The following is a 51,345-nucleotide window of genomic DNA, read 5'->3' as shown; positions in this document are numbered from 1 at the left end:
TTAGATGATTTTTTGTGCACTCGAAACACAAAAATCAGTGAAAATGGCCTTGGGATTCCAGGCCTATTCTTTTGTATATGACCTTTGAGAAGCTTGACATTACAGCAAAGAGCAAAGAGGAGACTAGCTACTGATGTCCTAAAGGACTATGGGAAAGAACTTTCCATGGGAAACTTTGCTGTTTCTAGGCAGAAACATGGAAAAGTCACCTGCTCAACTTGATTTTGGTTTTTTGGGGGTCTTTTGTGAGGCAATTGGGGTTGTGACTTGCCCAGGGTCACACAGCTAGCAAGTGTCAAGTGTCTGAGGCTGGATTTGAACTCAGGTCCTCCTGAATCCAGGGCCAGTGCTCTATTCACTGCGCCACCTAGCTGCCCCTACCCACTCAACTTGAAATAATCAATTTAACCTATTAAGATGTCACCTGTTCCCAGACTCTTCCAATCATAGCTCCATCACTGTGCTGTGCTAATTCAGCCTTGTGGACCATCACTGACATACCAACTTTGGCTTCCTTTCTTTATCTCATCTGTTACCTTCATGTGGTTTTTTTTTGCTCTTCCAAAGAATATAAAAGGTTTAACCATGCACGATATGAACAGGAAACTTCTTGATGTCCCCAAGACACTCTGTGTGTGTGTTTAAATGCATCTGCACAGCTGAAGAAATAATGAATGCTTTGGGTCAAACAACAAAATGCAGAGTAATAAATAAATTCTTAATTCCACTTAATAGAGGGAAAATCGGCAAACTAGGAGCCTTCCTTAGCCAGGAGTGGTTTGGTGGCAACTAGACTCCTTTCTCCCCTCTCAGGATGGGGTGTGCCCAATAACTCTGGTGCTCTGCCACCCCCTCCCCTCACCAGGTTCCCATGACACATGCCTGGTTTATAGGAGATTGTCCTGGTTGGTGCGGCCCGCAGGTCTCTTGAAAGAATGCATTTGAAACAGTTGCCACAACAAAAGTAGCCCTTTATAACCAAACTTCTTTACCACCAAAGTCCAAGAGGCTTAAAGAATGGGGCCAAGGTTCAGGAGGGGGGAGGGGTCAGGGCTTCTGCAAGGGACTTGTAGTGACATAGCTGGATCTGAACGTCGACCGTCAGGGGATCTGGCTGGTAATCGGGTTCTTCAAACAACATACTCTCTTTCTTTTTATCTAAAAACAAAAAATAAGCACGTTAGCTGTAAATCAGGCGGTCATCCCCACTCAGTCTCCTGAACCGACCTTCCGAACACATCTAGGGAAATGGTCATCACATACTCTTGGTCCCAAAAGTCCACTTGGTCTTTACCCAGAGGGGAGTAAATTAGTGAAAACCGTTAACCCAAGAGGTTGTATAGCCTGAGGAAATAACCAAGTCAAGAGGAATTTAGAAAAATTCAAGGATAGTTGGTTGTTAATGCAAGGCAGATCAAGTGCAGGGTTCAACCCTACCTTTTCAGAGGTTTGCAATGGTCCTCCTCCAAATATCAGTCAGTCAGTCAACAAGCATTTATCAAGCATCTACCATGCATCGGGCACTGTGCTAAGTGCTGGGGATACAAAGAATGGTAAAAGACAGTACCTGGGGCAGCTAGGTGGCACAGGGGATAGAGTACTGACCGTGGAGTCAGGAGGACCTGAGTTCAAATCCGGCCTCAGACACTTAACACTTACTAGCTGTGTGACCCTGGGCAAGTCACTTAACCCCAATTGCCTCCCCCCCCAAAAAAAGGACAGCCCCTGCCCTGAAGGAGCTGACACTGTAACCAAGTAAATCAGGGATAACCTCAGAGGGAAAGCATTCAGGGGGGAATAGAAAAGGCTTCTTGCAGAAGGTGGCATTTTAACTGGGCCTTGGCCTTGAAGGAAACCAGGGAAGGCTGGATGCAGAGATGAGGAGGAAGAGCATTCCAGGTACGAGCAACAGCTGGTGAGAATTCAAGGCAGAGCTAGAGCATCATGTGGGAGAACAGCAAAGGGACCAGCATCCCTGGTCCCGTCCATGGTGGGGAGTGAGGTCTGAGCAGAACTAGAAAGGCAGGAAGGGCCTGGGTTATACTGGAGCTTACGGGGTAGGGAGAGGGGTAGACTTTATCAGAGCTGTACTTTAGGAAGATTAATTGAACAGTTGGGTGGAGCACGGACTGTAGTGGGGAGAGATGTGTGGCAGGGAGGCCGACCAGTGGGCTACTGCAGTAGTGCAGGTAGCAGGTCATGAGCACCTCTATCTGAGGAGGGAAGGGGCAGAGAGAGGGCTATTGTGAAGGTAGAATTGTCAGGAATGAGAAAGAGGGAGGAGTTGAAAATGACATCTATATTGTGTCTGGGTGACTGGGAAGATAATGATAGCCTCAACAAGAATAGGGAAGTTTGGAAGAGGGGAGAGTTTAGAGAGAACAAGAGTGAGTTCCATTGTGGGTACGTCTAGTTTAAGACATCGATAAGACCACCAGCTCAAGATATATATATATATATATATATATATATATATATATATATATATATATATATATATATATATTTAGTGAGACAATTGGGGTTAAGTGACTTGCCAGGATCACACAGTTAGTAAGTGTTAAGTGTCTGAAGCCGAATTTGAACTCAGGTACTCCTGACTCCAGGGCCGGTGCTCTATCCACTGTGCCACCTAGCTGCCCCACCAACTCAAGATCTTTAATTGGCAGTTGGAGATATAAGTCTGGAGATCAGGAGAGAGGTTTGGGCTGGATATGTAATCTGGAAATCATCTGCATAGAGAAATTAATTTAAACCATGGCAGCTGATAAGATCATCAAACAAAACCATTTTTATTTTTTTTGCTGGGCAATTGGGGTTAAGTGACTTGCCCAGGGTCACACAGCCAGTAAATGTTAAATGTCTGAGGTCGGATTTGAACTCAGGTACTCCTGAGTCCAGGGCCGGTGCTCTATCCACTGCGCCATCTAGCTGCCCCAAACAAAACCATTTTGAGGGAGAAGAGAGCCTGGGACAGGGTCCTGTGGGACTCCCAGTTAGCAGGCATGACTTGGCTGAAGATCCAGGTAAAGGAGAACCTGGAGAGAAATAATGTTCTGAAAACCTAGAGAGAAGAGTATCTGAGAACAAGAATGTTTTAAACAGGGGCAGCTAGGTGGTGCAGTGGATAAAGCACTGGCCTTGGATTCAGGAGTACCTGAGTTCAAATCCAGCCTCAGACCCTTGACACTTACTAGCTGCGTGACCCTGGGAAAGTCACTTAACCCCCATTGCCCCGTACCCCCCCAAAAAAAGAAGTGAAGAAGGCGCTAACAGATTGGATGGATGCTCCGTAGTGAACTTTGGGGATGATATGGGAATAAGTTGCACACAAATGGACAGGCATGAATGGGTTGCAGTCTTAATTTTGAGAGGGGATCTCCACTTGATGACTTCACAGCTCCAACAGAGGATTTGATAGCAACTGAGGAGCCTTTGATATTTCCTGTGGGTGTCTCTTTTGTTCTTAATCACGAGGTAAGCTTCTTGTGGGCATGGGCCATTTCTTGGATTTCTTTACCAGCAGCACCTGGCACAAAGCAAGTGCTCCACATATAACTGTTTATTTGCTCTTATCTTATTGGTAGTTAGTTACCTTTGTCCTTCACCTTTCGTTTTGCACCCTTCTTCTTGGTCTTTGCCTTTTGGTCCTGAAAAAGGGCAAAAGGGGATCTTTTTTTGTAATGGTTAGGGCAAAAACTCTAGGCTTAGCTCTCCCATTGGCTAGGTGTAGCATTCAACAATTCACTTCCCTCTCTGTGTCTCAGTAGAGACTATATTAACAAAGTATATAAATGTATATATTAACAAAGTATATAAATATATACATATACATATATATTTAGTTGAATGTCATCCTCCAAAAATGAGGAGCTGGATTAGATCTTTCAAGGTCTTTCTAAGGTCTGTTCCATCTCTAATAGTCTCTAAGGTCCCTTCCAACTCTGACATTCCATGGTTATGATTCTAGGGGAGCGGGGGCAGCTGGATGGCACAGTGGATAAAGCACCAGCCCTGGATGCAAGAGGACCTGAGTTCAAATCCGGCCTCAGACCCTTGACACTTTCTATCTATGTGACCCTGGGCAAGTCACTTAACCCTCATTGCCCAACCAAAAACCAAAAACAATGATTCTAGGGGAGCTCTGAATGGAGCCATTATGGTAAGTCTTAATTGTTCAGACCTTGGCTTCCTCCTAGTTCCCAATGCTAATCTTTCTTCCTCCTCTGCATCTCCTGGCTCAGACATTTGCTTAGAGACTTTGCATCTAAGATCAATAAAGAGCTTGGAATCATAGCAACAATTGATGTGTGTTGTGGGAACCTGGAGGGGGGAACATTCATTTTGCCTCTCCAATTCTCCCCCCACGGATTCTCCCCTCTATGTAAGTAGGCTTCTTTTAGCTAAAAAAAAAAAAAAAAAAGCCAAAATAGACCAGAGGAAGGAAAGGAAAAAGACCAGACTAGGGAAGTATACTGTCTTGTGTTTTCCCGGTGATGGGTAGAAGTCCAGTTTTTACTTCCTGCTGGGTTGGAACATGTGAGGGAAAGGGAGACAAATTGGCCACAGGCCAATGGGGAGAAAGCAGAGGATCTTGAAGGGTCAGTGGCCATACCCTTATATAGGTCAATTTGTCTGTTTCAGCTGTACGGACTGTCCCAAAATTGCACAGAGAGGCCACCAGGGTCTCCCCAGAGAGAAAGGGCTCCAGGCTGAGCAGTTGACTCCCCAAGACTCGAAGGATGGGAGGATCCTGACGAAACTCCTTAGGTGTGTCTCTCTTTCTTGGTTTCTCCTATGGAGAAAGAATAGGTTCTAGCAGAGTCAGGAAAGAATCTGGAGGAGAAGATTGTGTGGGGACACGTTAGGAAAATAATTCCTACAATTTCAATTTAAAATATTTTATATCATATGGTTTATGTGAAAATATTCCTAAAAGGCCTTTGATAAAAATAGATCTATTTGAGTTTAAAATACTTATAAGAGAATTCATTATTTAAAAAAAAAACATTTCTTGGAAATGAAGAGCTAACATTCATTGTATGGAAGAGAGGGACAGGAAGCCACACACTGACCTACCACATTATCAAATGTCAGGAACATGGGGCTCATTATCATTACCTACCTTCCCTTTTTCTTTTTCTTTTTCCTTTTTCTTGCCCTTGTCTTTGTCTTTTTCCTTCTTGTTTTTGTCTTTTTCCTTCTTGTCTTTGTCTTTTTCCTTCTTGTCTTTGTCTTTTTCCTTCTTGTCTTTGTCTTTTTCCTTCTTGTCTTTGTCTTTTCCCTTCTTGTTTTTGTCTTTTTCCTTCTTGTCTTTGTCTTTCTCACCTTTTCCTGTCTTGACAGGAGGGGGACTCTCCACTGGAGTAGGAAGAATTTGCCAAGAAACAATCTAGGGAAATCAGAGGTATCTCTAATGAATATTCCCTCCTCCATCATTCACTAGGATGAATGATGTGGGAAACATGGATATAAGGCTTGCAGGGGTTTCCTAGGGCACTTGGGGAGAGCAAAGGTTCAGCCAGTCAATAAGCATTTATTAAGTGCCTACTCTGTGCCAGGCACTGTGTTTAAAAGGCAAAAAGCTACTTTCAGGAAGCCCCTTAGTAGGTCTCTGTGCTGCAGTAAGCAGGAAGGAAACCTTTAACTGAGTCCCTTCCTGGTGAATAAGGAGTTTTCCAACATCTAGGAGCATCACCAAGGAAAACAGCTTTGTAAGAAGATGTGAGAACCTTCCAAGGTACCACTCACTCTGTCCCTGATCAAGCAACCCACAGGCACAGCTCAGGATGAGGGCCAGCAAAGTTGGGTGCCCAGCTGAACACTGTTCACTCCCTACAGAGTGATCGTTACCTTTTCCTCCACTATAGTCACGTAGGTCCCCAGCAGCAGGAAGGCCTTCAGCGGCACCAGGTCCTTCAGAGTATGCTTCATTTTATAATCATACTCGATAATATTGGTCCAAGGCTTTCGTATTGTGCTAAAGAGAACTGACCTTTGGAGAAGATATCAAAACATCATTACTACGTCTATCAAAGAGGGTGGCCAGGCCCATAAACTATGGATTAGTGGAAGAGGAGTGGGAGGAGATGACAAGTGTTGTCAAAAAAAAAGTGTAGTGACAACTTTTATTTTAATATCACCTTCTTTTTCAAACATTTTCTTCTTCTTTTCCTTCCCCATGAAGCTATCCCTTATGAAAATAAAATAAGAGAAGGGTAGAAAGTTCCACAAGACAGAACATCAGTTTAGTCCCCCCACCATACATCCCAGTTCTGTGTCATGGAAGGTGAGAGGTGCATTTTCTCATGTCATCTCTGGAACCAAGTTTGGCCATTACCATTTCACAGCATCATAAGAAGCTTCCTATAACATGTATATGGGGTTAGGGGCAGCTAGGTGGCACAGTGGATAGAGCACCAGCCCTGGAGTCAGGAGTACCTGAGTTCAGGTCCAGCCTCAGACACTTAACACTTACTAGGTGTGTGACCCTGGGCAAGTCACTTAACCCCAATTGCCTTACTAAAAAACAAAACAAAAAAAAAACATGTATATGGGGCATTGAAGAAAAATTCTGTTTTATATTTTTGGACAGAGACGATTTTGTTAATTAAATTATTCTCATTCCAAGAATCTCTGCTTAGAAAGAGAGAAAATCCAAAGGGACAGCAATCCGTCTAGCCTTTGAAAATCTCTCTGTGACACAAGCCATTCCTGTTTGAAGGATCAATTTTATTTTATTTTTGATCTTAATAGTATTTTATTTTTTTCCAGTTACATGTAAAAAAAGTTTTCAACATTTGTTTAGGATCAATACTATTAACCTCAACTTAAGTCACTTAAAATGGAAAAACCCTGGAAAAACATTTTTCTAAACCATTCGATCCATTCAAGGGTAGAGATAGTGAATAACCTTAATTAGATTAAGGTGTTCCTATTCTATATCTGATTAGCATCCGAATTTATGTTGCAGAAGTTTCTATTGTTTTTCTTCTTAAATTTTTACCCAATTTCCACACAGAAAGTATAGAAAGTATTTAAAAATGATGTAAGAAGATTTCAGGGCAGGGCATTCTTTCAGAATTGATAAAAAGAGAAGAGAAGAGGAAAAGAGAAGAGAAAAGGAAAAGGAAAGGAAAGAAAAGAAAAAAATACTAATGAAGTTTCTCTTTAAGGTGAAGCAGAGGCACCAGACTAAAGTTCGGTCATATGTACTTTAAAGAGAGAACAAAGTGGGATGGAAACATCTTATTATGCTCCAGACAAGTGGCTTTAAGTTCTTAACTGAAGGCACTTTTAAGTTTAAGAGAAGATAGTGTGTCACAAAAACAGGGACGGGAGCATATCCAGAAGGAGGAGGTGACCAATACTATCCAGGGCTGCAGAGAGGTCAAGAAGGATGAGAATTTATTTGGGGATGAAGAGACCACTGGTAATTTTGGGGAGAGCAGTTTTAGTTGAATGATGAGGTCAGAAATCAGACTGCAGAAAGTGAAGAAAAGAGTGATAGGAAATAATCTGAAGTTTGGGGGTTTTTTTGACTGTTTTCTCTCACAACTAGCTAATATGGGAATTTTTCCATGACTACTCATGTATAACTTATTTTGAATTGATTGAGTTCTTGTGGGTGGGGGATGGGAATGGAGGGGGGAAGAGAAGTTGGAACACAAAGTTTTTAAAAAATTGATGTTAAAATTTTGTTTTTACATATATTTTGGAAAATAAAATTCTATTCAGAAAAAAAAAAGAGTGATAGGAAAGGAAGAGGTGACACTGAATACAGATGACCTTCTCAAACAGTTTAGTCACAAAAAGGAAGTGAAATACGGGGGGATAGCTGGTGGGAATGGTCAGATCAAGTGGGGATGGGGGTTAAGCATGAGGAAGACAAGTTGTATTTGAAGGCAGTAGGGAAGCAGTCAGTAGTCAGGGACAGACAAATTGAGTACATAGAAAGAAAGGCTGAGGCAGCTAAGTGGTGCAGTGGTTAGAACATCAGCCCTGGAATCAGGAAGACCTGAGTTCAAATCCTGATTCAGACACTTACTAGCTGTGTGACCCTGGGCAAGTCGCTTAAACCTGATTGCCAGGGAAGGAAGGAAGGAAGGAAGGAAGGAAGGAAGGAAGGAAGGAAGGAAGGAAGGAAGGAAGGAAGGAAGGAAGGAAGGAAGGAAGGAAGGAAGGAAGGAAGGAAGGAAGGAAGGAAGGAAGATTCTTGATGAAGAGGATAGGGAGAAGGGGAGCAGTATGTTTGAGGAGGGATGAAAATGTGTGGAAAAGTGGCTCCAGTGAGTGGGCTGGTGAGTCAATTAGGAAACTGTAAAAGGAATAAAGCTGGGAGGTGTTCAACCCAGTTGAATTCAATTCAACTCAACCTAGCTGGAATTCTGTCACAAAAATTTGTAGAGGAGCCAGTCAACATGGTTTTGTGATTCTTCTCCAGCTTTGCTCAGCAGCACATGAATAGGAGTAAAGACAGCAGATGGTGGGAGTAATCCATGTCTGGAGCTTGGCAGGGCATGATCAAGTGATAGAGTGAGGGGCCTTGAGGGAAGAATGAAGGTCGAGATAGTGAAGGGTGGAGAGACTGGCTGGTGCCGAAAAAGAATCAAGGGGCAAAGGGATTGGAGGTCGAAGTGAGGTCAAAGAACAGGTTTTAAGATTTCAAGACAAGAGATTAGGAGCTGATAAAGCAAGTTCAGAGTTTAGGAATGGGGTTAGGTGGTGCAGTGGATAAAGCACTGGCCCTGGATTCAGGAGGACCTGAGTTCAAATCCGGCTTCAGACACTTAACACTTGCTAGCTGTGTGACCCTGGGCAAGTCACTTCACCCTCATTGCCCCCCTCCCCCAAAAAAGTTGAAATGACTTTACATGTAATTGGAAAAAATAAAATAATATTTTAAAAATTGGTATGGTACAAAATACAATTACTTCTTTGAACAGGGCAAAAATATAGCCTCCCCATAGCATCCTGAAAAACCCTTGGCTTGAAGGGAAGGGTATGTAGCATTTGGATATATGAAATAAAGCTTCCACAGGAATGAAGACACTCTGAGATACATTTTTGAGTCCAGCAAGTCAGGGTCTCCCAAATGAACCACGTGGGCCTCAGAAATCTGCAGAGAGGGGCAGCTGGGTGGCGCAGTGGGTGGAGCACCGGCCCTGGAGTCAGGAGTACCTGAGTTCGAATCTGACCTCAGACACATAACACTTGCTGGCTTTTGTGACCCTGGGAAAGTCACTTGACCCCAATTGCCTCACTAAAAAAAGAAAAAGAAAAAAAAAGAAATCTGCAGAGAAGCTGAATTACAAGAAGTAGGACTGAGGAGAACAAAGGTAGGTGCTAACAATGGAATCGCCAACATCAGGGAGCAGAAACCAGTCCCAGTAGGGACTGTCAAAAGCTACTGGAGAAAGAGCCATGTGGCCCAGGCAAAGGGGACCTGAAGGGAAAGAACTGATGGAGCAAAAATACCTTGGCCATCCATGCCCCTTGCTAAAGCCCAGGCTGTAAGTCTGGGTCCATAAGGGCTAGGTAGTCTTAATTCTCTCTCTTTTTTTTTTTCTTTTCTTTTTTTGTGGGGCAATGGGGGTTAAGTGACTTGCCCAGGGTCACACAGCTAGTAAGCGTCAAGTGTCTGAGGCCTGATTTGAACTCAGGTACTCCTGAATCCAGGGCCGGTGCTTTATCCACTGTGCCACCTAGCTGCCCCTAGTCTTGATTCTCTATGACTTCTTTTTGAGTTTATTATTATTTGGGGGGGGGGCAGAGCAATGACGGTTAAGTGACTTGTCCAGGGTCATACTGCTAGTAAGTGTCAAGTGTCCGAGGCCGGATTTGAACTCAAGTCCTCCTGAAACCAGGGCCGATGCTCTATCCATCACACCACCTAGCTGCCCCCTAGGGTTGGGTGGTCTTGATTCTCTGACTTCTTTTTGAGTTTGTTAATTTTTTCAAAGAAAATGTTTTACTGAGGTTTGTGAGCCTGGGTTCTTGTGAAGGGGAGCTTCCCTTGTTAAGAATTCCCTTTGAGGGAATGCCAGGTACTGAAGTTTCCCGGTACCATGTGGTGGAGCCAATGAGCCAGAAAAGGAATTAAGAGGGAACCTCTGACATAAAATATACATTAAACCCAGCCTATTCTTGAGTAACTGATGAGCGGCTAATGAAGGCAGGAGCAAGCCAGCAGGGACATCAACTGGGCACGATGTTGCTTTTTTGTGAATAACTTCAATGGAAAGGCAAGGGGGAGAGGTTTCCTAGTGTGTGGGGAAGTACCAAGAATCAAGAGTCTATAGGAGAAATCTACCTTTAAACTAAGGAGAAAAGCACTGTTTCCCACTGAAGAATGGGGACAGAGGTAGTCAGCTCTCTGAGGACCACAGAGAGTTTAGCATTACTCCTAGAGTGATCTCTGGTCTTGAATAGTTTGGTTGTTGTCTTTCATTCTCAAAGAGTACCAAGATGACATCACTATGTTAGGGGTCAAGTTGCAGTGTGTCCAACTGGCCAATCAGACCAATATGAGCTCAGAAGGCTCCACCACAGGTCAGGCACAAATAGTCCATAAGAATGTTGGGAGTGGATTCTCTAAATTTGTGCATCTCCTGTTTCCTTTGAGTTGCTTCAATTCTGCTTTGCTCACAGAGCACAGCACCGTCTCTGATGGGGGCACTCCATGCTGGGCGGTCCTGTGCTAGTGTCTCCCATGTCAAGCAATCAGTTCCAAAGTTCTTCAGAGACCTAGGGAGTGTCCTTGTATTGCTTCTTCTGATCTCCATGTGAGCACTTACCTTGTATGAGAGTTTTCAGTAAAATAGTCTTTTAGGCAACTATAAGTTTGGTATTTGAACAACATGGCCAGTCCATCAGAGTTGTGCTCTCTGCCATAGAGTTTGAATGCTTGGCAGTTCAGCTCAAGAAAGGACCTCAGTGTCTGGTATCTAATACTTCCAGATGATCTTCAGAATCTTCCTAAGACAATTCAAATGGAAGAGATTGAGTTTTCTGGCATAGCACTGGTAGACTGTCCCAAACTAGCACAAGCAGCAGAGAACTGATCCATATTTTATTGCATCTCAGCTTTGGAGGCTGCAATCGTCCACAAACAAAACATCGTGCACCAACGCTCCTAATACTTTAGTCTAGGTTCGCAGCCTTTTAAAGTTGAAGTGCATAGCTGTCCTTGATGCTGTGTTTGTCCTCACCGAAGGCGTTTGACAACATGGCTGAAAACATCATGCTAAAGAGCATGGGAGCGCGCACACAGCCTTGTTTAACTGCATTGGTGACTGGGAAAGTGTGAGAGCATCGTCCATCACCCAGAACCTGGGCGAGCACGCCGTCTTGAAAGTGATGTACAATACTGATGAGCTCCATTTTGCTATTGTTTGTCCTTCGTTCTCGAAGAGAACCATGACATCTGGGTGATGTCATGACTTGCAGTGAATTGGATTTAAGTAGGGAAGGGCTGTGCAAAGTTGCCAACCTCACTCTCTCCTCCAGAGCTATTTGGGTCCAATGGCAAGATGTAGATCAGGATGACTGGAGATGGCCCTGGATGTTTGAGGCAATTGGGGTTAAGTGACTTGCCCAAGGTCACACAGCCAGTAAGAGTCTGAAGTGAGATTTGAACTCAGGTCCTCCCAACTTCAGGGCCAGTGCTCTATCCACTATGCCATCTAGCCCCTTTATAACCACAGGGGATGATCAGTGGGTTGAGAGCAATTGGTCCTTGTTACTGAACAGCATCAGAGCCCCAGTGGTTAAACAGAACTAATGGAGTTTACAGTTTCACATATAACCATTTTTATTGTTTATGAATCTGAATTTTTTGGTGATGCCAGAAAAAAATGAAAAACAACAGACTCAGTTTATACTACTTATAATTAGACTCATATATTTGATTTTTAAAAATGTTCCACGACAAAAGGACTTGCTGTTTGAAGACCCTCAGCAAACTAGAAATTAATTAGCCTATAAAATTAGCTAATTAGCCTAAAAGCACCCACTGGTCTCTCCTCTGATTACTCTGGTTAACAGAGGTGTGACCATACTGGGAAGAGGGGGCTGAATAGTCTGGGTAAAAAGGAATCAGGAACAGAATCCTGCTCTAGAATATGGAGGCAAACACACAGCCTTAGGGCAGAGGTGCTTAACCTTTTGGGAGAAGGTTAAGATTATGGTGGGTTTTTTTGTTTTGGTTTATTTTGGTTTTTTGGGCAGGGCAATGAGGGTTAAGTGACTTGCCCAGGGTCACACAGCTAGTAAGTGTCAAGTGTCTGAGGTCAGATTTGAACTCAAAAAAAAAAAAAAAGGGGGGCAGCTAGGTGGCACAGTGGATAGAGCACCGGCCCTGGAGTCAGGAGTACCTGAGTTCAAATCCAGCCTCAGACACTTAACACTTACTAGCTGTGTGACCTTGGGCAAGTCACTTAACCCCAATTGCCTCACTAAAAAAAAAAAAAAAAAGATTTGAACTCAAGTCTTCCTGAATCCAGGGCCGGTGCTCTATCCACTGTGCCACCTAGCTGCCCCCAAGATTATGGTTTTTAAGATTGCTTTGGGAGTCTAGTGAAGCCTACAGACACTTTCTCAGAATAATGCTTTACTGGTGATAATCATAATGGAAGGAAATGCTAATTATAGTAAGAGATTAGTGGAAAAAAAGATGTAATTTTTTTCTATCATCCTGGGCTTATTCAGATCCCAGTGATCCCAATAGTTTCCATCCTTACCCTGGGGCTGGCATGAGCCGGGGATCTGTTTCTGTCTCATTATTGCTCTCCCTGGAAAGCATGGTTGATAGTAATGGGCTTTTGGTGGGCTCCATAACCTGCCAGGGAGACACAAAGATGACCAAGGTGACTTGCTGAAGAGAGGTTTCACCCAATGCAATCGAAATGAGGCATCCACGATAGGGACCTTGAAAACTCATCTCCCTGAGTTCAAATCTGGCCTCAGGCTCTTATTAACTGTGTGACCCTGGGCAAGTCACCTCACCCTCTTTGCCTCAGTTTCCTCCTCTGTGAAATGAGCTGGAGAAGAAAATGGCAAACTACTCGAGTATCTCTGCCAAGAAAATCCCCAACATGGTCATCAAGAATCTGACACAACTGAAATGACTAAACAACAAAAATCCTGGACCAAATAAGAAATTGGGGGCGGCTAGGTGGCGCAGTGGATAAGCACTGGCTCTGGATTTAGGAGGACCTGAGTTCAAATCCGGCCTCAGACACTTGACACTTACTAGCTGTGTGACCCTGGGCAAGTCACTTAACCCCCATTGCCCCACCAAAAAGAAAAAAAAAAGCAATTGAACCATTCAATGATGAATCAATGACCTAAAGGTATCCAAGGTCCTTGCACTCTTACATCAATTGGTTCCTCTTATTGGGGGTGGCTCAAGCATAACCAGGTTAATTCTTTTGTTTGTTTGTTTTGCAGGGCAGTGAGAGTTAAGTGACTTGCCCAGGGCCACACAGCTAGTGTTCAAGTGTCTGAGGCTGGATTTGAACTCAGGTCCTCCTGACTCCAGGGCCTGTGCTCTATCCACTGCGCCACCTAGCTGCCCCCCTATAAGTAAATTAATTCTAAAAGTTTGTGGCAAAACCTGAGCCACATCATCAGGGACATCTGGTGGGAAACCATAGCTCTGTGGATGATTGATTCCTAGGGAAGATAGCACTGCCCATCTGAAGAAGGACATTTGTGGGTGAGGGGGGGCTGAGTTGTTGCCTGACTCTTCATGACCATATTGTCCATGGAGTTTGCTTAGTAAAGATACTGGAGTGCTTTGTCATTTCCTTCTCCAGCGGATTAAGGCAAACAGAGGTAAAGTGACTTGCCCAGGGTCACACACCTAATAAGTGTCTGAGGCCGGATTTGAACTCAGGTCTTCCTAGATTCAAGGCCAGAGCTTTATCCACTGAGCCACCTTGGGCGTGGGTAGTGGGTAAATATCGCTCCCTCCTTTCCCCTCTATACACCCCCCTCTCGCGAGAAGGACTATCACCTACCTCTTTCATATTACTAGCATCCTCCTTCTCTTTCCCAATGTCTTTTTCATCCTCTACAAAATTATATGTCACATAGTAGCTATACACAATATAAGGACCTTCGAGCGTTGGTTCTGGGTCCAAGACAGAGGAATCCAAAATACCTGTGACATTCTTCACAGTCACTATTAAGTGGGCTTCTTCTTCCGCCATGCCTGTAACAGGGAGGAGGGTGTCGCTACACAAGAGCCAAAGAGAAAGGTCTGGGGCTGGAAGTATCTGCATGGTGCCTGGGAAGTGTTTGGGACAGGGAAGGAAGGAAGATTCTTCAATCACTTCCCCCAGCCTCGGGAAGGCTCATGTAGTTTGCGGTACTGGCCACAAGGGGGGAGTCTTTAGTCGGTGAAAGACTCAACCAAGGACCCAGGAAGGTTTTGGTTTAAAGGGATATTTTCTTTTTTTTTTTTCTTTTTTTTTTTTTTTTTTAGTGAGGCAATTGGGGTTAAGTGACTTGCCCAGGGTCACACAGCTAGTAAGTGTTAAGTGTCTGAGGCCGGATTTGAACCCAGGTACTCCTGACTCCAGCACCGGTGCTCTATCCACTGCGCCACCTAGCTGCCCCTAAAGGGATATTTTCAAGGGGGGAGCCCTAGGTAGATCCGAAAGCTCCCACCAACAGCGAACCTGATGACAAGGGTAAATTCTAGGAGTGCCCTCTGGCTGTGGAAGTGGGAGACACTGCTTGGGTTAGATGCAATTTAGCAGAAGAATGAGAAACATTTATCAACAATTTATTAATATAAATCTCTTTAAGGGTTGCTAAGTGTTTTACAAGTATTATCTCATTTGATCTGCACAACTACCCTGGAAGGTAGGTGCTATTTTCATCCTCACATTTATAGATTGGGAAACTGAGGCAAACAGAGGTTAGGTGACTTGCCTTAAAGTCACACTGCTGAGGTCTGAGGCTGAATTTGCACTCGGGTCTTCCTGACTCTTATCTACTGTACCAACTAGCTGCCTCCGGTTCTAAACTACAGGTGAAGCACTTAGAGAAAAAGAGGGGTGCCCAACAAGCGTTCCCTCCCTCATTTTACCTAATTTGCAGCTGAGCCCCTGGAACAGGTGCCTCTCCTCGGGGGAGACAGTGACATCATCCAGCACGTACAGCTGGGGCAGGCAGTCTATGGTGTAGCCGCGGTAATGGGGCACCAGAGCCAGGGGATTACCCTGCAGCACCAAGAGCCTCAGCTGTAGCAGGGTACACAGGCCGGCGATCATGTAGTGCAGCTCAGTGAGGTCATTGTAGCCCAGGTCCAGAGAGACCAGGTTAGGCCTACAAGGCAAAACAGTCCAGGGCCAGGCCAGTCAGTGAGGCTGGCTGAACCAGAGCTCTCACTAAGAATTCTGACACTGGGTCAAGCAGCGCTCCCTCAGCTGAATGTGGACTACCGCTAAATTGCAGTCGTGTATGTGATATATCAACGTGTAGGTGTAGCAAATCTTAAAACTGCATCTCCTTTAAAAACCGCCGATTTTAAATCTTTAATCCAATGTAATGCAGACTTCTCAGTGTTGGGATTTTCATCATCTCTGTGACCCTCAGTGCCACAAACATTAAAAAAAACCCTTTACAAAGGTTTGTTGGATTGGACTTGAGCCCCAGTCATCCCACCCTAGCTTTGATCACCCCTTGTTCATTTGCATCTCTAAATGTTCTCTCCACTGTGGTCTGTAGTCCCTACTTCTCCTCCAGTCAATCAACCCACAAGTAACTATTAAGCTCTGTCTTGGATCAGGTCCTTTGGCTAGTGTTAGACATATCCAAGGGCCTAAATGAAATCCTACCTAAAACTGCAAAGCCCAGGTGATCTTGTACCACTAGGTTGGCATTTAGCACATCATCCCTAGATTCACAAATCAACTTTATGTGCACATGCCCCCTTGTCCCTAGAAATGCTATAACCCTTAGTGATCATCCGATCTAATCCCCTTATTTTTATAGACAAGTAAAGCCCACACAGAGAGGGGAAGGTGCTTGTCCAGGGTGACATTAATTGTACAGCCTTCATTTTCTTTTTTTTTCTTTTCTTTCCTTCCTTTCTTTGGCAATGAGGGGTAAGTGACTTGCCTAAGGGTCACACAGCTAGTAAGTGTCAAGTGTCTGAGGCTGGATTTGAACTCAGGTCCTCCTGAATCCAGGGCCAGTGCTTTACCCACTGTGCCACCCAGCTGCCCCTGACATTAATTGTAGTAGAAAGACCCTCAGATTCCAGACATGGTGCTGTTTCACCCTCAGGGCTAACCCTGGTCTCTTCAGACCTGACAGAGGTGCAGAAATTCATGGACTTCTGGGCAGGCTCCACACCATCTCCAGCCCTGCCACATAGCAAGCTCTCCCTCAAATAAATATTTGTTGGCTGACTGAAAAAGACCAGAGAGGAGTACTAATGAGAACTAGAGGAATAAGCAACAACTGAGGATCTGGCAAGAGACTTGAATGTCAGACCTGGGATGAATCTGACCTTAATAGCTGTGTGACCCTGGGCCAGTCACTTAACCTCTGCCAACCTCAGTTTCTTCATCTTAAAATGGGTCTAATAATAGTAACCATCTGGCGGGGATTGAGAGTATGTAAAACACTGTGTAGACCTGAAGGAGCTATGTCAATGCTAGCTACCCTAGCAGCAAAAGTCAAATCTCTGGGAGCCTTTGTTCATCTGTAAAATGGCAGCTGGCCGACTAAGGCTCCATGTAGCTAGAAAGCTCCTGCTTCTCCTCCCTACACCACAAAGTCTGGAAGAGTAAGTAGGTGAGGCTGCTTGCCCATAAGAGCAGCTTAAGCCACCTTCTCTAAGCTAATAAAGTCCAAAGTCTTCTCTGGTCACGGATGATATGAGGTCAGTCAAGGAGAATAGAGCGGAAAGCCAAGAGTTTCTCGAGATCTGGGCCTGGGGACATGGCAAAGCAGGGGGCAAGGAGAGGAAAGGATGGGCAGAGGGTGGATTTTCCCACTGACAGATTTAAAATGAAACAGATTTTAGCTCCAGGTAATAAAGCAAGAAGACAAAAAACCCAAAACCAACTACCCCCCCACAAAAAAAACCCTCAACACCAACCAGCTTATCGCTACCTTGTCTTTCGCCGTCACACTAAACACTAACAATTTCCCACAGAATACACTTCATCACTGTAATCTTTCCTTCCTTGTTATGACATAACCCCACAGAGGACACTCTCAGAACCTGATCTATGAGGGCACAGAAACAATCACTCACACAGCTCACATTCTTCAAAAGAACAGGAAAAGGGGGAGGGGCAGATCTACATATGAGATATATGTTCCATTTTTTAAAAAACTTTGAAGTAATGCTCACAGATCTATCATGTACAGGCCAACTTTCTCTATTAACCAGACTGCCTGATAGAGACTTCTTTTCTTAGCAATTTGACTAAGTCACAAGGAAGGAGGGATGGGGAATCTCCAGCAGTTATAAACTGAGCTGTTATATGGGAGCCTGGGTGAATGGTCAGCAGAAAAAGGGGAGGAGGCCAGAAGTTCTGGTCAGAGGGTGCGAATTGGGTTCACTTGCAGTTTTCACTAATCAAAGTTTTTCTTCTCTTCTAAAGAGCTTGGAAATTCAGTACGACAAGCTTTTATTAGACACCAAGGATGGCCTTCCAAGGCTAATCTACCCTAAAAAATACTTGCCTGGTCTCCTTTGTGATAATCTATAATTGTAATTTCTTTTAAAAAATCTTTATTCATGTTTATTATTGAAATTTCTTAGAACGTGGGAGAGGGAAAGCCAGTGGTCTTAGACCATGGAGATTCTACCTAGCGATGAGGCATGATAATGGCATTCTTTGTCGAGTGCTTGGCAGGGTTTCTTTCCATACCCTCCCACTACCAATTCCCAGGATTTCAGATTTTGCAAGACTGACTTGCCAAATAGATGGGTGGTAACCAATTCAGAGTCAGCTTTGTGCAATACAACTGTGAATACACCCTGTGCTCAGTAAATAAGGAGTATATCAAATAAACAAGTATATGGAATATGTCACAGCAACTTTCCAGGGGAAAAAATAACAGGGTGCCTGACATGATCCGTCGGTAAAATTTCTTCACAGTTAAACCTGCTATTGCTTTCTGGGTTTCCCTCATTTGGTGGGTTGGATGAGAAATGGAAAATTAAAGTCTGTAGCCATAAGCCAAGAAGTCGCAACAAACCGACCAAAATCAAACCGTTTTATCCACCCAGACACATCAACATCAGGTGTTCAATCTCTCCCCTTCCACACCCCCCCCCCAACATTCAGAGGTCCTCAATTACCAGTAACTGGCTGTGATGTATTGGCTTTCCAGGAAGCCAAGAAGTTTGTTGTGGCCCACCCCCAAGTGCTGGAGGGCCGGAGGGGGGTGAGAGCACAGACACTGGATGCTGGTCATCTCATTTCCATAGAGCTCCAGAACCTGAGTGAGGAGAACATCACAGAGGCAGTGACTAGAAGGAAAAACAAACCCCAGAATTCCTTCTTTCCATCCTTAATTCCTTCTTTCCGGGGCAGCTAGGTGGCGCAATGGATAAAGCAGTGGATAAAGCACTGGCCTCGGATTCAGGAGGACCTGAGTTCAAATCCAGATCAGACACTTGACACTAGCTGTGTGACCCTGGGCAAGTCACTTAACCCTCGTAGCCCCGCAAAAACAACAACAAAAAAACCCAAACAAACAAAAAATTATTTCTTTCCTTCCTTCCTCCATTTCTTCCTTTCTTCCTTCCTTCCTTTCGGACCAGGGAACTCAGGAAGGAAAGTTTTATTAAAAGGATCACACCCCATGGGCTCAGGGTGCTGCTGATCCATCTGGATGTATTCCTGACAGGACACTCAGCCCCGGGCTGGTCCCCAGGGACTGGTGATTCACTGAATCATTCTGGAGAAGGAAAGGTGGTGGGATCGGCCTCTCCTTTGGTGAAGCATCTTCTTCCTTGAGCTTCAGGAGGGGGCGGTCTTTCCCCCTATCCTCACCCCACATCAAGCACAGCGATGGGTTTGAGAATCACATAGCAATGGTGATCATCAGCCATGCCAAGGGGAGGCAGGGCGGGGCGGTCGATGACTAGTGATCCTGAGAAATGGTTCTGTCTGGCCTTGGCTGCGACCTCACAGTTTAAGGGCTCCTGAATATCCGATTCAAGCTTGAGTATGTGTCCCAGAGGAGATGACCCTTAGCACGTCTAGGGAGACCTGTTCTGGTTTTTGTATGGGTGAATGAACACCTGGCAGCAGTTGGGTTTTTTTTTTAATCTTAAGCCCTTTTTGTGGTAGGAAATTTACAATTGTTTTATACATGTTTCTCATCTCTTACACAGTGCCATCCCTAAATTTTATTTTAGATATTTCCCTGGAGTTACTTACTGAGGGCAGAGACAGTGAGAAAATGCTTCTCTCTTGGGGGGGGCTTCGGCACTGGGCTCCCTGCCCAGGATAAATCTGTGTGACCCAGAGTACCTTCCTTTGTCAGGGCCCCTTGGCCACGGGGTATGTAGTGTGTATTTAAGTGATGGTGCCTAATCCTCCTATTATGTTGTAATCTCCTTGAGGGAAGAGACTGTGTCTTATCTAGACTTAATAGCTCTGCCCCACCCCCACCCCATCCCCATCTCCACCCCACCCCCATCTCCATCCCCCTTCCATCCCCATCCCCATTCCCATCCCCCCACCCCCCCATCCCCATCCCCATCCCTATCTCCAGCACCTAGCCAGGTACTCTGTAAGTAATAGTGGCTTAATAAATATTTATTGAATAAATGAATGTGTCCTAACTTCTCTGTAACAAATTGAATTAGTCAGATAAGGAGGGGGACACTGTGGGAAGGGATAATAGGAATTTGGGAAGAAAATCTCCCTATCACAGGTTTAGAAGGTTTTCCTTCATTTCTAAAGGAAGACAAAAACTGGATTGGGGGGAGCACATTGTAACTACAGGAACATATTTCTGGATCCGATTGGAGGCTCATCTTGGGAAGCATCAAAGAGGCAAAGGTGTGTGTGGGGGGGGTGCGGTTGGGAAGGCCTCCGAAGTGGCAGAGGAGGATGAGAGAGAGCGCTGCTTTCTCCCCTGGAGCCTCTCCACCAGGGTCTGGCTCAGACACTCTTCAGTGTCTTAAACCTGCATTCCCCACTCCCCCTTGGCACGAAGCCAACTCTATCCTCCAAGCTTGTACCCGGGAATGTCTTCTAAAAAGCGCATTTATAGGGGGCGGCTAGGTGCCGAAGTGGATAAAGCACCTGTCCTGGAGTCAGGAGGACCTGAGTTCAAATCCGACCTCAGACACTTAATACTTACTAGCTGTATAACCCTGGGCAAGTCACTTAACCCCAATTGCCTCACTAAAAAAAAAAAAAAAGCGCACCTGATTTAATCCTCCTGCACATTTTAACCACCACGCCCCCACCCTCACCCTGCCAGCTGCCCCACCGGCAGTTTGCAAGTGGCCCAATGGTGCCAGCCATACCCCTTGGCATGTCTGGGGCACAACCTTCCACAGCTCTGGCTCAAAGACTGGTTACCTTGAGAGTTGGCGGCAGATTCATGGGATCCACTTCCCTGATGTGGTTGGCACTTAATATCAGCTCTTCCAGCTTAAGGAACTTCAGCAGGTCTTCATCAATTAGGGTGACCTGGAAGACATGGGAGAGGGCAGGCTGTTACCAAAGCACGAGGCAGAACCATAATAAAGACTCTGTTTTAGGCAAAACAACATCCTTGTTCAGCTAGATGGAGTGAGGAACATGTTTCGGGAATCTCACAGTGCTTTTAGTGATCCCAAGCTGCTTCCCAGCACCAAAACTCATTCTTTCATTTAAAAAAAATTTTTTAATTTTTAAAATTTTTTTGCGGGGCAATGAGGGTTAAGTGACTTGCCCAGGGTCACACAGCTAGTGTTAAGTGTCTGAGGCCAGACTTGAACTCAGGTCCTCCTGAATCCAGGGCCAGTGCTCTATCCACTGCTCCACCTAGCTGCCCCCAAAACTCATTCTTTCAAAGAGTCTCCCAGTTTTGACAGTATGACTGTGAATCTTGGAACACTACAAACTCTTTAAAAAACAACAACAAAGAAACCAGTGATGCCACGGTTGGCAAGAGACATGTGGAGGGTGGAAGTTGGCTGTCGTGAGCAGCTAGGTGGTACAGTGGATAAAGCACCGGCCCTGGATTCAGGAGGACCTGACTCCAAAATCCGGCCTCAGACACTTGATACTTACTAGCTGTGTGACCTTGGGCAAGTCACTTAACCCTCATTGCCCCACCCCCACCCCCCCAGAAAGAAAGAAAGAAAAAAAAAAAGAAAGAAAGTTGGCTGTCATTTATTTCTAGGGATAACCAACGTCTAAGAAGAGGTAAAAGAGACACGATTGAGGAAACATATGACCTGAAGAGATGGTAGGAGAGGTGTTGTATAGTGAGCACAAGGGACCCCTGATGGAGAAACCTAATGCTAGACTGGGACCCACAAAATGCCAAACAACATAGAAGGCAGCCTTTAGCACAATGGGTAGATCCTCCAGGACAAGGGTTTTTAACTGGGGGTCTGTGAACTTCTTTAAAAAAACTCTTTTGACAACTATATTTCAACCTAATTCATTTCCTTGGTAATCTTACGTGTTTTATTTTATGATTCTAAAAACATGACTCTGAGAAGGGTCCATAGGCTTCACCAGACACTGATGAGGGGGTCTATGACACAGTATCGGTCACGAAGTCTTGCTCTAGGATCTATGGGAAAACAGATACAAGAACTTCTGGGACAAGAAGGTACAGAAGAGTTGTGACCTATAACAGTGGAGGGAATCCCAATGTCAATGAGACTGCTGAAGGGGTTATCATTTTGCACAATGGAAGGGGCTCTATAACAAGCCGTGATTCACACAGTAACTCATCCTGTGACCCTGGATAAGTCTTTTAATTCATTTGGGCCTCAGTTTCCTCATCTGTAAAAGGAGAAAGTTGAACTAGATCAGGGGTTCTGCACTTTTTTGGTGTTATAGACCCCCTTTGGCAGCCTGGGGCATCCTATAGAATCCTATTTTAAAATGATTGAAGGAAATTGCAGAAGTTAGTAGGGAAAAATATATACACATATACATGACTATATGTATATATATATATGTATGTGTGTATATATATATGTGCATATATACATATATATGAAACATATACATTGGTATATATCTATACTAAGAGGGATAGATCTCTGCCAACCAGGTTCCCGGAGCCCCTGAAATCTAGTAAGAAGCCCTGGACTGGATTATTTTAGGATTCCCTTCCATAATTCTCTGGCTTTCCCCCACCGATCCAGCAACACCTACTCAGATCTTTAGTTTCTTACAGCACCATCAGCTTCCGTCTGTGTATTTTCTCTGTCCTTGTTCTTTTGTGGTTACATAACCTATGCCTATCATTAGGCTATCAAGTTCCTCCTGGGAACTTTGCATTATTCTTCCCTCCCCATCCCTATGTAAAGTGTACACTTTAGTCTAATTCACTGTGTGTCATATGCACATTTATATCCAAATTAGTAAATTTCAGAGACAGGTGGATGGGGTTGGAGGAGGAGGGAAGGAGCAGCCTCTTGGAGACTGAACAGCTTTGATATAGTCCATTCTAAGAGAGGGAGGGGGCCTGTCTTTCTCCAGGATCCGTCCTTGTTCAGCTTTTCCTAGATGCCTTTTTAATTTTTTTAATTTTTAGTGAGGCAATTGGGGTTAAGTGACTTGCCCAGGGTCACACAGCTAGTAAGTGTTAAGTGTCTGAGGCCGGATTTGAACTCAGGTACTCCTGACTCCAGGGCTAGTGCTCTATCCACTGCGCCACCTAGCTGCCTCTCAGATGCCTTTTAAAAAAACATGCCAGTGACTGACACAAAATACAGACAAGCCTTTAATTCAACTCTTGGACACTAAAATCTACAAGCTCAGTCATATTTCTCCACAACCAGAGTGGATTTTTCATTAGAAAGTGTGCAAGGGGGCAGCTAGGTGGTGTAGTGGATAAAGCACTGACCCTGGAGTCAGGAGGACCTGAGTTCAAATCCAGCCTCAGACACTTGTCACTTACTAGCTGTGTGACCCTGGGCAAGTCACTTCATCTTCACTGCCCTGCTAAATAAATAAATAGATAGATAGATAAGTGAATGAATGAATAAACAAATAAATGAATGAGTGATGAATAAATGAATGAATGAATACATAGATGAATAAATAAATAGATGAATGAATGAATAAATAAATATATGCATGAATGAATAAATTCACAGATGAATGAATGAATGAATAAATAGATCAATAGATAAATAAATGAATGAATAATGAATAGAAAAATAAACATAAATGAATGAATAGATAAGCAAATAAATGAATGAATGAATAGATAGATAAATGAATAAGTAAATATATGAATGAATGAATAAGTAAATGAATAGATAAACAAACAAACAAATAAATGAAAACAGAAAGTGTGCAAAATGTCCCCTTTCCCACAAAACTGAGTTATGTAAACCTGGATTGTTGATATAAGGTGAGAGGGGAGGGAGTCCAGTTGGGGGATGAACAAGTGAATTCCCTCTGAGGGTCTAGGGAACAACCCCATGAAGAACGAATAAAGCCAACACCTCGTTTTTTGGGGGTAAATGGGATCACTCAATCATTCCGAACCAGGACAGACGTCAGAGGTCATTTGGTCCAACCCCTTTATTTTACAGATGAGGAAATCAAGCCCTGGAGAGAAGTCACTTCCTCAAGGTTAGGAGGCAGAAGAGAACAGGCAGGATCCAAACAGAACACTCTTAGAAGAGGGTTAGAACTTCCTACCACACCAGCCTATTATACTCTAGGGAAATCCTACTCAATTGTCTTGCTATCAACATTATCTCCCCCAATCTCAATCTCCCGAATTCACTCTAAAGGCATCATTAGAACCTAGTGGTTCCAGGTTCTCTGGAGTCTTGCTCTTTTACTTCCCCCTTAGTTGTCCTTCATCTCATCAATAATTCACGACAGGAGGACCTTGCCCCCCAATATTAATTTCTCTCTCCTAATGCCTTTCCCTGTCTCCAATACTTACCCCCTTGTTCACTACTCGGAGGGACGTGAAGTAGGAGAATAAGAAGGCATCCCCAATGAGAAGGGGGTTCTGGATGGCAAGCTCTCGCAGATATTGGTCTTCCATGGTAGAATCCTTGTGTTGAGCCCAAGGAGACTTTTTGCTTTGTACCAGCCTCAGCAGGGATTCTACAGTCTCCTCTTCAGGGGGCACATTTTCTGGCATTTTGGGAATTCCCCCTTTCCAGGATTTCAAGTTTTGAGGGGAAAAGCGTGTTCTGTTCTGTAGTAGAAGAAGAGTTCATCTAAGTTTAAACTTATATTTGAGAAGTATCCGTTTATCCAACAAGTACTTCCTGGAAGCCTATGGTGGGAAAGGCACAATAATATGGTTCCTGCCCTCAAGGAGATTAAAGTCTAGGAAGTAAGAAAGCCACATTCTAAATAAAAACAAATTAATATTAATAAATTAATAAAAACTAAATAAAAATAACTTTTTTTTAAAAAGCCACATTCTAGGGGCAGCAAGGCAGCGCAGTGGATAGAGCACCAGCCCTGGAGTCAGGAGTACCTGAGTTCAAATCCAGCCTCAGACACTTAACACTTACTAGCTGTGTGACCCTGGGCAAGTCACTTAACCCCAATCGCCTCACTAAAAAACAAACAAACAAACAAACAAATAAAAAAGCCACATTCTAAATCAAAAGCCCCAGGAGTTCAGCTTAGGGAAAGATGATTTCTCTCTAGAGAGACCAGAGAAGAGATATTTGAATTGATGCTTAAAGTAGGTGAGTAAAGAATGGTTGGACATAAGGGGGTATTGGATGTACAGATAAAGGAAACAACATGAGGTAGGCCAGGAAAGCAGGGGACCCATTGAAGAGATAGCAAGGATGGCATTTTGGTTGGATTACAAAGTATATTAGGCGGGGGCAGCTAGATGGCGCAGTGGTTAAAGCGCTGGCCCTGGATTCAGGAGTACCTGAGTTCAAATCCAGCCTCAGACACTTAACACTTACTAGCTGTGTGACCCTGGGCAAGTCACTTAACCCCCATTGCCCCGAAAAAAAAACAAAAAAAAACAAAGTATATTAGGCAGTAGCTTGAGATGAAGTTGGAAAGGGAGGCCGAGGCCAGACCGAAGAGTCTGAATTTCATACTATCCAAAGACAAGGAAGTGATATTATCAAGGGAGTACCCAAGGAAGATTGATAGGGCAATGGTATACAGGAAGTATTGGAGGAGGGAAAGATCAGAGAGCCTAAATAAGATAATTCAGTTAAACAACAGCAAACATTTATTAAGCATCTACTCAGTGAAAGGCCTTGCAAGACAAAAATGAATTGGTCCCTGGCTTTGGAGAATTTGCTTTCTCCTGGAGCGATGGGGGAATACACTACACAGGGTCTACAAAAGTAAATACTGAATGATATTGGAAGGGAGAGAGCATTACTGACTGCAGGTGCCCGGAAAGGCTTCCTAATGGAGGTGACATCTGACTAGAGCTTTGAAGGAAGTTTGAGATTTTATGGAGCTGAGGTAAAAAGAGAGAGACTCGGGGGGGCAGCTAGGTGGTGCAGTGGATAAAGCACCGGGCCTGGATTCAGGAGGACCTGAGTTGAAATCCAGCCTCAGACACTTGACACTTACTAGCTGTGTGACCTTGGACAAGTCACTTAACCTTCATTGCTTTGCAAAAAAAAAAAAAAGAGAGAGAGAGAGAGAATCCTAGATATAGGAGAGGGAGCATACTGTGTTTGAAGAATGATGAGAGGGAAGAGGGCAAGCTTGACTGGGAAGTGTGTGGGAGCTGAATGGTGGTGGACTTTGTTTTTGGGTTTTTTTGTGAGGCAATTGGGGTTAAGTGACTTGCCCAGGGTCACACAGCTAGTAAATATTAAGTGTCTGAGGACAGATTTGAACTCAGGTCCTCCTCAATCCAGGACCGGTGCTTTATCCACTGTGCCATCTAGCTGCCCCAGGGTGGTGGACTTTAAATGCCAAGTGGAGAAACCTGTCCTAGAGGCAACAGGAAGCCACTGACCAAACAAATTCTTTGTGGCGGGGGTGTTTGTTTTTTGAACCTGGGTCTTCCTATCTCACCATACTGAAGTGCTACAGCCAATCTCAGGCCCCATTCCACTACTGATGAGGGAGAAGTCAAGGATGTCTTGTGAGGTTTCAAACTTGGGTGACTGGACCAATGTGGCAACAATTAAAATAAAGGAAGAGATGGATGTGAGAGTTATTTCACAAGAAGAGTAACAAAAATTGTCTAGTGATAGGATGTGGAGTGTCTAGAAAGGGGAGAAATACATGCCCGCTACCATTAGAAGAAATAAACAAGTGGGGAGAAGTAAGGCACTATTGTCCATATATACCTGTGTTGGCATTCAGTCATTTTTCTTTCGTGTCCAACTCTTTGTGACCCCATGTGGGGTTTTCTTGGCAGACACACTGGAGGGGTTTGTCATTTTCTTCTCTAGCTCATTTTACAGATGAGGAAACCGAGGCAAACAGATTTAAGGGACTTGCCAAAGGTCACTCATCTAGGAAGTATCTGAGGCCAGATCTGAACCTAGGTCGTCTTGACTCTAGGCCCAGAGCTGTATTCTCTGTGCCACTGGGACACTGTCCCATAGCTGTAGCTGTTAATTATTTCAATCAGTCCACTGAAAATGGGAAATGTAGTTCTATGACCCCCATCTTATTTATCTTTGTATTTCTATCAGTGCTTGGCACACAGTAAGGGCTTAATAAATGCTTGTTTGTTGATTATTTCTGTTGGTGCCTAAGCACAGGTTCTCAATAAATGTTTGTAAAATTGAATATATGGTTACCCTTCTTTGAAAAAGATCAGAATTATATTGCTACATATATACACATATGCATATACATATTCACATATTACTCAATTGGAATTTTTTTTTTTTTGCAGGGCAATGAGGGTTAAGTGATTTGCCCAGGGTCACACAGCTAGTAAGTGTCAAGTGTCTGAGGCCGGATTTGAACTCAGGTCCTCCTGAATCCAGGGCCGGTGCTCTATCCACTGTGCCACCTAGCTGCCCCCTCAATTGGAATTTAAGAAACCAAACTGAACATTTTAATATTAAAAGTTAAAAATCCCCCCCAAAAAGTTTAAAATCCTTCACCTTAACTAAGAAATACGGATGAGGTCGATTTTAACATGAAGATTGCTACAAAAATTTGGTGCTCGTACTAAAAACAACTGTTTACAATAGCAGCCTACCAAAACTTGTCTCTAAAGATTATCTGGAGATGAAACCCTCCTTATTGGTGCAGAATTTTATCTGAGTGTTTTGTAGGTGGTTTACAACACGAAAAAGTAAAATAGGACAATTAAGGGAAGGAAATGAGAAAAGCATTCTTAGCGTACCTTGTGGTAGCAAAGAACTAAATACAAGTAGATACTCATCTATGGGGAATGGTTGAAGGAGTGATACAGGAATATAATGGAATATAATTGGGTTATAAGATACAATGTATATGATGAATACAGAAAAGCTTGTGAAGGCTTAAATGAACTAATGAAAAAATGAAATAAACCAGGGACACAATATAAATAATGACTATAACAATATAAATGGAAACAAAAAGGCAACAAAAGAAATTGAATGCTGTCTAATGATGACCAAACTTGTTCTTAAAGAAGCAATAAGAAAATGTATGCCTCCTTCAGTGGTGGGCTATCGATGTGGAACACTGCATATGCTTTTATAATTGACTGCGGTGTTGGTGACTTTTGCTCAATAGGTTTATGATAGGTTTACTTTTGCTCAATGGATAGTTCTCTGAGTAGGAGAAGGGAGAGGGATATACCTGAAGAGAAAGTGATGCAAAAGGTATTATCAAAATTTAAAAAGAAAATTAAAAAGATTATATTTTTCACTTCACTGTTTTCTTTGTTACAAGGGAGGGGTCTATCAAAAAGTGACTGGGGGCAACTAGGTGGCACAGTAGATAGAGTACTAGCCTTGGAGTCAGGAGAACCTGAGTTCAAATCTTGATACTTACTAGCTGTGCAACCCTGGGCAAGTCACTTAACCCCAATTGCCTCCACACAAAAAGTAACTCTGATATTTAAAAAGGCATCAATAAAACAAAAAGGTTGGGAAAAAAGAATAAAAGAAAGATCTTTGTAGATGCCTATCAATTGGTCAATGGCTAAACAAATTGTAGCATATTAATGTAATATAATATTATTGTGCCATCAGAAATAACACATATGAAGAATTCAGAGAAGCATGAAGAAACTTACATGAGATGAACAAAGAGTAAACAAGTTAAAACCATTACAACAATGATCACTTTGATGTAAATGTAAAGAATTCTGGGGCAGCTAGGTGGCACAGTGGAAAAAACACAGGCCCTGGATTCAGGAAGACCTGAGTTCAATTCCAGCCTCAGACACTTAACACTTACTAAGCTGTGTGACCCTGGGCAAGTCACTTAACCCTCATTGCCCCTCAAAAAAAAAAAAAGAATTCCTTATGTAATTATAATGACTAAGCTTGGTCTAGCAGAATAGTTGAGGAAAAGCACCTCCTCCCTGACACAGGTGTGGAGCATCACCTGTACTGCCAAATGTTGTTGAGGTGTTGGTTGGTTTTGTGGAAATATCTTTTTTTTCTCCTTTTTAATTCTTTGGTACAAGGGAGAGCAGCATGTGTAGGGAAGAGAGGAAGGGTATGTGGGAAAATGAATTTGATATAAAAACAAACAAAAAATAAAACCCAGCAAAATATGCTTTAAATAAAATAAAGGAAGGGCAAGAAAGTTAGTCAACAATCAGTTGATAAGGATTGAGGACCACCTAGGAGCCAAGCAGTTTACCAATTTCCTGATAAAATGCCCAAGAATTAAAAGTCACAATTGCCCCTCTTTGGGGAGCTTGCAATTTGGCCAAGAAATGTAAGTATGGAATAACTACAGAATCAACATTAAATCACTACCTCCAGGCCTCATTATGGCCTAGCAACAACCTCAGAATAGCAAAGGCTATGCCAGCACAGCACAATTCTACCAAGCTGATAAAGTTTTGAATGCTTTGAGAACCAGTCCAGCTAAATCTGAAGAAGTTCATCATCAGATGGCTGGCTGGAAGGTGATTGATGGATTTTTTTTTTTGGGTGGGGGGCACAGTGCTAGAATGCCATGTACTAAAAAGAAGGTTGCTATCTGCATTGGGAAATCAATCTCTCTCTCTCTCTCTCTCTCTCTCTCTCTCTCTCTCTCTCACACACACACACACACACACACACACACACACACACACACACACACACCCTGACAAAAACACATATTCTTAGTGACATACTGAAGTTACTATAGGATACTTGGAGAGGAGCAGATAAATGAGCCCAAAATGATTTCATAGATGGAGAGAGAACTGTCACTCCCAACCTTGCAATGGACTATAAAACTCATAGTTTAGAAGTAATCAACAGACCATGCAGACAGGATTGGGCCTAAGTTTTGCTAAGCCTGCAAAAGAACTGTACAGTGTTGTGGTACCTGGAATCCCCCAACCCTCATCCACAGGAACTGGGAGCATTTCAAAATTATTTCAACAGACCTTCAAAGAAGCTCTTGGTGAAGTAGCCTTTATGTGACCCCCCCCCCCAAAAAAAAAAACTCTTAAAGATTTAGATTGAATCCTAATGGGGAAATTTAGGGTGTGGGGGGAGGGAAGTCACAGTGAGCCATTTTCCCAGCCCAGGTCAGCATAGTGAGACAGAGAGGTCTGCAGATGCTGGGGACAGGGTCTAGCCAGAAGTGCAGAGCACTTCAGCACCCAGCAAGAGGCTCTGTACTAGGGGGCAAGAAGAGGACCTAGAGCCATACCAGGGACTGGAAGCCATTTGGCAACTTTGTCACCTGATACCTAGTCCTAGGTCATGAATCCAGGGTGGAATGAAGGAGGGGGCTTGTGTACCCAGGGGTGGTGTTCAGAAGAAAGAAGCAATTGCAGTTCCCAGGCAGTATACTGAGAGGAGAAAGAAGCAGCAGTGTGTGGCTCAGACCCCAGGAGCAGAGTGGTGTCTCAGTTCCAGCTTCCAGCCTAGTCTGAAACCTTCAGAGGAATAATTAGGTTGGGAATCTCTGACCAAAGGGAGCTTCCCAGATGGCCAGTAATGGCTAAGTCCAACAACAGTCTACTGTTTCTCAGACCCAAACCCAGGTCAGGTACTGGCAGAGTCCAGGGGGAGGGGGAGTTATCAGATTTTATCTTAAATTGGACCACTTTGGGAGCAATAAAAATTTGTAGGTCCCCTGAGATCACTGACATCTTAAACTAACACAATACTCCTATGAAAACAGCAGCAGGACCAACCTAAACCTTTTCTCTAGGAGTGCAGACCATAGCCATGACATAAACTCCAAGGTCAAGAAGTAGGATGGAAGAATGAGAAAACAAACACAAAAAGAATCCTACCATTAAAAAAAACTTTTCTGGTGGCAGAGATGCTTAAGACATAAATCCAGAAGAAGAGAATGACTCCAAACCATCTTAAGGCAAAGCCTCAAAGAAAAACACAGTTTGGGCACAAATTCCACTAGGATTGCTGGAATAGTTGAAGCAAGAGTTTAAAAATAGAATTAAAATGCTTTTATAAATGAAAATAGAGTACTAGAAAAAATGGAAAAGAAATGAAAGCTTTGGAAGAAAGAATTGGGAAGAGAATTAACAGCTTGTCACAAAAGCTTGGTTTAAAAAGGTACCAAGGCATGCAGCAAACTCCCTGAAAATTTGAATGGACCAAAGAGAAGCCAATGACACTATGAGACAACAAGAAATATTAAAACAAAACCAAAAATAGAAGAAAGTGGGGGCAGCTAAGTGGCACAGTGGAGAGAGCACCGGCCCTGGATTCAGGAGAACCTGAGTTCAAATCCGGCTTCAGACACTTGACACTTACTAGCTGTGTGACTCTGGGCAAGTCACTTAGCCCTCATTGCCCTGCAAAAAAACAAAACAAAACAAAACAAAAATAGAAAAAAGTGTAAGGTATCTCATACCTCACATATCACCCCCACCACTACCCTCCAAAAAAACCTCCCAAAAAACAAACAAACAAAAAAAAAAACCACCAAGCGACCTGGAAAATAGATCAAGGAGAAAAAAGATGTAAGGATCATTGAACTATATGGATGTTATGACCAAAAAAAAAAAAAAAAGAACCTAGCCATCATATTTCAAGAAAACTGCCCTGATTTCTTATAACTATAGGGCAAAGTAGAAATAAGAACAATTCACAGATTATCTCCTGAAAGAAACCACAAAATGAAAATCCCCCAGGAACACCATAACCAAAACTCAGAGCTTCCAGGTCAAAGAAAAATCACTGCATGCAGCAAAAAAAGGAAGAGAGAGCATGGAATATCATATTCCAGAAGGTGAAGGATATAGGCATTCAAACAAGAATAACTTACCCAGAAAAACTGAGTATAATCCTGGGGGGAGGAGGGGGTGTCAGGGAATAGACCTTTAATCAAATAGAAGATTTCAAAATATTCCTGATTAATTGGGCAGAGATGTATAAAAACTTTTACGTTCAAACACATAAGTCAGGAGAAACATAAAAAGGTAAACAGGAGTAAACAATCATAAGGAACTAAACAAATAAGGGGAGATGGTATATGTATCCCCTCTTAACACTAATCATCATGTAGAGTCATAGAGGGAGTCTAATTAGATAGAAGGCCTGGGAATGGTTCTATCTTTTTTTTCTTTTTCTTTTCTTTTCTTTCTTTTTTTGGGGGATGGGGTGGGGTAATGAGGGTTAAGTAACTTGTCCAGGGTCACACAGCTAGTAAGTGTCAAGTGTCTGAGGCTGGACTTTAATTCAGGTCCTCCTGAATCCAGGGCCGGTGCTCTATCCTCTGTGCCACCTAGCTGCCCCTGGTTCTGTTATATCTTTTTTTTTTTTTTTTTTTGGTGAGGCAATGAGGGTTAAGTGACTTGCCCAGGGTCACACAGCTAATAAGTGTCAAATATCTGAGGTCGGATTTGGACTCAGATCCTCCTGAATCCAGGGCCAGTGCTTTATCCACTGTGCCACTTAGCTGCCCCCTGGTTCTGTTATATCTTGATGATCTTGAGAACGGAAAGAAAGGGGAAGAGGAATACATTAGGAGGGGAAGGGAAGGGAAAAGGAGGGTGTATAAGTAGCTATCTTTGCTAATGAGGAGGAGGAGATGAAGGGAGCACCTGATACTTGAACCTCATTCTCATCTGAACTCTCAGACAAGTGCTCCCCATACTCACTCTTGTCCCATTCCAAATCATTCTGCACACAGTTCCCAAATCGATGTTCCTAGGACTCAGTTAGGACTATGTCCCTCCCCTGCATCCAGAGGCTTCAATGGCTCCCCACTGGCTTTGGGATAACATATACTAAGCTCTTCTCTTAGACAATTAAGGCCTTTCACCATCCCACTGTCTTGGAAGACCTTTCCACCCTTGTTCAAGCTCCAATCACCTCCCTCCTAGCAATACCCTCTCTGCCTCCAAGGTTTCGCCTCCCCAGTACATCCCCCACACAGTTGCCAAAGTAATTTTTCTTTCTTTCTTTTTTTAAAAAAATTTTTTTTCAAAGTAATTTTTCTTTCTTAATGAACAGACCATATCACTCTTCTGCTCAGAAAGTCTCCAGTGGTTGCCTATTGCCTCTAGGATAAACTACAAATCCCTACCTAGGACATTCTAGTTCTCTCCTGTGTATCTCTGTGCCTTGCTACAGAATGTCTCCCTATGTCAGGAGTGGTCAGAATTATGTGTAGCCAGAATTTAATATAACCTCAACTGTTTAACACTTATTTTTGAATTCTTGTGACTATTATAGCTTTTTCTTTTTTTCTTCTTTTAAAATTATTATTTATTTTTAGCATTTAAAAAAAAATTTGAGTTCCAAATTCTCTCCCTCCCTCCAACCCCTCTCCCACCCATTTAGGAAGGCAAGAAATGTAATATCAATTATACATGTGAAAGCACGCAAAACATATTCCCTTATTATTCATGTTGCCAAAAAAGGCAAGAAAAATAAAGTGAAGAAATTAAGCTCCAACATGTACTCAGATTCCATGAATTCTCTCTCAGAAGGTGAATAGCATTTTTCATAAGTCCTTCAGAATTGTCTTGGATCATTGTATTGTTCAGAATAGCCAAGCCACTCACAGTTGTTCACTGTACAGTATTGCTATTACTGTTTAATGTTCTCCTGGTTCTGCTCACCTCATTCTGCAGCAGCTCATATAAATCTTCCCAGGTTTTTCTGAAATCATTCCCCTAGTTATTTCTTATGGCACAATAGTAATCCATCACAATCATATACCACAACTTAGTCAGCCAATCCCAATTGAAGGGCATTCTCTCAGTTTCCAATTCTTTGCTAACACAAAAAGAGCTGCTATAAATATTTTTGTAAATCTAGGTCCTTTTTCTTTGATCTCTTTGGGATAAAGACCTAGTGGGGGTATTGCTGGGTCAAAGGGTTTGCACAGTTTTATGGCTTTAGGGGATAGTCCCAAATTGTTCTCCAGAATGATTAGATCAGTTCACAATTCCACCAACAATGCATTAGTGTTCTAATTTCTTCCACATCCCCTCCAACATTTGTCATTTTTCCTTTTCTGTCATATTAGCCAATCTGATAGCTGTGAGGTGATACCTCAGAGTTGTTTTAATTTGCATTTCTCTAATAAATAGTGATTTTTTAAATGTAAAACATTACCATATCAGTCATTTTGTATAAGAAAACTTGAATAAAAGAAAAAACTGAAAGCGAAAAATAGCATGTTTGCGGCAGCTAGGTGGCGCAGTGGATAGAGCACCAGCCCTGAAGTCAGGAGTACCCGGGTTCAAATTCGGCCTCAGACACTAAACACTTACTAGCTGTGTGACCCTGGGCAAGTCACTTAACCCCAATTGCCTCACCAAAAAAAAAAAAAAAAAGAAAAAGAAAAATAGCATGTTTTAGACTGTGTTCAATTATTATTATTATTTCTTTCTTTGGAGGTGGGTAGTATGCTTCATACTTTGGGATTGTCTTGGATTATTGTATTGCTGAGAATAGTTAAGTCTGATTCACAGTTCTTCACCAAACAATATGGCTGTCACTGCACAATGTTTTCCTGGTTCTGCTCACTTCACTATACATCGGTTCATACAAGTCTTTCCAGGCCTTTCTGAAATCATCCTGCTTGCCATTTCTTATAGCACAATAACATTCCATCACAATCATGCCGCAGCTTGTTTAGCCATTCACAATTGATGGGCATTCCTTTGATTTCCAATTCTTAGCCACCACAAAAAGAGCTGCTACAAATACCAGTTTCCTGCTTTCCTTCTAATTATGTCTGCGTTGGTTTTGTGCAAAACCTTTTTAATTTGATGTAATCAAAATTATCCATTGTACATCCCATAATTCCTTCTATTTCTTGTTTGATCAAAAATTCTTCCCTTTTCCATAAATCTGACAGGTAAACTATTCCACGTTCCCCTCATTTGCTTATGGTATCATGCTTTATGTCTAAATCTTCTATTCATTTTGACCTATTACAGCTTTGTAAAATGAAGTTTATGGGGGCAGCTAGGTGGCACAGAGGATAGAATACTGACTCTGGAGTCAGAAGGACCTGAGTTCAAATCCAGCCTCAGACACTTGACACTTACTAGCTGTGTGACCCTGGGCAAATCACTTAACCCTCATTGCTCCGCCCAAAAGGGGGGGGGAAGGGTTCTCAGTTCTAGAGAAGAGTCAGTGACCTCAATATAAAGCTTCTAACTTCCGGAAGGGTTCCTAGCTCAAGTATAAAGCTTCTAACTCCCAGGAGTGGGCTCCTAGCCTCAGTATAGAGATTGTATTAATGATTGAATTAATAGATATTTATGAATAGCATGCCATAGCTACTGGAAATAGAAAGACAAAAAAATGAAAGCCCCATTCTTTTTTTTGGGGGGGGGGTTGCGAGGCAATAAGGATTAAGTAACTTGCCGGTCACACAGTTAGTATATGTCAAGTATCTGAGGTCGTATTTGAACTCCCATCCTCCTGAATCCAGGGCTGGTGCATTCTCCATTGTGCCACCTAGCTGCCCCCTAAGAACCCTTTCTTGACTTTGTGAGTCCTTGACTGGTCCCAGGACCACCTTTAGAAGGATAGAAAGCTCTATCCTGGGGCCCTGGCTTTACCCTCCATTCTTTTTCTTTGTTTTATGAGGCAACACTGGAGTGATAAACTGTTTACTGGGAACTAGGAGTCCTCTCCCAGGGTTACAAACTCTGTATTGGGCATGAGAGCGAGTCTTCCAGGGGATTATGAGCTCTGTACAGGGCTGAGAACTTTTCATCGGCCCTAGGGGCTCTTTGCCAAGGCTGGGGACCTTACGCTGCAGTTAGTGGCTCTACACTATGGGAAGCCCTTTTCATGGGTACAAGCTCTATTCAGGGTGGGGAGCCTTTCATTGGCCCTGGAAGCTCATTAATGTTGCAGATGGAGGGGGGAAGAGAGCTCCACTACCAGAGTTTCAAGGTCCCTGCCGGCTCACAGAATCCTTCTATAAAAACAGTACTTGAGGAAGGGCAGGGAGACCTTCCCTAGGAGTGACAAACTCTGTTAAGGCAAAGGGGATCTGTCGCCACCATTACAAGCTCTCAATACTACGGCCAAGAATCCTTTACTCAAGCTCCGGAGAGAGCCCTTCATGGACCTACAAACTCTACTGGGCCGGGAGCTCTTCCTCCGGCTCTGTACAAGGCTGAAGCCTGTTATTGGCCCCAGGAACTCTCCAATGTCACAGGGTGGGAGGAGAGCCCTTTACTCTGCTTACAAACTCTGTACTGGAGCCAGGAGTCCTCCCCTCAAGTTACAAGCCTTGAGGGCCCCCCTCTCCCAAGGCCGACCCTTCCCCCCACCAACCCATCGCCCCCCCCCCCGCCCGCCCCGGGCGGCTCACCCAGCTGCCCAGACCACACGGGAATTCGTGCAGACACAGCTGCCGCAGGTGCTCCTGGAAAGCCTTGCTCACTGTCACAGTCCCTGGCTCTGTCTCCATGGTGGGGAGGGGGACACGGGGGGCATAAGGCCCGGAAGGGGAATGGGGCCTGAGGGGTCACGAAGGTGCAATTCTCTGGATAGGGAGGGGGCGAGAGGTCCAGAGCGGGAGGGGGGCCTCAAGGAAACGGGGGCTCGAGTCCTTAAAAGGGAGGGGAGCCTAAAGGGGGGAGGGGCCTGAGGGGAAGAGAGAGCCAGGTCCTCGATGGGGAGGGGGGCACGAGATTAAAAGAGGGAAAGGAGGAAAGGGGCCAAAAGGGGAGAGGGGCTTAAGGGAGGGGGAAGAACAAGGCCCTAGGTAGGGAGGGGGGCGGGAAGCCCAACGGGGAGGCAGGAGGCCTTAAGAGGGAGGGGCGCCTGAGGGGGACAAATGCGAGCCCTGACACGGAACAGTCTGAGACTCAGCTGGGGAGAAAAAGCACAGGTGCCCTTGGGTCCAGGCGGGAGGGCGTTGCCAGGCGACAGCAAAGCGTCGCCCATCCCCTCCTCTCTTCTGTCCTGCGCTTGCGCAGAAGCATCAGTGGACACCACGAGGTAGACTAGGAGTCTGCGGCTGCAGCCGCGACACACAACCTTAGCCCTCATGCTGTGGCCGGAGGTTCCGGGCTTTGGAGCTGGGAAGTGGCCCCAGAGATCTCTCTGGCTTGCTGTCCGGGGTCAGAATCCCTCCCAGCGCACTTGGTAGTGTCTGGCCAAGTCCTTGAGCCTTCCTGAGCCTCAGTTTCCTTAACTGTAAAATGTTGTTGAGTCGTTTCAGTCGAGTCATCCTCCTCCTCTTCTTCAACCATATGAAACATATTAAGTGTCTGCTATGTGCCAGTCAGCCAAGAAGTGTTATAGGTTCTTTACCACTCCCCCTGCATAGAGCTTATGTGTACATTTGTTGGCTCCTCCATTCGATTGTAAGTTCCTTGAGGCCAGGGACCTTCTTTTGTTCTTTCTTTGTGCCCTCAGTTGTGCTAAGAGCAAATATGGACAAACGAGCAACAGACAGGCTAGGTGGTAAATGACCCACAGAAAGAAGGCAGGCACAGGGGGATTCCCAAAGGCTTCCTGTAGGTGGGATTTAAATCGGGACTTGAAGAAGAGGAGATGAGAAGGGAGAGCACTCCAGGCGTGGGGGATGGGCAGAGTGAATGCCGGGAGCTGAGGGATGGAGTGTCTTATCTGTGGAACAGCCAGGAGGCGGGTGTCACTGGACAGAAACGAATGACAGCAAGTAAGATGTGAGAAGACTGGAAAGGTAGAAGGGGGCTGGGCTAGGAAGAGCTTTGAATGACAAACTGAGTATTTTGTATTTGATCCTGAAGGTTATATTTTATTTATTAAATTTTGTGTGTGCCTGTGAGAGAGACAGAGACAGAGACAGACAGACATGATTGGACCTGCGCTTTTCTGAATGGAGAATGAACTACACAGTAGGGAGAGACTTGAGGCAGACAGACCCACTAGCAACCTATTGCAATACTGTAGGTATGAGGTGATGAGGGTCTGGGGGGGGCAGGGGGGTGACAATGTCAGAGGAGAGAAAGGGGCATTTGGAGCAGTGTCATAAAGGTGAAAGGACAGGCCTTGGCGACACATGGGATTTGGGATGTGAGACATGGAGAGATTGAGGGTGACTCCTAGGCTGTGAGTCTGGGGGGACTGCCATGGACCTGGCAGAGTGAGGTCAAGGGTAAGTAAGAGCCCAATTAAGCCTGAGGAGGAGGAAGGAAGAGGAAGGAGAGAAAAAGAGAATACTGGTCAGGCAGGGAGTAATAGGCCCTCTAGAGATTATTTAACTGATGTTAATGGGGCCCCAGGCCAGGCTCCCTTCTGATGACTTCCTGGCTTCAGCCCTTTTTTGTTTTTTTGGCAGGGCAATGAGGGTTAAGTGACTTGTCCAGGGTCACACAACTAGTAAGCATCAAGTGTCTGAGGTCAGATTTGAACTCAGTTCCTCCTGACTCCAGGGCCAGGACTCTATCCATTGCTCCACCTAGCTGCCTAGCTTTAGCCCATTTTAAGTGGAAAGTTCACATGCCTATGTGGAGTGGAATTGCCCATTTCTTCCACCCCCAATAATGCATCCTTAAGTCTCTTTCTCTGTTTCCCTAAAGCACCCAAAATACAAGGATGGAACCAGCGCATCCAAATAGTCAAAAAGCTCCAATAAAGCAATTATAAGTTTTTCATTACTGTATAGGTGGGGGAGGGGAAGGAATAAGCATTTATATAGGGTCTACTATTGCCAGGTACTGTGCTGTGTTTTTTTACAAATATAATCTCATTTGATTCTCACAACAATCCTGTGGTACGGTAGGTACTGTATAGTTAGAGAAACTGAACAAACATTGGTTAAGTGACTTGCCCAAGGTCACAGAGCTAATAAGTTATCTGAGGCTAGATTTGAACTCAGGTCTTCCTGACTCCAGTATCAGCTCTGCTCTAGCCAATGAGCTACAAGCTGCCTCAGGAGAGGGAAGAGTGAAGGCTTCGGAGATTTGGGATAGTAGTGTGAGGGAACCCTGTACATGACAACTTGCTGATTAGTTGAGAGATCTCTGGAAAGTCTCTCTGAGCTTCAGTGTTAATTCACCTGAACAAATATTATTAAACGTTCACCTTGTGTTAAATGTTGGGTGTCAGGCACAGTGCTAAATTCCAGGGAGTACAAAGACAGACAAAAATGTGGTTCCTGCCTCAAGGAGCTCACAGACTAATGGAGGAGACAACAGACTCCCCCAAATAACCCTTTGTATATAAGCAAGATCTATACAGTATAAATTGGAGGTAGTCTCTGAGGGAAGGCACAAGGTCGGGAGAGGGTCAGGGAAGGGGAAGAAAAGCTTCTCACAAAAAAAGTAGAATTTGAGCTGAGTCCTGAAAGAGGAAAGTGAGAGGGAGAGCATTCCAGACCTGGCAGGAAGTGTCCTGTGTGGGGAGCATTCATGTCACTGTGTCCTAGAATACATGGAGGAGAGTAAAGCTTAAGAAGATGGGAAAGGTAGAAAGGGGCCAATTGTCATAAAGGGCTTTTTGTTTTTTGTTTTTTTGCAGGACAATGAGGGTTAAGTGACTTGCCCAGGGTCACACAGCTAGTAAGTGTCAAGTGTCTGAAGCTGGATTTGAACTCAGGTCCTACTGAATCCAGGGCCGGTGCTCTATCCACTGTGCCACCTAGCTGCCCCCTGTAAGGGGCTTTAAAAGCCAGAGGATTTTATATTTGATCCTGGAGGTAATAGGGAGCCACCGGAGTTGTTTGAGTTAGTACAGGGTGACATGGCCAGGAAGATCACTTTGATATCTGAGTGCAGATGGACTGGAGAAGGGAGAGATTTGAGACAGGGAGAACAACCAGAAAGTTATTGCAATGGTCCAAGTGTGAAGTGGAAAGGGACTTAACCAGGGTGACTGCTGTGTGAGTGGAAGGAAGGGGTGACATATATGAAAGATATTGCAAAGGGAAAAATGAGAAGACCTGGCAAATAGTTTGGTTATGTGGGGTCAGAAGAATGAGGGGGTCAAGGATGATGTCAAGGTTTCAAACCTAGATGATTGGGAGGTATGGTACCCTTGATATAATAATAGAGAAGTTTGGAAAAGGCAAGAGTTTGTAGGGAAAAATAATGAATTTCGTTTTGGACATGTGGAGTTTGAAATACCCAGAGGACATCCAGTTCAAGATTGTCCAATAAGGGCAGCTAGGTGGCACAGTGGATAGAGCACTGGCCCTGGATTCAGGAGTACCTGAGTTCAAATCTGGCCTCAGACACTTGACATTTACTAGCTGTGTGACCTTGGGCAAGTCACTTAACCCTCATTGCCCCACAAAAACAAAAACAAAAAACAAGATTGTCCAATAAGCTGTTGGCGATTCTGTTCCGAAGGGTAGGGCTGGATAAATGGATCTAAGAATCATTTCCACAGAGATGACAATTGAATCCATGAGAACCAATGAAATCACCTAGTGAAACAGATAGGGGAGAAGAGGGGTCAGGACAAAAACCTTAGTTGTAGGTATAAATAACCTGGATGAAGATACAGCAGAAGATACTGAGGAGAGAACAAAGAGGTAGGAAGAAAAGCAGGAGAGAGAAGCCAAAGAGAAAAGAGAAGATGGTGATCAGTAGTGTCAAAGGCTGTAAAAAGATCAAGAAGGATAAAGATTAAGATAAGCCCATTTGGGCAGCTAGGTGGCACAGTGGATAGAGCACCGGCCCTGGAGTCAGGAGTACCTGAGTTCAAATCTGGCCTCAGACACTTAACACTTACTAGCTGTGTGACCCTGGGCAAGTCACTTAACCCCAATTGCCTCATTAAAAATTAAAAAAAAAAAGATAAGGCCATTTATGTAAAAAGATCCAACCATTCTGGAGAACAATTTGGAACTATGCCCAAAGGGCTATAGACCTGTGCAGTCCCTTTGATCCAACAATACTCCTTCCAGGTTTATATGTCAAAGACATTCCCCAAAAGAGAAAAAGACCTATTTGTACAAAAATATTTATAGCAGCTCTTTTTGTGGTGGCTAAGAATTGTAAATCGAAGGAATATTGTTTCCAAAGAAAGAACTGATATTGATGGAACACAGACTGAAGCAGGCGATTTTTCACTTTCTTTCCACTTCACACTTGGACCATTGCAATAACTTTCTGGTGATTCTCCCTGCCTCAAATCTCTTACTACTTCAGTCCATCTGCACTCAGATATCAAAGTGATCTTCCTGGCCATGTCACCCTGTACTAACTCAAACAACTCTGGTGGCTCCCTATTACCTCCAGGATCAAATATAAAATTCTCTGGCTTTTAAAACCCTTTACAACACTTGGCCCCTTCCTACCTTTCCCATCAAATGAGGGTTGTTGGTTTTTTCCCCCACAGATGTGTTGTTTTTTTTTTTTTTTGCAGCAAGAAAGCATCTAGAGACATTTGAGAGGTTGCTGAAAAAGTGGGGATGATAGAAGCTGCAAGTTGCTGGAGAAGATGGAGTGGAATGTGCATGTAGAGGAGTTTGCCTTGGCAAGGAGAAGGGTCACCTCTTCACGTAAGGCAGGGCTGAAAGAAGAGATAGGGGAGGACATGTTGGTATGAGATGAGGAGAAGGAAAAAGGAGGAGGAAGCTCTTGGTTATGAACTATAGAGTCGTTACTGATTAGCATTAGTTGGGGAATTTCTTCACTGAAAGGCCTTAGACCAGTGAAATTACAGGTCTATCCTTTTCCTCTCCCCCTAAAATGGGGGGAAAGGTAAATTTTATAGTACTTCAGTTTTGAAAGCACTTTCCTCATAACAAGCCTTTGAGCTAAGATGAGGAATATCCCTATGGTTTGTTTTTAATCTTTTTTTTTTTTTTTGATGAGGCAAATGGGGTTAAGTGACTTGCCCAGGGTCACACAGCTAGTAAGTGTTAAGTGTCTGAGGCCGGATTTGAACTCAGGTCCTCCTGAATCCAGGGCCGGTGCTCTATCCACTGTGCCACCTAGTTGCCCCCTAAGATGATGAATATCATCATCACTATTATTGCCATCATTACCACCATCTTCATCAATAATGTTGCAGGTGAGGAAACAAGAGGCAAAATGATTTACTTAGGTCTGGTTTGAAACTCATTGGGGGCAGCTAGGTGGCGCTGCAGTGGATAAAGCACCAGTCCTGGATTCAGGAGCTCCTGAGTTCAAATTCAGCCTCAGACACTTGACACTTACTAGCTGTGTGACCCTGGGCAAGTCACTCAACCTTCATTGCCTCACCAAAAAACAAAACAAAAATCAAAACCAAAAACCCAAAACAACCAAAAAGAAACCCATCACCTGCTTCCAAGTCCATTTCTTTCCTTTGTATCATGCTGAGAGGAACAGCAAGTTTAAAAAATCTATACAAGTTTCAGTTACTTAGAGTTTTGTGGGGCTGCGGACGGAAGATGGTTTTTGTTTACTGAATTTTCTAGTTAAGTAAGAGCTGGCCAGAGAAAAAATTTTTGGTTTCAAAGCTTGTTGGAAACCTTTCTAGGGACTGCAAATTGACTTTCCTATCTTCAGAAGGTGTAGTCTAATAACTAGAACTTAATCTCCCTTTGACTACTGAGGAACTCCCCAGGCCTCAGAAACACTTTTTGTAGGTGCTTATCACTTATACAAAAGATGCAGAAGATTGTATTGAATGTCATCAACCCTGGGGCATGGCTTAGCCAGTTACCTTTGTGACTAGGACCAGACAAGTGGCTTCTCATTATCATTTGCTTCTTTCTGAAAACAGAGAAAGGGAAAAGACCGAAACAATTTCTGGGGTGGCTTCATTTAGTTGGGCTACATATTGTATGATTAAATCACCAAATAATAAAGAACTGACTGTCACAAATCAAACCACTTACTCTGTGGTTCCTGTGGTTCTTCCTCAGCAAATCCTGTTGGGGGAGGGGGAGGGGGAGGGGGAGTTAAGTATATCTAATTTCTTTTTAATTATCTCTCCTAGATCTATTTTCCAGCTCAGTTATTTTTCAACAAACATTTATTTTATTTTTTTCCAGTTACATGTAAGAGTAGTTTTCAACATTCATTTTCATAAGATTTTGAGTTCCAAATTTTTCTCCCTCCCTCCCCTTCCTACCCCCCTCCTCCACAAGACAGCAACCAATCTGGTATAGGTTATATATGTACAATCTACAAGTGCTCTTTTTATCAGTCCTTTCTTTGGAGGTGGATAGTATGCTTCATCATTAGTCCCTTGGGATTGTCTTGGATCATTGTATGGCTGACAGTAGTTAAGTCATTCACAATTGCTCATAGAACAATACTGCTGCCACAATGTCCTCCCAGTTCTGCTCACTTCACTATACATCAGTTCATATGTCTTTCCAGGTTTTTTCTGGGATCATCTTGCTTGTCATTTCCTATAGCACAGTACCATTCCACTACAATCATATACCACAGCTTCTTCAGTCATTCCTCAATTGATGGACGTTCCCTTGATTCCCAATTCTTAGCCACCACAAAGAGTTGCCATAAATATTTTAAAGTTTTTCCCCCTTTTCTCTTTTTCACGATTACTTGTTAACTCTTTCCCTCCATCCTATTCCATTCCCCATGATATTTACTCTATTATCTATCTTCTTTCACCCTATCCCTCTTCAAAAGGGATAAAAAAGCTTCTGTCTGTCCCCTCCCCCAATCTGTCCTCCCTTCTTTTGCCCCTCTCTCTTTATCCCCTTCCCCTCCTATTTTCCCACAGGGTTAGAGAGATTACTCACCCCAATTGAGTGTGTATGTTATTCCCTCCTTGAGCCAGTTCTGATGAGACTGAGGTCTCTGAGCCAATCCTGATGAGTCTTAGGCTTGGTTACTGCCCAAATTAAATAGATTACTCCACCCAAATGGGTATGTGTGTTAATCCCTCCTTGAGCCAACTCTGATGAGATTAAGGTCTTTGAGCCCATTTTGATTAATGTAAAGTTCATTTACTTCCCTGCTCCTCCCCCATCTCTTCCCCCACTCCATAAGCCCCTTTCTGTTTCTTTCATGTGGGATTTCACCCCATGCTACCTCTGCCCTTCCCCTTCCCCCAGTGCATTTCTCTCACCCCTCAATTTTACCCAAAAGATGTCATCATGGGGCAGCTAGGTGACACAGTGGACAAAGCATCCACCCCTGGACCCAGGGGGACCCCAGCCAAAATCTGACTTCAGACACAAGACAGTCACCCACTGCATGACCCCAGGTATGTCCCCCAACTCCAATTTTTTATGGTTCTCTAGGGTCTTGTATTTGAAAGTCAAATTTGCCATTCAGTTCAGGTCTTTCCATCATGAATACCTGAAAGTCTTTTTTTTTCATTGAAGTCTCATTTTTTCCTCTGAAAGATTACACACAGTTTTGCTGGATAGGTGATTCTTGGTTGTAATCCCAATTCCTTTGCCATCTGGAATATCATATCCCATGCCCTCTGGTCCTTTAATGTAGAAGCTGCCAAATCTTGTACCATCCTGACTGAGGCTGCACAGTACTTGAATTCTTTCTTTTTGGCAGCTTGCAATATTTTCTCCTTGACCTGGAAGCTCTGGAATTTGGCTATAATATTCCTGGGAGTTTTCCTTTTGGGATCTCTTTCAGGAGGTGATCTGTGGATTCTTTCAATTTATATTTTACCTTCTGTTTCTAGAATATCAGGGCAATTTTCTCTGACAATTTCTTGGAAGATGATGTCTAAGCTCTTTCCTTGATCATGGTTTTCAGGTAGACCAATAATTTTCACATTATCTCTCCTGGACTTATTTTCCAGGTCAGCAGTTTTTCCAAGAAGATATTTCATCTTGCCCTCTATTTTTTTATTCGTTTGGATTTGCTTTATTGTGTCTTGGTTTCTTATAAAGTCACTAGCTTCCATTTGTTCAATCCTAATTCTTAGGCAATTATTTTCATCAGAGAGCTTTTCCATTTGGCTTTTCAAGCTGTTGACTTTTTTCTCATGTCTTTTTTGTATCACCCTCATTTCTCTTTCCATTTTTTTCTTCTACCTCTCTAATTTTATCTTCAAAGTCCTTTTTGAGCACCTCTATGGCCTGAGACCATCTTCCTCTGAGGTTGCACCTAGAATCTTCCTTGTCACTAAAGAAACTTTCTATGATCCTCACCTTTCTCTGTCTGCTCTTCTTGCCTTTCTTTTACTTGACTTTTAGCTCCTTAAAGTGGGGCACTGTTTCCAGGCTGCACTATCCCAAACTTCAGTATGTTCCGGGTGGTATGATTTAAGGAAGAGCAGGTTCTTCACTCGTCTGGCCTGTTCCCTGGTCTGTAGATGACCCCAGACCAACTTGCTAATCAACCAGTTTTGTGTGCTGTGGTTGTCAGCTCTGACAAGCCTGTGTCCCTCCCCCACCTGGGCCACTGCTACTCAAGCCTACCTCCTGGTTCCCAGCATGGGTGAAAAACCCAAGTTCTGCCTCAGCACCAGCATAGACCCCTGTAATCTTCCCCCTGCCAAGGGCTCAGCCTTTCACCAGACTGTGAGCTTAGTTCCAGACAACACTGGCACTGCAGCTGATTCAGAGGCTCTGGGGGTCTCTTTCTCTGGGACTGGATCTGTGTCAGGGTGACTGTGGGGTTGGGCTACACTCCTGTCTCAACACAGCAGCTCCCTCTTTCTGACCTTCCAAGGTGTCCTTGGTTGGAAAATGATGTTAGCACATTCTTCTGTGGACTTTGCTGCTCCAGGAATTGTCCTATGGCATTATTTGGGTGTTTTTTGGAGCGATCATGTCACGAATTTGAGAGCTCACTGCCTTTCCTCCGCCATCTTCGGGGGAGTTAAGTATGGGCATGATGAAGGTGTGATGATTACAGCACTGAAATATGAAAGGTAATGAAGGTACAACCCAGTTCACAGTCTTTTACTGTTGTCTGCTCTTATTTTACAAATAAGCAAATGTATACTCAGAGGGGAAAAGTGATTTACTCAAGTCCAAATACTAGTCGTGTGACCCTGGAAAAAGCTACTTAACCTCTCTGTGACTCAGTTTCCTCATCTGCAAAAAGGAGGTTGGACTAACTGGTCTTAAGGTCTCTTCTAGCTCCAAATCACCCACAGCTTAAAACAAAAATTTCCTCTAATTGGTGATAGGAAGTTGGAGGGAAAAGAATTTTTTTTCCCAATTATCATTGGTTGGGGAGTTAGGAATAGGGGAATAGGAAACAAGAGTGGTCTGACTCCTTGGCAACTCTGACTAGTGACCCTGCTGACATCACAGAGATCCAGGCAGCCTGCTTTGGGGATGGTCATTCCATACTGAAAGGGAGACATTCTCTTTGGCACATCTTTGCAGAACTAGGGAAATGCCAAAGAGGGGCAGACCTCACAAAAACTGTGAGTGTTGGACATCTATGCTCACTCCCCAATATCCCCCAGACCCAGTTACTAATCAGTAGTTTTTCAAACTTAGCTGCCTGTCCACCCAATTTAACCCTAAAGGAATTCCTTCGTAACTCTTCTCCCCTCTTCCCCACCTTCCCCAGCTCCAACACGTCACTTGTTCCGTGAGATTTGGACATATCCATTCTAGATTTTTAAAAAAGTTTGCCCAATCAAATCCTTTCCAAGAAGGCCTGTTGCTAGTCTCCTCAATCATACTGAGTCACCTGCCTGCCTCAAGGGTAAACCTCAAAATTTCCTTCCATCTTCTATCTAGCTGTTGTCACTAGAGAGTGGGGTTTTGACCATTGTTCTGAAGAAAAGCTGAGCAATATCTTTGCCATTAGTAATGACGCAGTTGATCAATTACCACCCCACCTCCTTCCCACCCTCTGCCTCCAAAGGACCCTTTATATACCTTCTCAGGACAGCCATGGCTAACATATCTGCTTCAAGAAGCCGCTCTGAAGAAATCACAGCAATCTCTCACTGCTATGGACTGGAATCCAGGTATGGATTTTCCCTGTGAGCCAACCTGTTTGTGTGAGACTCCAGGGGTTTAGAATCCTTGACTATCAGATCACAAAACAGAGAATGTTCAGAGCTGGAAGGGACCTTAGAGAGGTAGTATAGTTCATACTCTACTTTCACTTCCCCCATTTTACAGATAAAAAAACGGGCCGAGAGAGGAAGAGTGATGTTCTCCAGGTAACACAAGTTAGAGGCAGAACTGGGATTGAGATCACAGGTTTAGGGGCTGAAAAGGGTCGTTCAATCCTTTCTTCCTTCCTTGCTTTCTTCCTTTCCTTTCTCTCTCTCTCCTTTCTCTCTCTTTCCTTCTCTTTCTTCTTTCCTTCCCTCCTTCCTTCCCTCCTCTCTCTTTCTTTCTCTTTCTTCCTTTCTTTTTTTTTTTTTTTAGATGAGGAAACAAGGTCAAGAATGGTTAAGTGTTAAGGGGCTGGCTAGGTGGCGCAGTGGATAAAGCACCGGCCCTGGATTCAGGAGTACCTGAGTTCAAATCCAGCCTCAGACAGTTGACACTTACTAGCTGTGTGACCCTGGGCAAGTCACTTAACCTCCATTGCCTCGCCCCCCCCCCCAAAAAAAAAGAATGGTTAAGTGATTTATCCAAGGTAGAACTGGGATTCAGGATTTGAACCCAGGTCTTTTGACTTTCAAATCCAAGATTTTCCCATTGTATCACACTTCCTTGAGGGTTTACTGGCTCTGGGGTAAAAACTTTTCATTTCTTGTCCTTCATTTTGTGTTTCTAATGAGTTCTGGAAAGGCAGAAATGTCATCAGAAAAGGCAATGGAAAAAAGAAAAAAGAAAAAAGAAAAAAAAGGCAACGGGATGAAGGGAAATGTGGTCAGTAGTTCGAGTCTTGGACTCAGGAGATAACTTGTGTCTGCACTCTGTTTCCAACAGTCATCAGCTGAGTGACTCCAGGAGTCTCTTGACTTTTCTGAGCCCCAGTTTCCCCATTTGTGAAATGGCGATAATTATGCTTGCTTTAGGAAAGTGTGATAAAATAGGACTCAGAGTCAGAGGAGACCTGGGTTCAAATCCTGGCTTGGACATTTAGGGTCTCAGTTCTATAACTGAAGGGGACTTCAGAGGCAATCTGATCCAACCCCCTAATTTTACAAGTGAGGAAACTGAGGCCCAGGGAAATTAATTTGCCCAAGGTCATACAGGTAGTAAGCATGAGGGGGCAGGAATATAAACCAAGGCCCTCAGACCCCAGGGTGATGGGATTCTTACCGGCTGTGTGCCCTCCCATCTTTTTTGGGGGTGTATGGCAGTGACTTGCCCAAGGTTACATAGCTAGTAAGTGTCAAGTGTCTGAGGCTGGATTTGAACTCAGGTCCTCCTGAATCCAGGGCCAGTGCTTTATCCCCTGTGCTACCTAGCTGCCCCTTGACCTCCCATCTTGAAAGACCTATAACCATATAGGAATAGCAGCTAGCATTTTTTTGTTTTTGTTTTTGTTTTTGTTTTTGTTTTTGTTTGCAGGCAATGGGGGTTAGGTGACTTGCCCAGGGTCACACAGCTAGTAAGTGTCAAGTGTCTGAGGCTGGATTTGAACTCAGGTCCTCCTGAATCCAGGGCCAGTGCTTTATCCCCTGTGCTACCTAGCTGCCCCTTGACCTCCCATCTTGAAGGACCTATAACCATATAGGAATAGCAGCTAGCATTTTTTTGTTTTTGTTTGCAGGCAATGGGGGTTAAGTGACTTGCTCAGGGTCATACAGCTAGTAAGTGTCAAGTGTCTGAGGCTGGATTTGAACTCAGGTACTCCTGAATCCAGGGCCGGTACTTTAACCATTGCGCCATCTAGCTGCCCCAACAGCTAGCATTTTTATACAGCATTTCAAGGCTTGTGAATTGCCTTGAAATCTCAATTAATCCTTGCAACAACTCTGTGAGGCAGGTGCAACTATTATCCCCACTTCACAGATGAGGGACTTGAGGCTTAGAAAGGCACATCTCACTATAGAAATAGAAGCTTTCCTCCTCTTGTATCACTCACTTGAGCAGACCAGAAGAACAGATGCTCACTGACTGACTGAGGAACCCAACCAAGGTGGAGTGAGGTGGGGAAGGGATGGGATTGGGGTCTTGGTGGTAGAATTGGAGATTAGCTCCTGGAATAATATATTGATCAGGGGGTGTCAATTCTCTCCTTTTCTTAGGAGCTGGGCATTTTCCCCTGCTGATTCTCTGTTTCATTATAAGCTGGGCTCCATCACAGGAAAATCCTGTACCCAACCAAATAGAGAAAAGAATTGAGGAATTACATTTTCCTGCTAAAGACCTTTATGAGTTCTATGTAAGTATCTCCTGAACCTCTTTTCTAAAATCTTGGTGCAGGTACATATTTCATTCACCAGAAAGGCTAACTCTTCCCAGACCAAGAAAGGCAGTGTAGAACAGGGGGGAAAGCCCTAGATTTGGAGTCAGGGGCCCTGAGTTCAAATCCTGACTCTGCTGCTTACTTACTTACCAGAATGTGACCTTGGCCAAGTCATTTTTCTCTGGGCCTCAGTTTCTCATTTCTCTAAGAGTCTCATCCAGCCCTAAATTATGATCCCACAACTAGGGTTAATGAAGGAGGTGGTATGATAGGGTTTTCATTCAGTCATTCAACAAACATCTATTGAGCACTGACTTTTATTGTTGTTGTTCAGTGGTGTCTGACTCTTAGTGACCTCATTTGGGGTTTTCTTGGCAGAGATATTGGAGCGATTTGCCATTTCCTTCTCCAGCTCCTTATACAGATGGGGAAACCGAGGCATCCATGGTTAAACAATTTGCCCAGGGTCATACAGCTAGGAAGTGTCTGAGGCCAGATTTGAATTCAGAAAGATGAGTCTTCCAGATTCTGGGCCTGGTGCTCTATCCACTGTACTACCTGCTTGCTCCTGAGCATCAATTATTTGCCAGGAATTGAATTATGTGCTGAGGATACAAGCTAGTTCTTTTTCTCAAGAAGTTTACATTCTACTGGGGAACTGGGTGCTAGAGGGAGACATGGGGGCCAGGGATGACACATCCACAGAGAAGTCAATGCAAAATATAGGGACAGGGACTGTCCCTTCATTTCCATTTACTGTGGTGATTTCACTGGTATAGAGGACTCCTGGCTAAGGAAATTCCCTCGGCCAAATAGCAAATACACATCAAGAATTTGAGCCTAGGAATCTGATAACACCTACTATGCACCAGGCCCTCTGCTAAGCCCCTTTTTGTTTTGTTTTGTTTTTGTTTTTTAGTGAGGCAATTGGGGTTAAGTGACTTGCCCAGGGTCACACAGCTAGTAAGTATTAAGTGTCTGAGGCCGGATTTGAACTCAGGTATTCCTGACTCCAGGGCCGGTGCTCTATCCACTGTGCCACCTAGCTGCCCCATGCTAAGCCCCTTTTACAAACACTATCATCTCATTGGATCCTCGTGACATCTCTGCACCGGGGGTGCCATTTACTACCCCCATTTTACAGTTGATGAAGCTGAGGTAAAAATGATTTGCTCAGGGTCACACAAGCTAGTAAGTATCTGAGGCTGGATTTGAACTCAGTCTTCCTGACTCCAGGCCCAGTGCTCTATGCCCTGTACCACCCAGGAGATAATTGTAAAACGAACTTAGCAAAGAGTGCCTGGCACATAGTCAGAAATATATGAATCAAAAGTACTTAGTATATATTTGGCATTTGGCCAAGGGAATGTCTTTATTCAGGCGCTCTCTATGCCAGTGAAATGTCACTAGAAAGGTGCTTAATAAATGCCTTTGGGGGGGGGGCAGCTAGGTGGCTCAGTGGATAGAGCATCAGCCCTGGAGTCAGGAGGACCTGAGTTCAAATCCGGCCTCAGACACTTAACACTTACTGGCTGTGTGACCCTGGGCAAGTCACTTAACCCGAATTGCCTCACCAAAAAAACCAAAATAAAATAAATGCCTTTGGTGATAATGACAAAGAAGTTAGAATGTAAACTCCTAGAAGGTAGGGACTCTTGTGTGTGTGCATTTCTTTGTTGCCCAAGCATTTTAGCGCACAGTAGGCATTTGATAAGTGCTTATTGACTGACCATGACTCTCTCTCTTACCTCCTAGGACAAGGAGGAAAGATCTTTGCATAATGAAACTACTCCTCCAGATTCCTATGGGCCCCAGCTAAATCTTTCATTGATCCGTGATCACAGCAACAAGTTTCTGAAGAAGTTGCAAAAGATAGAGGAATTCAAAACGGACCTTCATGGAAATGATAGCTTCAAAAAGAGTATCTCTTATGTCATCGAACTACTACAAAATCTCCAACACAGCTTGCCTGAGACAGACACGACTTCCTCTCCTTTGCATGATTCTAAGACCATCTTGGATAAGAAACTTTTTGCTTTGAATACCTTTAAAGGGCTCTCCCATTTTACAACCCATCTCTTTAATCGTTTTAGAGGTGGAAAGAGTTAGGTCAAGGCAATCAAAACACCATAAAAGATGACCAAGAGTAGTAGACAAAGCAAGAAGAATCAGAACGGCACATTTCTAAAGGACTTTTAAAAGTTTTTACACTATGAGAGGCAAGCCTGGCTGTAGTGGCTCTAGGGCTGGCCTCGGAGCCAGGAAAGACCTCTTTCAAATCTTGCCTTTGGCACATATTGGCTCTTTGTGGGCCCAGACACACACCTTTCAACATTCTAGGCAGCCTTCTAAGATCAGGTGTTGGTAGGAATTCTATCAATGAAATCACATTCCCCCCTTATGGAAATATAAAAGCAA

At 43.8% G+C, this 51,345-nt stretch overlaps 1 protein-coding gene across 1 annotated transcript; it reads right to left on the bottom strand.

Annotated features, from left to right (window-relative positions):
- Window positions 1-432: 432 nt before the first annotated feature.
- On the bottom strand, window positions 433-36,272 carry LRRC43 (leucine rich repeat containing 43). Its single transcript, XM_043977259.1, has 12 exons — window positions 36,087-36,272; window positions 24,130-24,390; window positions 20,577-20,687; window positions 18,335-18,474; window positions 15,098-15,336; window positions 14,022-14,215; window positions 12,741-12,838; window positions 5,854-5,995; window positions 5,244-5,392; window positions 4,616-4,784; window positions 3,596-3,650; window positions 433-1,158 (listed from the first exon to the last, which is right to left on the bottom strand). The coding sequence occupies exons 1-12, from the start codon at window positions 36,183-36,185 to the stop codon at window positions 1,031-1,033; spliced, it is 1,785 nt and encodes a 594-aa protein (XP_043833194.1). The 5' UTR covers window positions 36,186-36,272; the 3' UTR covers window positions 433-1,030.
- Window positions 36,273-51,345: the final 15,073 nt, after the last annotated feature.

This window comes from Dromiciops gliroides, chromosome 1, assembly GCF_019393635.1.
Source record: "Dromiciops gliroides isolate mDroGli1 chromosome 1, mDroGli1.pri, whole genome shotgun sequence".
NCBI lineage: Eukaryota > Metazoa > Chordata > Mammalia > Microbiotheria > Microbiotheriidae > Dromiciops > Dromiciops gliroides.
This window is presented reverse-complemented; position numbering and strand designations above follow the sequence as displayed.

Coding starts and splice junctions, on each gene's coding strand:
- LRRC43 (XM_043977259.1), bottom strand. CDS start 36,185: ATGGAGACAGAGCCAGGGACTGTGACAGTGAGCAAGGCTTTCCAGGAG. Junction 15,337..18,334: donor TACATCACAGCCAGTTACTG/GTAATTGAGGAC, acceptor TTTGCCTTGTAG/GCCTAACCTGGTCTCTCTGG. Junction 4,785..5,243: donor GAAAAAGACAAAGACAAGAA/GGAAAAAGACAA, acceptor GGAGAAACCAAG/AAAGAGAGACACACCTAAGG.